This window comes from Oncorhynchus nerka, linkage group LG10, assembly GCF_034236695.1.
Source record: "Oncorhynchus nerka isolate Pitt River linkage group LG10, Oner_Uvic_2.0, whole genome shotgun sequence".
Taxonomy (NCBI): Eukaryota; Metazoa; Chordata; class Actinopteri; order Salmoniformes; family Salmonidae; genus Oncorhynchus; species Oncorhynchus nerka.
Window position 1 is genome coordinate 37713613 of NC_088405.1, and position 72089 is coordinate 37785701.

The following is a 72089-nucleotide window of genomic DNA, read 5'->3' on the forward strand; positions in this document are numbered from 1 at the left end:
ACACAATGCATTTCTGAACATAACCACACCAATTTCAAATGAGGTTTTTGGACATAAAGATGAACTTTATCGAACATAACACACATTTATTGTCTAACATGGAGTCCTGGGAGTGCCATCCGGTGATGATCATCAAAAGTTAGTGATTCATTTTAACGCTATTTCTGTCTTTTGTGACAACTCTCCTTCTTTGGAAAATGGCTGTATGGTTTTCTGTGGCTAACATAATCGCAAAATGTGCTTTCGCCGTAAAGCCTTTTTGAAATCAGACTGTGGCTGGATTAACAAGAAGTATATTATTAAAATGGTGTATAATACTTGTATGTTTGAGGAATTTTAATTATAAGATTTCTGTTGTTTGAATTTGGTGCCCTGCAATTTCACTGGCTGTTGGCGAGGTGGGAGGCTACCGACCCACATATCCCAGAGAGGTTAAACAATAATTTTTTTCTGTCCACTCTTTTTTTAACATTTATTTTTTTTCACCTTTATTTAACCAGGTAGGCAAGTTGAGAACAAGTTCTCATTTACAATTGCGACCTGGCCAAGATAAAGCAAAGCAGTTTGACACATACAACAACACAGAATTACACATGGAGTAAAACAAACATACAGTCTCTAATACAGTAGAAAAATAAGTCTATATATAATGTGAGCAAATGAGGTGAGATAAGGGAGATAAAGGCAACAAAAAAAAGGCCATGGTGGTGAAGTAAATACAATATAGCAAGTAAAACACTGGAATGGTAGATTTGCAGTGGAAGAATGTGCAAAGTAGAGATAGAAATAATGGGGTGCAAAGGAGCAAAATAAATAAATAAATAAATGCAGTAGAGGGAGAGGTAGTTGTTTGGGCTAAATTATAGATGGGCTATGTACAGGTGCAGTAATCTGTGAGCTGCTCTGGCAGCTGGTGCTTAAAGCTAGTGAGGGAGATAAGTGTTTCCAGTTTCAGAGATTTTTGTAGTTCATTCCAGTCATTGGCAGCAGAGAACTGGAAGGAGACGCGGCCAAAAGAAGAATTCGTTTTTGGGGGTGACCAGAGAGATATACCTGCTGGAGCGCGTGCTACAGGTGGGTGATGCTATGGTGACCAGCGAGCTGAGATAAGGGGGGACTTTAACCAGCAAGGTCTTGTAGATAACCTTGGAGCCAGTGGGTTTGACGATGAGTATGAAGCGAGGGCCAGCCAACAAGAGCGTACAGGTCGCAGTGGTGGGTAGTATATGGGGTTTTGGTGACAAAATGGATGGCACTGTGATAGACTGCATCCAATTTATTGAGTAGGGTATTGGAGGCTATTTTGTAAATGACATCGCCGAAGTCGAGGACCGGTAGGATGGTCAGTTTTACAAGGGTATGTTTGGCAGCATGAGTGAAGGATGCTTTGTTGTGAAGTAGGAAGCCAATTCTAGATTTAACTTTGGATTGGAGATGTTTGATGTGAGTCTGGAAGGAGAGTTTACAGTCTAACCAGACACCTAGGTATTTGTAGTTATCCACATATTCTAGGTCAGAACCGTCCAGAGGTGTGATGTTGGACGGGCGGGCGGGCAGGTGCAGGCAGCGATCGGTTGAAGAGCATGCATTTAGTTTTACTTGTATTTAAGAGCAATTGGAGGCCACTGAAGGAGAGTTGTATGGCATTGACGCTCGAATGGAGGGTTGTTAACACAGTGTCCAAAGAAGGGCCAGAAGTATACAGAATGGTGTCGTCTGCGTAGAGGCGGATCAGAGACTCTCCAGCAGCAAGAGCGACATCATTGATATATTCAGAGAAGAGAGTCGGTCCAAGAATTGAACACTGTGGCACCCCCATAGAGACTACCAGAGGCCCGGACAACAGGCCCTCCTATTTTACGCACTGAACTCTATAAGAGAAATAGTTGGTGAACCAGGCGAGGCAATCATATGAGAAACCAAGGCTATCGAGTCTGCCGATGAGGACGTGGTGATTGACAGAGTCGAAAGCCTTGGCCAGGTCAATGAATACGGCTGCACAGTATTTTTTCTTATCGATGGCGGTTAAGATATCGTTTAGGACCTTGAGCGTGGCTGAGGTGCACCCATGACCAGCTCTGAAACCAGATTGCATAGCGGAGAATGTATGGTGGGATTCTAAATGGTCGGTGGAAACCATGGCCAGCCGTAGAAAAATGCTTATTCAAATTCTTCCTTAAAGCCCAGCTCTGTGGGGTGCATGGCTTAAAGTGGTCCTGTGGACAGATACTTCAATCTCCGCTGTAGAGCTTTGCAGCTATGTTTGGTCTCTTTGTTGCCTCTCTGATTAATGCACTCCTTGCCTGGTCTGTGAGTTTTGGTGGGCGGCCCTCGCTTGGCAGGTTTGTTGTTTTTTAATAATGGATTTAATGGTGCTCCGTAGGATGTTCAAAGTTTTGGATATTTTTTTATAACCCAACCCTATCTGTACTTCTCCACAACTTTGTCATGGCGCCAGGCTGCCCTGCATCACGCACTTCTATCATCCATTACACACCTGCCTTCCCTTGTCACGCGCATCAAAGATGTTGGACTCACTCATCACCTGTTATTACCCTCCCCTATATTTGTCAGTTCCCCAGCTCTGTTCACTGCTAATGCATTGATTGTTTTTTTGTCTTTGTTTCTTGTATGCTGACGCTGTTCCTGTCTCGTTCCATGTCCATTCTTTATTAAATGTTTTACTCCTCGTACCTGCTTCGTCTCTCCAGCGTCAACTCATGTGACAGGGGGTGATAATACATACTATGCACGCACCACTCTTCCATTTTCTTTATTTTTTCTTTTCTTTTTTAAACAAGGTATCTTTCTCATTTCACTTCACCAATTTGGACTACTTTGTGTATGTCCATTACATGAAATCCAAATAAAAATCCATTTAAATTACAGGTTGTAATGCAACAAAATAGGAAACAAATCCAAGGGGGATTGTAACGTCTGCTTCCAACTCACACTATCAAACACGTAGATCTCCTGAACGCAGCTCACTTTCCAGGTCACACTCTCAAACACACAGCTCCCCTGAACGCAGCTCACTCCCCAGATCCCAATCACCTGAATTCTGATACCCTGTTCACACACCTGTATGTCATTATCACACACTATTTAGTTCAGTTCTTTACACCCCATCATTGTGAGGTATCGTTTGTTTTGTGACACATGTCTATTCGGAGCGCTTGGTTTCCCGTAATTTAATCCTTCTGTGTATGATAGTTTTGGCCTCCCTCACTAATGACGCCTTTTGCCTATTCGCTGCCTGTACTTTAGCAGATTTCCTGTTATCAACCTATTGCCTGATCTCCCGGATGATGTTACTAGCATTTTCCCTGCCTGTACTATTGCCTTTTTGGACCCCCTGTGTATGACCCTCTGCCTGCCCCACGACCCAGCCTCCTCCTGTGGGCCTTTGTAAATAAACACCTGGTGCGCCCTGCGCTTGAAACCAGCTCTCTGTCTCCCATCGTGTTCATTACAGGGATGAATACTTTGCAAGGCATTATATGTGGACACCCCTTCAAATTAGTGGATTCGGATGTATAGTACTACCCCCCCAGCGCTTAGATTGACTATTGCATTATGTTTGTTAAAATAGAGCCCTATGAGGTCGAAATAACACTCAAATTGTGAAAATTATGATAATGCCCTTTTTGTGTAAGCTGTTTAAAAAAAAATCAGACTGGGTGGGGGTGTAATTTTGGCTTGCCGTGTAACATCACCCTGTGGTCTAATTACCAACTAATGTTCATAGTTTATTTACAAATTCCCTCCTACTTTTGGTACTGGTCCCACCCAAATGCAAGAGAGATTGTGCAGTATGGCTGCTTTCCACTGTATTCCATCTGAACAATCACTTAGTCTGATTTGTCTTCGATACATTTTTCATCACCTTCTGCACGCTATTATTGCAAATCAGGCTAGTTAGTTAACATGTTGATTTCCCAGCAGCTCCATCAAGCATCGCATGGATCTTGAAATCGGCAGCGGCAGCAACCATTCATGATGTGTCTAGATATACATGTTTCAATTCTATAATTAAAGGACATGCGAGTCATGGTTTGCCTGCTTCATCACAATATTGTTTTGAAAGTTCTCTTGAGGACTGATGCCCGGATTAACATTCTACTAGTTACTCAATGGCATTCTCTGCTCTGCCATGTGTGATGAAGATTTAGTCTAAAGTGCATTATAGTGACTTGGAAAGACAATTACATTCCTAAAGAAAGCAAATCATTATTACGAAAATCTTTTGTCATCACTGTGATGTCACCAGATTATTTTTGGGGTATAACTTTAGCTAGCTAGCTAAAATTGAGGGACAGGACCAGATAGCCATATCTCTAAAGTACATTTGACAACATGATAATGATGGCAAACCGGTTTCCTACTAATTACTTGCCTACTTTAGCAATGTCGTCGTATTTTCCGGCCACTATAGTGTGTCTCCTCAGATAATGTTACTGTAGCTAGATTGCTAGTTACCAAAGTCTGAGATAAATAATGGTAGCTAGCCTGTTGACTGTTGTTCAAGCTGTCAGTCACCCAGAACAGAACATGGTAGCCTACTTGATTTAGTTTGTGGCTTGTCTTTTTTATGTTTCTTTTCTTTGATGACTGTATAAAATAAAATGCTAAAAGTTACAATTTGAAGAGTATTTGTCATTAGTTAAGTATTAGAGTGAAAACAAACTGGCTTGTGATTGGATTTGTAGCTATTAGTTTGCCAGCCAGAAGAAAGAGGATAGCTATTATTATTATTACGAGCTAGCTAGATATCTCATTAGGCGTATGTTCATCTGTGATATGATTCCTAAAAAATGGTCAGCCTTCTGAATGCAAAAATGAATGTATTACCCTTATGATGGATCATATGACTTATGAAAGCTCAAGCTGGAGGTCTAGCTGGTTTGACTCTGCTACATGATCACATTATTTGAGTTATGGACCATCAGATATGACATTTTTGCGTTTTCTCAAATGTAACTTTGTCACTTTACCAACAGGTTGATAACTTGTAGCTACACAATTCCCTTCCATTCATGATGCCCTTTCTTATGGGCTAAAGGGTCATCACTGAAGACGGCCTGCAGGATGAGGAGGACCATGAGGTCATGGACTTCTTGGAAGAAGATGCTTTTGATGAGCAGTTACTTGGTGAAGACTAGGACGAAAGGTATGAGACACACACACACACAGGACAGACAGATGACCATCGACTGGCAGAGAAGCAGCTAAACTGGTTCCCCCCCTAACCCTCCTAGGTTGATGCTGGTGGTGCCTGCTGTACAGACCAAGCTGGTGGTGCAGGTCATAGAAATGCTATAGCCTGGTTCCAGTTCTGTTTATGCTGTCTTGCCAACTCCTAATTTATGATAGTTGTCGTGCCATGGTACCATAACAGTTGGCTTGGCTTTACATAGGAGTTAGCTGTATAGCACAACCAGATCAAAGAGCAAGCTAACATTTAGCTGGTTGCCAGAACAGAAAGAGTGAAACTTCAAATGTGCTACTCTAGAAATGGTTGTCTTTGTTACAGGAAAGATAGAATGGAGAATATGACGTGGTTTGCGTGTGTGGCACCTGAATGTAAGGGCAAGCATTTGTGTATGATGTTATGGTTATGATGTAACTTGCACTTTGTTTTCCTGTTTGAACGAGACAATGTACTGCCCTAACCTTATTCTTTCAATAAAGTTATTGTTTTATTAATATTAAATGACTTGTGTAATGTCTTTCTTATCATATGTAAGACTCAATGATTTCTTTTTTTGTTGATGCGCATAAATATGTTTCATTTACTATCTCCATGAGAAAGTGTCTGATCACGGACAATTCCATAGACCTTTTGAGAAATACCGTCAGTCACTAAAACAGGTGTTCCTTATTTTGTAAAGGTTTCAAATAGAAATAACTATTACTGTGAACGACTTATACCTTGCAGAGCTTGAGTTGTAAGATCAGTAACTTGAAAAGATACTTACAGTACATGCCATGGTTTTAACTTTCATTATAACCGTGTTGATGACCCGAGATACATGTAGACAGTTTCATTTACACAAATGCATGTGCCACAATGGAGCACTCTGGCAGTTTACAATGAAGAACACATCACAACTTGTTCTCAACTTGCCTACCTGGTTAAATAAAGGTGAAATAAAAATAAATAAACAGACGCGCTTGCATTTCCGTTGTGTAAATAACTGACAAGAGAATTTATGAAGAATGACAACCTTTCATTGCAGTTCTGGTTTCTTTATTTACTTTCAACAACTTAATTCAAGAGTGTTTACTCGTTAGAATTTAAAAAAAATTATATATATCCAGTATCATCACAAAGTCTATTTTGCAAAATTATGAAATAGACGTTGTGATGACACTGAAGATTCTACCGTGAGCCATTGTATCTCAGATGCCTAACACAGCAAGCAATACTAAGTATACAGTACTTAACAGTACTTAGTATTGCTTACTGTGTTTGGCCTCAGAATCCGAGGGCCTTTTGTCTTCCCTGTAGATATTCATGGCATTCTGCAATGAATAGATGGCAGACAGGCTGTTCTGGTCCTGCATCTTCTGGTGACCTATTGAAAACAGCACAACAATGACATAGAAAATGATGATGCATTATGTATGCCTATTGTTTTTAATGACAAAACAAAGTATCATACACACCTGTACAGCGGAAGTTTGTTGCTTTCAGGGTCCAACTCCAGCTCCAACTGACCGGTTGAATAACATGCGCCTTTGTTTTTGTTTTTTTAAGGGGTAAGGTCTCTAGACCATCCTATTAGCCAATCAGGCTGTGTATGTAATTTCATATTTGATTTTGTTTCCTAATGCCCACACGATCAGGCTGAGCATTTCAGTGGCACAAGGAGGCTCGGGGAAATAAAAATATATATTTTAGACAAAATTAAGTGATTTATTAGACATAAGAGATTATTAAAACATTTAATTAAAAAGACTGCAACGGGGCTTTAAATTGCTTAGATCGTAAAAGCCATTGTGCTGCCTTAGTTATAGACCTTTCCAAGGCCTTCGACACTGTTGACCACTGCATTCTCATTCAAAGGCTGACTGAAATATGCCTGGATCATGTTTCTTGCAAGTGGTTAGATAATTATCTGTCAGATAGGACACAATGCGTGATTTCTGTTGGTGTCAAGTCTAGTTTCCTGGATATTAAAACATATTGGGACCTGTCCCTTTACTATTTACTGTATATAAATACTATTGGTCTATCTTTTAAAACTTGTAATATTCATCTGCATGCAGATGACACTTATGTATGCTATTGCCCCAACTGTTGATCAGGCTATGTTGCCTTACAGAAAAGCCCTAGATGGTTTAAAACTGGTAACGCGGGCAATACTAAATATACAGTATCTTGTTCTCAAATTCTCACAAAACAGTTTCAGATGGAGTACATATTTATTCATTGGATGGTTCTCCCATCAATCTGGTTCCCGCCTATAAATATCTGTGCATTAGGATTGACAAAGACTTCATGTTTTAAAAAAAAACATATGGATGAGCTTTTTTAGAAATAGATCTTACCTCTCCTTAAATAGCAGGAAGCAGATTGTACATGCAGCTCTTGACTATGGTGACACCAGTTACCAGATTGCAGCAGCCACGTACTACTTTTAAACCTTTGGATGCAGCCTACCGTAGCGCCCTTCACTTTATCACAGGTGACAGTTTTAACCACTGCATCCTGTATCAAAAGGTTGGCTGGTCCTCATTAAAATAGTGTAGATTACTTCACTATTCCCTTTTTGTTTACAACACTCTACTACGCAACTTTCCGACTTACCTGACTTTGCTGTTAAAATATAAATAAAACATGAGATACCAAACCCATTGCCACGGCTGGTTAACTCTTGAGGTTCCTCAGGTCTCCACCGAACTAGGAAATTCCACATTTACTTTTAAAGCACCTCATTGCTGGAACCAACTACAAAATACTTTACAATTGGATGTTTGTTTGACCACCGGTAGGTCCCCATCTACAATTGGATGTTTTTTGGACTACCGGTAGGTCCCCATCTTATTTAGGAATGTATTTGTTGTGCAGTGTTTTACTTGTTTTATATTGTATTTTATTTTTGATTTTGTCGTATGAAATTGTATATCCAGGGTTCCTTTGTGAAAAAGACCCTGGTCTCAAATGGTGACTCACTGCTTAAATACAAAAAAAGGGGCGGACTGGCATGATGGACCCCGCCGAAACCAAGAGCAAACTGATATGTGCCCTGATAACCACACAACAATAGAACGTCAGAACTCAGGCACATACAACTAACTATCCCACTCACCTCACAGTTCCTTGTACTCAGGGAAACACACAAAGTCTCTGAAGTGACCCGGTGTCACGACTTCTGCCGAAGTCGGTTCCTCTCCTTGTTCAGGCGGTGTTCGGCAGTCGACGTCACCGGTCTTTTAGCTATCGCCAATCCATTTGTTTTGTCTTGCTTTCACACACACCTGGTTTCAATGCCCTAATTACATTACATTGTATATTTTCCCTCTGTTTCCCCCCATGTCCTTGTCAGGAATTGTTTATTTGTAAGTACTCGTGCTATGTGTTACTGGTGCGCTACGGGTTTTGTACTCATGTCCTTGTGGGGAATTGTTTATTTGTAAGTACTCGTGCTATGTGTTACTGGTGCGCTACGGGTTTTGTACTCATGTCCTTGTGGGGAATTGTTTATTTGTAAGTACTCGTGCTATGTGTTACTGGTGCGCTACGGGTTTTGTACTCATGTCCTTGTGGGGAATTGTTTATTTGTAAGTACTCGTGCTATGTGTTACTGGTGCGCTACGGGTTTTGTACTCATGTCCTTGTGGGGAATTGTTTATTTGTAAGTACTCGTGCTATGTGTTACTGGTGCGCTACGGGTTTTGTACTCATGTCCTTGTGGGGAATTGTTTATTTGTAAGTACTCGTGCTATGTGTTACTGGTGCGCTACGGGTTTTGGACCCATGTCTTTGTGGGGAATAGTTTATATGTAAGTACTCGTGCTATGTGTTACTGGTGCGCTACGGGTTTTGTACTCATGTCCTTGTGGGGAATTGTTTATTTGTAAGTACTCGTGCTATGTGTTACTGGTGCGCTACGGGTTTTGGACCCATGTCTTTGTGGGGAATAGTTTATATGTAAGTACTCGTGCTATGTGTTACTGGTGCGCTACGGGTTTTGTACTCATGTCCTTGTGGGGAATTGTTTATTTGTAAGTACTCGTGCTATGTGTTACTGGTGCGCTACGGGTTTTGGACCCATGTCTTTGTGGGGAATAGTTTATATGTAAGTACTCGTGCTATGTGTTACTGGTGCGCTACGGGTTTTGGACCCATGTGTTTGTTGTTTTGTACGCCGTTAGTTTTATATATTAAACTGCTCCGGCTACTCAACAAGTTTTGCTCTCCTGCGTTTGACTTCCCTGCCACCAGTTACGCACCCCTTACACCCGGAGGTCTCCTTTGTGTGGTTGTGACGGGGCAGAATGATCCCCCATGCCACAAGGTGCTCAGTCTGTGGTATGGGGCTGTCCTTCTGGGCCACAGGGGATGAAGGCAGGGGATACAAGGGAAAATGAAGAAGAAACAGGTGATGAAGGCAGGGGATACAGGGGAAAAGGAAGAAGAAACAGGGGATGAAGGCAGGAGATACAGGGGAAAAGGAAGAAGAAACAGGGGATGAAGGCAGGGGATACAGGGGAAAATGAAGAAGAATCAGGGGATGAAGGCAGGGGATACAGGGGAAAATGAAGAAGAATCAGGGGATGAAGGCAGGGGATACAGGGGAAAAGGAAGAAGAAACAGGGGATGAAGGCAGGGGATACAGGGGAAAAAGGAAGAAGAAACAGGGGATGAAGGCAGGGGATACAGGGGAAAAGGAAGAAGAAACAGGGGATGAAGGCAGGGGATACAGGGGAAAAGGAAGAAGAAACAGGGGATGAAGGCAGGGGATACAGGGGAAAAGGAAGAAGAAACAGGGGATGAAGGCAGGGGATACAGGGGAAAAGGAAGAAGAATCAGGGGATGAAGGCAGGAGATACAGGGGAAAAGGAAGAAGAAACAGGGGATGAAGGCAGGGGATACAGGGGAAAAGGAAGAAGAAACAGGGGATGAAGGCAGGGGATACAGGGGAAAAGGAAGAAGAAACAGGGGATGAAGGCAGTGGATACAGGGGAAAAGGAAGAAGAAACAGGGGATGAAGGCAGGGGATACAGGGGAAAAGGAAGAAGAAACAGGGGATGAAGGCAGGGGATACAGGGGAAAAGGAAGAAGAAACAGGGGATGAAGGCAGGGGATACAGGGGAAAAGGAAGAAGAAACAGGGGATGAAGGCAGGAGATACAGGGGAAAAGGAAGAAGAATCAGGGGATGAAGGCAGGGATACAGGGGAAAAGGAAGAAGAAACAGGGGATGAAGGCAGGGGATACAGGGGAAAAGGAAGAAGAAACAGGGGATGAAGGCAGGAGATACAGGGGAAAAGGAAGAAGAATCAGGGGATGAAGGCAGGGGATACAGGGGAAAAGGAAGAAGAAACAGGGGATGAAGGCAGGGGATACAGGGGAAAAGGAAGAAGAAACAGGGGATGAAGGCAGGGGATACAGGGGAAAAGGAAGAAGAATCAGGGGATGAAGGCAGGAGATACAGGGGAAAAGGAAGAAGAAACAGGGGATGAAGCCAGGGGATACATGGGAAAAGGAAGAAGAAACAGGGGATGAAGGCAGGGGATACAGGGGAAAAGGAAGAAGAAACAGGGGATGAAGGCAGGGGATACAGGGGAAAAGGAAGAAGAAACAGGGGATGAAGGCAGGGGATACAGGGAAAAGGAAGAAGAATCAGGGGATGAAGGCAGGAGATACAGGGGAAAAGGAAGAAGAAACAGGGGATGAAGGCAGGGGATACAGGGGAAAAATGAAGAAGAATCAGGGGATGAAGGCAGGGGATACAGGGGAAAAGGAAGAAGAAACAGGGGATGAAGGCAGGGGATACAGGGGAAAAGGAAGAAGAAACAGGGGATGAAGGCAGGGGATACAGGGGAAAAGGAAGAAGAAACAGGGGATACAGCCCTTGGCTCTGGGGAACCATTCAGTGACACAGGAGGGACTGGATGAGTGGGTGGTCTGGAGACCTGTCTGCGAGGCCTGTGTGGGTTTGTGGGGAATATCATTGCCACATGGAGGTGTTGTGGGGGTCTCTGGAGTTTATGGAGGAAAAGCGGCTCCTCTGTATGGGGTAACCTGTTCCGGTGCAGTGCCACCTTTCTCACCCTGGGAGACAGCTGGACTGGGTCCCAGGGGGACCCCCCATCATCTACAAGACCATGCAGAGACCCACACAGTGACTGTCCATCTTGGGACAGCACCCTTTCTTTCTCAGGGAGCTGTAGACCCAGACCAGCTCCCTAGCCTCAAAGTGCCTCCCCCGGGTTTAAATTACTATCATTAATCCTGGGTCAAGTCTCAAATGTGGCTAAATTGTAATGTACCGGCACAGATAGAACAAGGAGCAATGACCACTGGTGAGCACAGATCACAGATAGATAAAACATGCTACCGGTAACCAAAATATACCTGGGTTTAACACAAGACTGTGTTGCAGTACTCAAGACCTGTCTCGAGACCATATTGAGTGTCTTTTTCTTGTCTCGACGTCAGATACAATTTTCCTTGGTCTTGACTTGGTCTCGGACAATAAGGGCTCGTAATTTCATCTGAAGACCAGCTGAGACCAGTGGAGTAAAAACCTAATAATTATCAGCTCCCATTCAGTCAGTGCATAAAACCACTTTGCCAGGCCAAATATCCACACACCAGTCGTGACACATTAATATCAAATTGTGGGCTTCCTACTTCACTTCATGTCCTTTATTAACATTAATGTCCTTCACTTTCGTGGAAAAATATCCTAAAACTTTGTCAGGCTTTTCAGAACTTCCTTAATTCGTTGGTAGGGAAGAGTGGAAGAAATGATTTGAAGTTGCATGCTCACTATTAATAAGGTGAGACCGGTGGAAGTTGTAACATATTTTGTATTTATCTATTATAGACCCGTTTGGGTTTGTGATAATTTATAGTGGGTCTCTATTTGCCCTCGGCAAGTCTTTCTGAAAGTATGGGTCGTAATGCTAATGTGTTTATTTTTGTTATTTTTTACTTTTGAAAGTTATATATTGTATGCCATTTAGCAGATGCTTTTATCCAAAGCGACTGACAGTCATAAGTGCATACATTTTAAGTATGGGTGGTCCCGGAAATCGAACCCACTACCGTGGTGTTAAAATCGCCATGCTCTACCAACTGAGCTACAAAAGACCACCAATTTCATGTACAATAGTAGAATACCCCAGGTGCAATTTCAAAATTTGGTTGTGCACCAGCAGTTTCTCTTATGTCAGAACGTTAGTCTAGCCAACTATATACACTTGTACTAATATGGTTGAATACCAACCGAGCAAGCAGGGCACGTGCCCAGGGTGCCCCCCCCCACCACCACACATATTAACATGGCATAAGTCATGGCCAAATGAGTAAAATTGCTGAAATTAGCATTAAAACTGCAAAGATCTCTCCATCTCAAGGCAAAATGGGTAGAATTGCAGGGAATAATTTTTAAAGCTGCAATTTTCTTATCTCCACCCCATGGAGAAAATGTGTAGAATTGCAAAAAACTTGCTTTAAAACTTCAGCATTTTCTCTCCCCATGGCAAAACGTGTAGAATTGCAGGAAATCAATTTCTCTCTGTTGTCAAGAGGTGGGCCACCTAAATGTTTCCCCCAACCAAATCTTGCTTAGGACCCCCAGAAGGGCGCATGTTGAATTTCTCATTTGGGTCCAAGGCTGAAAAAGTTAACAAACCCCTTGTCCTAAAGAATCAAAACAGTGCCTTTCAGAAAGTATTCACACCCCTTGACTTTTCCTAAATTGTTTGTGTTTCAAGGTGGGATTAAAATTGATTTAATTGCAATACTCTAATGTCAAAGTGGAAGAAGAATTATAATAATTGTTTAAATACTAATATCTTGATTACAAAAGTATTCAACCCATAAGTCAATACATGATAGAATCACCTTTGGCAGCATTACAGTTGTGAGTATTTCTGGGTAAATCTCTAAGAGCTTTTCACACCTGGATTGTACAATATTTGCAAATTATTATTATTTATTTTTTTAAAGTCAAGTTGGTTGTTGATCATTGCTAGACAGTTATTTTCAGCCCAATTTAAGTCAAACTGTAACAAGGCCACTCAGGAACATTCAATGTCGTCTTGGTAAGCAAATCCAGTGTATATTTTGTCTTGTGTTTAAGGTTATTGTCCTGCTGAATGATAAGATGTGTCTCCCATTGTCTGTTAAAAATCATACTGAGCCAGGTTTTCCTCTAGGATTTTGCCTATGCTTAGCACCGTTTTCTCCTCTCACAGCCATTAAATGCTGTAACTGTTTTAAAGTCCCCATTGGACTCATGGTGAAATCCCTGAGCAGTTTCCTTCCCCTCTGGCAACTGAGTTAGGAGAGATGCCTGCATCTTTGTAGGGACTAGGTGAATTGATACACCACCCAATGTGTAATTAATAACTTCACCATGTTCAAAGGGATATTAAATGTCAGCTTTTTTTTTTTACCCATCTACCAATAGGTGCCCTTCTTTGCGAGGCATTGGAAAACCTCCCTGGTCTTTGGGATGAATCTGTGTTTGAAATTCACTGCTCAACTGAGGGACCTTAAAGATAATTGTATGTGTGGGGTAAAGAGATGAACCAGCAAACCTGGTTTCAAAAAACAGATGAAACAACACCTCAAACCACAACGCCTCTCCCCTATTTGACCTATATCATTTGTGTATGTTATGATATGTAGGCTACATTTTTAAAATGATGTTGCTCTGTCCTTGTCTATTAAATGTCCTGTATTACAGTGCCATCGGAAAGTACTCAGACCCATTGACTTTTTTCACATTTTTTTATGTTACAGCCTTATTCTAAAATGTATTAAAATGTTTTTTTCCCCTCGTCAATCTACTCACAATAACCCACAATGACAAAGCAAAAACAGGTGTTTTTGCTAATTTATAAAAAAAAAACGGAAATATCACATTTATGTAAGTATTCAGACCCTTTACTCAGTACTTTCTTGAGGCACCTTTGGCAGCGATTACAACCTACAGTCTTCTTGGGTATGACACTACAGACTTGGCACATCTGTATTTGGGGAGTTTCTCCCATTCTTATCTGCATATCCTCTCAAGCTCTGTCAATTTTGGATCGGGAGCGTTGCAGCATAGCTATTTTCAGGTCTCTCCAGAGAGTCCGGGCTCTGGCTGGGCCACTCAAAGACATTCAGATACTTGTCCCAACGCCACTCCTGCATTGTCTTGGCTGTGTGCTTAGGGTCATTGTCCTGTTGGAAGGTGAGCCTTCGCCCCATTCTGAGGTCCTGAACGCTCTGGAGCAGTTTTTCATCAAGGATCTCTCTGTACTTTGCCCCGTTCATCTTTCCCTCGATCCTGACTAGTCTTCCAGTCCCTGCCACTGAGAAACATCCCCACAGAATGATGCTGCCACCACCATGCTTCACCGTTGGGATGGTGCCAGGTTTCCTCCAGATGTGATGCTTGGCATTCAGGCCAAAGAGTTGAATCTTGGTTTCACCAGACCAGAGAATCTTGTTTCTCATGGTCTGAGAGTCTTTAGGTGCTTTTTGGCAAACTGTCATGTGCCTTTTACTGAGGAGTGGCTCTGCCACTCTACCATAAAGGCCTGATTGGTGGAGTGCTGCAGAGATGCTTGTCTTAAGAAGGTTCTCCTGAGCTCTGTCAGAGTGACTATCAGGTTCTAGGTCACCACCCTGAGCAAGGCCCTTCTCCCCCAATTGCTAGAAATAGTCTTGGTGGTTCCAAACTCCTTCCATTTAAGAACAATCGAGGCCACTGTGTTCTTGGGGAGCTTCAATGCTGCAGAATGTTTTAGGAGCTCTACAGACCTTCCTTCAACCTCATGGCTTGGTATTTGCTCCTGACATGCACTGTCAACAGTGGGACCTTTATATAGACGGGTGTGTGCCTTTCCAAATAATGTCCAATTAATTGAATTTACCACAGGTGGACTCCAATCAAGTTGTAGAAACATCTCAAGGATGATCAATGGAAACAGGATGTAGCTGAGCTCAATTTTAAGAACTCATAGCAAAAAGTGTGAATACTTACGTAAATAAGGTGTTTTTTATTTAGAATAAATTAGCAAAAAAATCTAAAAACCTGTTTTCGTTTTGTCATTATGGGGTTTTGTGTGTAGATTGCTGAGGATTTTTTCCCCAATCAATTTTAGAATAAGGCTGTAACGTAACAAAATGCAGAAAAAGTCAATGGGTCTGATTACTTTCCGTATGTCATGTTTCGTGTTAGCTTTCGCAAAAGCTAATGGGGATCCTAATAAAATACCAAATACCAAAATACTAGGAGTGAGTCCATGCAACTTATTATGTGACATGGTAAGCACATTTTTACTCCTGAATGTATTTAGGCTTGCCATAACAAAGGGGTTGAATACTTATTGACTCAGCTTATTGACAGTTCAGCTTTTCGTTTGTAATTCGTTTGTAAAAATTTCTAAAAACAAAATTCCACCTTCACATTATGTGGTATTGTGTGTAGGCCAGTGACACAAAATCTAAATTTAATCAATTTTATATTCAGGCCATAACACAACAAAATGTGGAAAAAGTAAAGGGATGTGAATACTTAATGCACTGCATGTTCTTCTGAAATATTAATACAGAAATACTGGACATATTGAACGCTTATTATGGTGCCGATTTGACAATTCTTTTTCTGGCCTTGAGTTGGTCTCGGAACCCTCTCCCCCCTCCTCCTCCCTGTCTTGGTCTCACCGCCCCTCCCGTCTTGGTCTTGTATCGGACTCGATTTGGTTTTGAATCGTCTTGCTTTAGATCGTCTCAAACACAACACTGACACACTGTTAGTTGACCAATGTATCAGCAATTGTCTAGATATATTATAGCTAAGGGCATCGCAGGGTATGCTGCAAAATCAATGGGAGCACCAATACGTTGTTTTAATCTCTAAATTGGTCACTATCCAGCCAGGTAGGGTTGTGCAGGCTCAGTGCTCGAGACCTCCAGGGCGCCTCCACGGTCCAGTCTATCTGGTGCCTCCTCCACGCATCAGGCCGGTGGCAGCCCCACGCACCAGGCTGTTTCTCCGTCTCCTTCCTCCAGGTACTAAATTTAACAAACATTCATTGAAGGCAGGCCCATTAATGTGGTGAAAAATATTAACGTGCTAAAAAATATAGAAACCATGAACCTATTGTATGAGGGCCATGACAACAAAGAGCCTTTGACCACAAGCTGGAAGAATACATTGAGCATGCATCCTCTCTCACTGGAAAAAATGATATAAAAAATGAAAAAGACATACACCATGCGTAGAACTAGAGCATAGCTTCAAAATATCAATCATGAAGTTCAAAAGGGTGGATACGGAAAAAGTCTCATAGGATAAAGTGTGGGTCTTTTTTCTAAAATATGTTATCAGTTATTAGGAGGGTGTTCATTGGATATTTTTTTTTTTTTACCTTTATTTAACTAGGCAAGTCAGTTAAGAACAAATTCTTATTTTCAATGACGGCCTAGGAACAGTGGGTTAACTGCCTGTTCAGGGGCAGAACGACAGATTTGCACCTTGTCAGCTCGGGGGTTTGCAACCTCCCTGTTACTAGTCCAACGCTCTAACCACTAGGCCCCAATTACAACAGTGACAAACTGTGCCCACAAACTGTTAGGGCCCATATAAGCTGTCCCAACAGCAGAGCTTTCTTTTCAGCACCATGTAGTGAATCCTTTCCACTGCTACACCTGGCTATCAGCGGAGCCTTGTCTTGCAGCGAAACAGTTCATTCAGCCTCATTTACTGCCTTCAAAAAAACATAGTTCATATGGCTGACTGCATAAACAAATGTTGATTCTACTGACAATTGAGATGTATAAACTACGGCATAAGGGTACAACGAGCAGATAAGAGGAAATCCATAATTTGGATTAAGACATTAATGAGCGAGCTAGGACGGACATAGTTAATATAACTGTTTGTTCAGCACTTTTGAAATATACAGCAACATAATTCAGAACACTGTCCGTTCTTACAATATTTTCCCTGTACACCAAGTCAGAACCGTAGGATAAATAAAGGGGGCATATAAGCAGACAACGAAAGCTCTTACATGTAGCTATAGGCTATAGCTATAGGCTACATGCACACCACCAAGTCAGAACAGTATCCTAAATTATGAGGGGGAAGGGACCAAATTATTAGGGTGAGGCACATGGGCTACTAACAGCTTACTACACAACATACTGTAAGCTTAGTATTACTTTATTAGCTAAAGTATACATATATCCCTGGCAAATTACATAAGTTATGCAGCATACAATACCTTGTTGTGCTCACTTGAACAGGAAGGTGGTGTGGCGGTCCTTCATGTGGGCTCTAGAAAGAGGTCCAAAATCCCGACTTGGAATTCCGAATTGTTAAAAATTAGTATTTTCCCAGTCGGAGCTAGTTTTATCCAAGTTCCCAGTTGTCTTGAACTCCCTGAAGTTTGAGATTTCCCAGTTCCGAGTTTCCAGTTGTTTTGAATGTGGGAGAAGTCATGATGGATTGATAGCATGGCCAATGTATTCAAACTTTTCTGTCCCATGGCGTTATCCCCTTTTTCGTGATATCAAATTGGCGCCTCTGGTGTGGGGACCCTCGCCACCGACCCTGGACTGGGACACCTGAATGGTAAAGAAGGACACCTGAATGGAGTAACAATAACTCAGTTCCAGGTCAGTATGAAAAATAAATGGAATGGAGCTACTTTCCACCAGACACTGGGAGATAAATTCACCTTTCAGCAGGACCTTAATCTAAAACACAAAGCCAAATCTACAATGGAATTGCTTACCAAGAAGACATGGACTTTTCCTGATTGACTGAGTTAGTTTTGAATTAAATCTTCTTGAAAATCTATGGCAAGACCTGGAAATTGTTGTCTAGATTGATCAGCAACCAATTTGACAGAGCTTGAAGAATTTTGAAAAGAATAATGGTCAAATGTTGCTCAATCCAGGTGTGGAAAGCTCTTAGAGATTTACCCAGAAAGACTCACAGCTGTAATCGTTTCCAAATGTGCTTCTACAAAGTATTGACTCAGGGGTGTGAATATTTATTTAAATGAGATATTTCTGTATTTAATTTTCAATACATTTGCATGCAAATACAATACAAATGTCTAAAAACATGTTTTCACTTTGTCATTATGGGGCATTGTGTGTAGTTGGGTGAGAAAAATATATATTGAATACATTTTGAATTTTAACACAACAAAACGTGGAATTGTCACACCCTGATCTGTTTCACCTGTCTTTATGTTTGTCTCCACCCCTCTCCAGGTGTCGCCCATCTTTCCCATTATCCCTGTGTATTTATACCTGTGTTCTCCGTTTGTGTCTGTTGCCAATTATTTTTTCCCCTGTGAAACCTACCAGTGTTTATTCCCCTGCTCCTGTCTGTTCTTGCTCCGGTTTTCTGGTCCTTCCTGGTTTTGACCATTCTGGCTGCACTGAGCCTGCCATTCTATTATTGACCCCTGACCGCCCTGACCCTGAGACTGCCTGCCGTTCTGGACCTTTTGCACCCTCTCTGGATTACTAACCTCTCCCTGCCTTTGTCCTGTTGTTTGCCAGTCCCTGTACTAGAAATAAACATTTGTTTCTTTGACACTGTCTGCATCTGGGTCATACCTGATAGTATGAACTGGCCATGACTGACCCAGCAGACTCAGACCAGCTCCACAATGCTGTCTCCCTGCAAGGAGCCACCCTTGGAAGACACAAGGAGTTACTTCAAAGTCTAATGGAGGGACTCCATACCCTGACACAGCGCCATGACCAGGCATTCGATACCTTACTGGAGCAATTACGTGGATTTCCCACTGGGCAGCAGGTCACACCTGTAATCTCCCAGCCTACCCCAGTGTCCCGAGAACCCTGCGTACCTCCTCCGGAGCGCTACGCTGGAGATAATGGAACCTGCTGGGATTTTCTCTCCCAGTGCTCCCTCATTTTTGAGCTGCAGCCTTTTTCGTTCCCCACGGACCGCTTGAGGATAGAGTACATCATAACGCTGATGTCTGGGAGGGCACTCGCTTGGGCCACGGCGGTGTGGGAGCAACAATCCATCTGCCTCAGTCTGGAGGAGTTCATGGAGGAGGTTCGGAAGGTGTTTGATTGTCCGGGAGATAGGCAGCCGCAAGCTGCTCCAACTACGTCAAGACTCCCGTAGTGTGGCAGACTACGCTGTGGATTACCGCACGTTGGCAGCTGAGAGTGCTTGCAACCCAGAAGCGCTGTTCGACATGTTCCTACACGGTGTATCGGAGAAAGTAAAGGATGAGCTCGCAGCCCGGAAACTACCGACAGATCGCCTTGACCATTCAGATCGATGGAAGGAGAGGAGATTCGAGTTCACTCGCCCATCCAAAGAATCCACCTCGCCTCCAAGCTTTCCTGGAAGTCCCCTACGGCTCCATTGCAGAGAGAACCTGAGGCGACCCGAGTTCCCCCGAGAGCCTCCGAAGACTGCCGACTCACCTCTTCCTGAGCCTAAGCAACTAGGCAGAGCTAGGCGGTCTCCAGCTGAACGGCTATACTGGCTTCACACTAAGAGCTGCCTGTATTGTGGGACTACAGGTCATTTGTCAACTAAAAGACCAGGCTCACCGTTAGGAGTGAGTACTCTGGTGGGCCATACTGAGAACTTTTCCTCTCCCCTTACTCGCATCCCTTTTCATGCCATGTTGCTGTGGGGGAAACAGTTGAAATCTCTCCGGGTCCTCATCGACTCTGGAGCCGATGAGAGCTTTATGGACGCTACCCTGGCTTCCCAGCTGGATATCCACACTCAGCCCCTCTCTATTCCCATGGATGTTAGAGCACTGACCGGGCACTCTATACCACCCTTATCAACCTATGTGTCAGGGAACCACACGAGACGATCCAGTTCCTGCTCATTAAGTCTCCTCAGGTTCCCGTGGTATTGGGATTCTCCTGGCTCCAGTGACACAATCCCATCATTGAATGGTCTGGTCTGGTCTGCCATCATGGACTGGAGCCCGTTTTGCAAAGGCCATTGCCTGAAGTCAGCGCAGCCTGCCCCGGGATGTTTTCCTGGGGGCTCTGAAGTTGCCTCGGACCTCTCCGCCATTTCTGCGGAGTACCAGGACCTCTGGGAGGTGTTCAGTAAGGCCCGAGCCACTTCGCTTCCACAGCACCGACCATATGACTGTGGGATTTACCATCTCTCAGGCACCACTCCACTCGAGCCACTCCAGGGGGCCACGTGTTCTCCAAGCTGGACCTACGGAACATCTAGCACCTGGCGCGGATATGGGAAGGGGTCGAGTGGAAGACGGCCTTCAACACGGCCAGCGGTCACTATGAGTATCTGGTCATGCCATTTGGTCTTACTAACGCCCCTGCTGTGTTCCAGGCTCTGGTTAATGATGTTCTCCACGACATGTTGAACCGGTTCTTGTCTTCTCCCGTTCCACCCAAGAACACAGGCTCCACGTCTGGCAGGTTCTCCAACGCGTCCTGGAGAACCAGCTTCTTGTAAAAGCAGAGAAGTGTGAATTCCATTGCTCCACCATCCCTTTTCTGGGTTACATCATCGCTGCAGGGAGTGTACAGATGGATCCTGGGAAGGTGAGAGTGGTGGTGGATTGACCCCAGCCTACGCCCAGAGTGCAGTTGAAATGCTTCCTGGAGTTTTACAACTTTTATCGCCGCTTTATCCGGGGTACAGGACCCTGGCTACCCCCTGTCTGCACTCCCCTCTCCCAAGGTTTGGTTCAGGTGGTCCCCAGCTGCTGACCGGGCGTTCTGGGATCTTAAACACGGCTTCACCACAGCTCCCATCTTGGTACATCCTGTCCCGTCCCGCCAGTTCGTGGAGGCCAACGCTTCGGATGTTGGAGTGGGGGATGTCCTGTCCCAGCGGTCTGCCCTGGACATCAAGTTACATCCCTGCGCCTTTTTCTCCCATCGCCTCAACGCCACGGAGAGGAACTATGATGTGGGGAATTGTGAACTTCTTGCAGTGAAGATGGCGTTGGAGGAATGGAGGCACTGGCTAGAGGGGGTGGAACATCCTTTTTTGTGTGGACCGACCACAAGAATCTGGAATATCTCCACACCTCCAAGTGTCTCAATTCCAGGCAAGCTAGGTGGGCCCTACTGTTCACCCGGTCCAACTTCTCCCTCTCATACCGGCCGGGATCCAAGAATGTCAAGCATGATGCATAGTATGCATAGTGACTTTACCCCTACCTACATGTACAAATGACCTATAGCATCGTTGTTATTTTATTGTGTTACTTTTTATTACATTTTTTACACAAGTTTCTTTAGTAAATATTCTCTTAACCAACAATACAGTTCAAGAAATGGAGTTAAGGGCTTGTAAGTAAGCATTTCAAGGTAAAGTCTATACCTGCTGTTTTCGGTGCATGTTCCAAATAAAATGTGATTTGATAAATATTTAATTTGACCAACAAATTCCAAATACAACTTCATAATTACATTAAACAATGCTGCCTGCAGCTACAGTCACTGGATGCGTGGAGAGTAGGCTAATCCACTATGAACCTGTGCTACAAAGTGAGTTACAAAACCTGGCCAGATAACTTCAAGTCATCAGTCTCAAGTCAAAGTCGAGTCCCAAATCTTGAGGCTCCAAGTGCGAGTTAAGTTATTTTATTTTCTATCCAGTCCAAATCAAGTCATCAAATTTGTCACTGGAGTTAGACTCGAGTCCAAGTCATGTGACTTCGGTCCACACCTCTGCCGTAAATGATGATGCATTGTGGGAAAATTGTTGTATTTCAAATGGTATTGTAATTCCACCCCATCAGAATAAAGTATCATATAGTATCTTGGGAGCACCAAAACCCTTTTGAGCACCAGTGAGTGAATGGTAAGGTTGTTGTATTCGGCGCATGTGACAATTTGATTTGATTTGGAATTGTTGTTTCGGGCCTATTAACACATTTTGAAGCGTGCCTTGTAAGAGGCTTTATTTGTTGCACCGGTGAGGGAGAATATTGTAACAATGTAACTCCTATGTTACTCCTATGTGATTATAGTGCCCCATCAATTTAAAATGTATAGGGGACAGATTAGATAACCGTGTATGTAGCCAAGTTTTCGCTACTCATTGTGTATTTATTCCTTGTGTTATTATTTCTACATTATTGAATTTTTGGGGGCCCGTTAGTAAGCATTTCACTGTTAGTCTTCCCCTGTTGTTTATGAGGCAAGATTGGAGTTGCAGCTAGTCTTAACCTTAACAGGTTGAGCATCTTGCCATGTCCTTTTTTCCTGTTGTCGCTGCCAGTTTGGAAGACTTTGTTAGGCCTCTAGAAGTGCAAGTGATATAAAACACCAAATATGAAATAATATGCTGTCATGTGTAAATACTTTACCTAGCAGCCAACCTGCTTGCACCAATCCCTTGTAGTTACAGTAAAACACTGTGAAATTACAAGCCCCTCCCCTCGATACATTTCATTCATCCATTCCAATTACGGTAGCATTATAAAAAATAAAAAGTATAATACAGTACATTTTATGGTATTGTACTGTGTGTCATTACACAGTACTTGCTTCGATACCATCTTTATATTACAGTAGATGTACTGTATTACCACCGAGCTGCCTGTAAACTACTGTCAAATTCAAGGTAACCTCTTTACAGTGTAACTACTGTCAAAATTAGAAATATATAACTATTTCAGCAAGACATTGCATTGTTGATGCAATGGTAGCCTCCGTGAGAGTATACAAGCACAGCCAGCGCAGGCCCATATTTATGGATTAAGGAATTAAAATAATGATTTCTTAAATGTGGTAGTACCAAATACTATAGACAGATAAAATAATCAAAAAATCCAATCTGTTTGTCATTCAGTTTTAAATTAAAACGGAATGTTTTGTTATGTGATGGCAATGAAAACTGCAGAAACGTGTTTTGAAAACGGAGTAAAATGTATTGTCGAATAAAATGGTCACAGCCAATATAAGTTTACGGTTCCTCACAAAATGAGAAAACTATTTCAATTGATGAAAGTATTTTCAAGAAACATTTTTTTAAAAATGAGAAATAACCAAAAATGCCCGTAGTTGCAAAATTACGCATAAAAAAAGCATATACACAATATGAAAGTGAAAGTCAGCGGATTTGTCGCAAACCGACCTCATTTGCACATCTGACAAGTAGCTAGGCTTTGCGTTTCCTCGAGGGCAGGAGTTGTTGCGAGCGAGTCGACTACCGGCTATATAAGCGCATACAAGATGCTGCTCATCAGTCATCTATTTAGTTGTTGGTGTGCCTTCTCAAGACTTCGATTCTGCCCCCACACATTCATTTATAAAGTGTTCGTTTATTTGCAGCACTGCTTTTGCCCTTTTGGTTTACCGTTGCTGTTTTCGAGAATGCAGGCTCACTTTGATCATCTTTGAACTCTGAATAACTGTGGATTCGTCGCTTTGGTCCAAAATAGGTTATTTCATACAAAATGCGGATATCAAAGATCTGAAGTTCAACCTACTCAATGACAAGTGTCTATTAAAGATTTCAAGCGATGGCTGTTGATCCAGTCATTTTTTTCAAACGAATGTTTTTTTACGCGCGACTCTGAGGATGAGAGTCCAAATTAAGTTGTGAAAATGAGACATATGGACCACATAATCTCAGACCCTTTACATAACCCCCAAGTGCAATATTAATATTACTCTAAGGTCGCGTGCAATTATTTGGACATGGACAATGGATACTTTAAGAATTGCAGTAAATGGTGTTTCTTATACCGAGGCATCAGAGATCTACAAACCACATGCTGATCCGTTCACTGGTCCAATAACAAATCTTGCACCTTGGAATTTCGCAGTTTTGGCTATCTTGATGTTTGTTATAACATCTCTGTCTCTCTTTGAAAATTTCACTGTTATGTTGGCCACTTATAAGTTCAAACAACTGAGACAGCCCTTAAATTATATCATAGTTAATTTATCTCTCGCTGACTTCCTTGTGTCACTCACCGGTGGAACCATAAGTTTTCTAACTAACGCCAAAGGGTATTTTTTCCTTGGAAATTGGGCTTGCGTTTTGGAAGGTTTCGCTGTCACCTATTTCGGTAAGTTCAGCATGGTTCATGGTTATGTATCTGAATAAATTGGATGCTGGGGTAATTTCACACTTACTGTAGGTGTCAGTGTTGGAGCTGTTTAGTTTCCAAAATGTTGCAAAAAGAATAACATTTGAAAGTCAAAGACTTGATTGACTGTTTATTTGTTAGATTGGTTTCTTAGACAGTTTTTTTTAAGACAACCGAAAAGAGGCCATCCATCATTTGTAGTGCATTTCGCAGTTCTTTTAAAAGCATTGTGTTGCGGTGAAAAATGTACCTAAAACTTATGGCAAAATGACAAACAGATGTGGATCGTGTGACAACATTATCCAATTTAGGAAACACACACATTTTTTTGTTGCACAACATACATAGCCTTATAGTCAACAGTGAAAACACTTTGTTGCTGGGAAAGTAGGCTACAGTAGCTACTCATTACATCAGAAGGCAGTAATCTGTTTAGTATGACGCCTTAATCCATTTGTTTTTGAGCTGGTTTGTATGTAAGACATGCTGAGAGAGGTGAGGCCCCTGGAGAGAGTATGTCACAAACGCAGTAGTGGGTTATTTCCCTGCTGGTCCGAGTATTTAGACTTCAGAGAACATGCTGCCTGCCCAGTTTCATATGTCTTTGGGGATTAGTGTGTATTAGTTGATCATGATGGAATAGAATCGAGATAGACTATACACAAGTTGCCGATCTGATCCAACAGGACAAACAGTTGTCAGTCATAGTTAAAAACAATTGTGATCCTCATTGAGAAAATCCCAGCTGGACATTTTTGGGGTCAAAGTAGGTTCTGTAAATGCACACAGCTGTATGAATGATTAACATAGTTGTATCCAATTTTCTAATAAATCAAAGTGATTGTAGATACCTTTGTAGCATTCTCAGACAATTATTTGAACCAAAAGGCAGTAGGGCAATACTTTATAACAAGTATACCTGTGTAATATCACTGTCATTACACTAGTAACAGCATTGCATTAACATTCGCATATTATTAGTATAGCAATGGAGTTGAGCAGTTTTCATAATTACACAAAAGGAATAGGGGCTGCTCCTTATTTCACGTGTGACCCAAATAGCACTTATTTGGGTCCTTTATATGCTTTTCCACAACAACAATTCGGAGAGACTGTAGTACATAAGCAAACCTTTGAGAGTGAATTATACTGTAATTAAGTACAGCTTTTTCACTCTATTAAGGAGGCAGCCTAATGTACCTTTACTGCATCATTAGTCTATTTGAGGTAAGTGTACCTCAATATGTACCTCTTACATGGATTATATATATCCTGCAAATTGCTGTAGCTATACCCTAAGTGCTGTCACATTTGCATAACTCTTGCTGAGACTGTAACTCAAAATCCTATTGTGGTTGGAATCATAGTGCTCTGCCTATTATCTGACATTGTCACAATGCTATGTGAATATCATGTACATGCACTCTTTGAAAAAGGAGCTACCTAGAACCATAAAGTGTTCTTCCGCTGTCCCTGTGGTAGAACTGAACCCTTTTGGTTCCAGCTAGAACCTTAACACCGAAGGGTTATTTGAGGGTTCTTCCTGGAACGAAAAAGTGCTCTATCTGGAATCAGACAGGGTTATCCTACAGGAACAGCCTAAAATCCTTTTAGGGTTCTAGTTAGCCCTTTTTCTTTAATTTTCCATGCATTTCACTGTTAGCTTCTATATTTCAAAGGGAGCACTCAATCCTGTTGATAAACTTGTACATTTGACTCTATGTTCCACAATAAAACATATTTGAAACAGTATTTACCCTTCATAATACCCTTTTTTCAGGGATTGTGGCTATGTGGTCCCTGGCGGTCCTGTCCTTTGAGCGCTACTTTGTGATCTGCCGGCCTCTGGGGAATGTCCGTCTGAGGGGGAAGCATGCAGCGCTGGGCCTGCTGTTCGTCTGGACCTTCTCCTTCATCTGGACTATCCCTCCTGTGTTCGGCTGGTGCAGCTACACCGTCAGTAAGATCGGCACCACCTGCGAGCCCAATTGGTGAGAGGCAACAGAGAGAGCAGAGGGCACACATCCTATAGTAAACATACTGTGGATGTACAGCAACATCAACCTCCTGTTTGTATCATACACACACTTAGGTACACACGGGTCATTCTTGAATAGCATTGGGATTTTCGAATTGCAGTGGCATTTGGGCATGGCAAAAATGGTTGTGTGAACTACAGATATCCCCTTTAAAGGAATAGTTAACATTGTCATAATATGACTGGGCCATGTAGAAAATGGTGGAAATGTAATTCAAATGTTTATAATCTACTTTCCTCTGACCTCAGGTATTCCAACAACATTTGGAATCACACCTACATCATCACCTTCTTTGTGACCTGCTTCATAATGCCCTTGGGGGTGATCATCTACTGCTATGGGAAGCTCCTACAGAAGCTGAGGAAGGTCAGTATCCATGTATAGAATACTGGCACTACTGGCAGAGGATGCAACTGGACCAAAGTAGTCCTTGGTTGACTAGCAAGCACATGCTTGGGAATATTTTTTTGTAATTGTCTTGTCATTATGTCCTTTAAATAAACTTACATGACAGACTTTATAGCTCAATAACCTAAGCTGTTTGTTGTCACGTCAATCCTCAGGTGTCCCATGGCAGGCTGGGTAATGCCAAGAAACCGGAGCGCCAGGTGAGCCGCATGGTGGTGGTGATGATCGTCGCTTACCTGGTGGGCTGGACACCCTACGCAGCCTTCTCCATCATTGTCACAGCCTGTCCCACCATCTACCTGGACCCCAGACTGGCTGCTGCGCCCGCTTTCTTCTCCAAGACGGCCGCAGTCTACAACCCAGTCATCTACGTCTTCATGAACAAACAGGTATCTCACTCTTTACCCCCTGAACGCATGGCTACTTATGACATTCTCTGAGTTGTTAATTACATTGAAGGCTTACACCATATGGAACTGTGATATTGCTGTTATTATTGTTGTCCAAGGTTTTAGACAACCATTCCCAGGTGTACTGTGAATAAGGCCAGGATACAATCAGATCAACAGTAACATAGTTTGTGATGGCTTTTGTTTCGGTGGTGTCGGAGGTGTAACTGTGTTAGAGCTGTCATATCCACAAGCTGCTCCTGGCATTACATATCACGGACATGCCATTGGATGCACTGAATTGCATTAGTAGAAATCCCATGCAGCTACATTGCAAAATTTGAAGACTGGAATTGTAAGGGATTTCCTCCTCCTCTTCCGAAGAGGAGAGGCGAAAAGGATCAGAGGACCAATATGCGGCGTGGTAAGTGTCCATGGTTCTTTTAATATGTAAATGTACACATGAACAACTGAATACAAAAACATGAAACCCCAAAACAGTCCTATCTGGTGCAAACACAGAGACAGGAACAATCACCCACAAACACACAGTGAAACCCAGGCTACCTAAGTATGATTCTCAATCAGAGACAACTAATGACACCTGCCTCTGATTGAGAACCATACTAGGCCGAAACATAGAAATACCCAAATCATAGAAAAACAAACATAGACTGCCCACCCCAACTCACACCCTGACCATACTAAATAATGACAAAAAAAAGGATATAAAGGTCAGAACGTGACAGGAATGTGTGATATAATCTACACCTCGGTCAGGCTTCTATAAATCCCTGTTATTGGTATCGTTATTTCTATGTAGCCTACACTTTCTCATTCTGAACATCTAACACGGGTTGGATTTAAGGACAGGTGTGGTTTCATGACAATTACCACAAGAGCAGCCAATTACCGATTTGACAGCTCTAACGCAATTACACCGCTGACACCGCCTAAACAAAAGCAATGATAAATGATGCATTTGTTGGCTAACATGGTTTACTGCTGATCTGATTTAATACTGGCCTGTTGCTTATGAATTCTCTGAATTCTGCAATATGAATGGAAATACAATTTGGCAGTTTTCAGGAGGAAAAATGCCCACCAGTTCTCTGCCAGGTTGTGGCAAGTCTCACTCAACTGACACAGAGCTGAGAGGCATCATCAATTGTTAGTCCTGGGATGAATGCCTTTGAGGAAAACTCAGCTGACAGTTCTTTTTTGTTTGTTTTTGGGTGTTAGCCTGTCCTTAAATAATGTATGGTGTATGAATAAATGACGTGAAATATAGAATGTAGAACTGTCCATGTTGGCTGGCTGCTTTAAAAATGCATCAGCTCCTCGATCCGCAGGGAGGTGACAGTTTTTTTTGCAATTACCAAAAGATATTCTGCACATTGAGAATGGGATATGCGTTAAACAATGTATTATTCCTATTATCCTGAGTGGCGCAGCGGTCTAAGGCACTGCATCTCAGTGCTCGAGGCGTCGCTACAGACCCTGGTTTGATTCCAGGCAGTATCACAAACGGCCATGATTAGGAGTCCCGTCGAGCGGCGTAAAAATTGGCCCAGCGTCGTCCGGTTTAGGGTTTGGCCGGGGTAGTCCGTCATTGTAAATAAGAATTTGTTCTTAACTGACTTGCCTAGTTAAATAAAGGTTAAACAAAAAATATATATATATATTATTATCAGGGGTTCTTGATTTCTCTCTGCTCATTTAAAGAGAGATATACAGAGTATTCAGACCCATTGACTTTTTCCACAATTTGTTACACTACAGCCTATTTATAAAAACAACATTTTACTCATCAATCTACACACAGTACACCATAATGTCATAGCCATTTTGTTATGCAAATGTATTCAATTTAAAAAAAAACATTTACATAAGTATTCAGTCCCTATACTCAGTACTTTGTTGAAGCACCTCTGGCAGTGATTAGAGCCTTGAGTCTTCTTGGGTACACACTTGTATTTGGGGAGTTTTTCCCATTCTTCTCTCCAGATCCTCTCAAACTCTGTCAGGTTAGATGGGGAGCGTCACTGCACAGCTATCTCCAGAGATGTTAAATCGGGTTCAAGTCCGGGCTCTGGCTGGGCCACTCAAGGATATTCAGAAACTGGTCCGAAGCAACTCCTGTGTTGTCTTGGCTGTGTGCTTAGGGTCATTGTCCTGAAACTTTGCCTCAGTCTGTGGTCCTGAGCACTCTGGAGCAGGTTTTCATCAAGGATCTCTCTGTACTTTGCTCCGTTCATCTTTCCCTCGATCCTGACTGGTCTCCCAGTCCCTGCCGCTGAAAAACATCCCCAAAGCATGATGCTGCCACCACTATGCTTCACCGTAGGGATGGTGGAAGGTTTCCTCAAGACATGACCCTTAACATTCAGGTCAAAGAGTTCAATCTTGGTTTCATCAAACTAGAGAATCTTGTTTCTCATGGTCTGAGAGTCATTTGGGCTGGCATGTGCCTTTTACTGAGGAGGTGCTTCCGTCTGGTGGAGTGCTGCAGACATGGTTGTCCTTCTGGAAGGTTCTCCCGCCCTCATATTGCCAACAAGTGCTCAGCATATGTGGGAACTCCTTCAAGACTGTTGGAAAATCATTCCAGGTGAAGCTTGTTGAGAGAATGCCAAGAGTGTTCAAAGCTGTCATCAAGGCAAAGGGTGGCTATTCAAAGAATCTCAAATATAAAATATATTTGGATTTGTTTAACACTTTTTTGGTTACTACATTATTCCATATGTGTTATTTCATAGTTTTGATGTCTTCAGTATTTTTCTACAATGTAGAAAATAGTACAAATAAAGAAAACCCCTTGGATGAGTAGGTGTTCTAAAACTTTTGACCGGTAGTGTGTGTAAATAAGTCATTTCTGTTTTCATTTATTTTTTAAATACATTTGCACAAGTTTAAAAAATCTTCTTTTTTTTTTCGCTTTGTCATTATTGCTGTAACGTAACGAAATTTAGAAAAAGTTAAGGTGTCTGAAAACTTTCCAAGTGCGCTGTAGATTTAGATTTACACAAAGCCACAATGAATTTGGTCAATGAAAGGCATTAAATAACACATTTTTCCTTTTTTTATACCAAATCTATATTTTTGATGTAAATGGATGTTACAAAGTCTCATGCGCATGCTTTCTCGTTCCCATTGTGGTGATACTGTTGGTTTCTCAGGACTGATGGCTTCTATGACAACCAAAATAAATAGTATTCTCTCTGATATATGGGCATTTATTCTTGTTTTCTGCGTGCCCTCATGTTGCCAAAGGAGCCTGAGGATGTCAATCACTGTGGTGGGGTACGTTTTTCAAAACCAAGGAAAATCACAAAAATAGTATCTAAAAACTTCAATAACATGCTGTTTACATAACATTTTTGATTTGGTAAAAAAAAAAAATGAACATATGTACGTACTTGGTTGAATGTCCTGTATAGTATACTGTATTGGTCAGGGAGATTTTGGTCACCCGGTGGGTGCTTGAATTCTGCCGGTCCATCTGACTGGCTGCTCCACTTTAGATCTGTCCTGTAAATAGGTCACTGTATTTATAAAAGAGCAGGGGATGTGAATAAATATAAATAAGGACAGCTAGCAGGCAGATCCTGGCATCAACATACCTCAGATGTAGGACAGTTGGAAAAGCCAACTGACCTTAAGCAATGGGGTCTGTGTGGAAGTTACACAATAGTGTCAGAGAGACATAGGAGGCTTCCTACAATGGATGACTTCTGTACAGTAAAGCAGATTTATACCATAGACAGGTTCAAAGTATATCATACACAGGTCACAGCAAGGTCAAGGGGGAACGTTCTACCATTATCCTTTGATATTTCTTAAAAGAACGAGCTTTGATCTTACAAGGTCAGTCCCACAAAATACAAATGGGGAACCACAGTCCCCAAAGATCACAGTTGTCAGGCAGAAGTTTTTGATTAATAATTGAGCAAATTAAGTTTTGTCTGTGGATGTGTGATGAAAGGTTGGCATGCCATAGTCTCTCTCTTGTGCCATATCAAATCAAATTTGATATTTGAACATTTTTCTTTGTCACGTGCCAAATACAACAGGTGTAGAAATGCTTACGTACAAGCCCTTAACCAACAATGCAGTTAGGAAAAATAAGTGTGATGTTAAAATAGAGAAGTAAAATATATATATTTTTAAATAACAGTAGCGAGGCTATATACAGGGGTTACCTTTACAGAGTCAATGTGCGGGGGCACAGGGTAGTCGAGGTAATTGAGGTAATATGTACATGTAGGTAGAGTTAAAGTGACTATGCATAGATAGTAAACAGGAAGTAAAAGAGGGGGGGGGGACAATGCAAATAGTCTGGCTAGCCATTTGACTAGCTGTTCTGGAGTCTTATGGCTTGGGGGTAGAAGCTTTCGGTGCGGTAGCAGAGAGAACATTCTATGACTATGGTGGCTAGAGTCTTTGACAATTTTTAGGGCCTTCCTCTGACACCGACTGGTGTAGAGGTCCTGGATGGCATGGAGCTTGGCCCCAGTGATGTACTGGGTCGTATGCATTACCCTCTGTAGTGCCTTGCGGTCGGAGGCTGAGTAGTTGCCATACCAGGTAGTGATGCAACCAGTCAGGATGCTTTCGATGGTGCAGCTGTATAACTTTTTGAGGATCTGAGGACCCATGCTAAATCTTTTAAGTCTTCTGAGGGGGAGTAGGTTTTGTCGTGCCCTCTTCATGACAGTCTTGGTGTGCTTGGATCATGTCAGTTTATTGGTTATGGGGACACCAAGGAACTTGAAGCTCTCAACCTGCTCCACTACAGCCCCGTCGATGAGAATGAGGGCCTGCTTGGTCCTCCTTTTCCTGTAGTCCACAATCATCTCCTTTGTCTTGGTCAAGTTGAGGGAGAGGTTGTTATCCTGGCACCACACGGCCAGGTCTCTGACCTCCTCCCTATAGGCTGTCTCATCATTGTCAGTGATCAGGACTACCACTGTTGTGTCATCGGATAACTTCATGATAGTGTTGGAGTCATGCCTAGCCATGCAGTCGTGAGTAAACCGGGAGTACAGGAGGGGACTGAGTACCCCTGAGGGGCCCCCGTGTTGAGGATCAGCACGGCGGATGGGTTGTTACCTACCCTTACCACCTGGGGGCGGCCCATCAGCAAGTCCAGGATCCAGTTGCAGAGAGAGGTGTTTAGTCCCAGGGTCCTTAGCTTAGTGATGAGCTTAGAGAGCACTATGGGGTTGAACGCTGATATGGAGTCAATGAATAGCATTCTCACATAGGTGTTCCTTTTGTCTGGGTGGGAAAGGGCTTTGTGGAGTGCAATAGAGATTGCAACATTTGTGGATCTGTTGGGGCAGTATGCAAATTGGAGTGGGTCTAGGGTTTCTGGGATAATGGTGTTGTTGTGAGCCATGACCAGCCTTTCAAAGCACTTCATAGCTACAGATGTGAGTGCTACGGGTTGGTAGTCATTTAGGCAGGTTACCTTGGTGTTCTTGGGCACAGGGACTATGGTGGTCTGCTTGATATATATTGGTATTACAGACCCAGTTAAGGAGAGGTTGAAAATGTCAGTGAAGACACTTGCCAGTTGGTCAGCACATGCTCAGAGTACAAGTCCTGGTGATCCGTCTGGCCCTGCAGCCTTGTGAATGTTGACCTGTTTAAAGGTCTTACTCACATGGGCTACGGAGAGTGTGATCACACAGTCATCTGGAACAGCTGATGCTCTCATGCATGCTTCAGTGTTGCTTGCCTCAAAGCGAGCTGAGAAGTAATTTAGCTCATCTGGTAGGCTCATATTATTGGGAAGCTCACGGCTGTCCTTCCCTTAGTAGTCTGTAATAGTTTGCAAGCCCTGCCACATCCGACGAGTGTCGGAGCCGGTGTAGTACGATTCAATATTAGTCCTGTATTGACACTTTACCTGTTTGATGGTTCGTCAGAGGGCATAGCAGGATTTCCTATAATCTTCCGGGTTAGAGTCCTGCTCCTTGAAAGCGGCACCTCAGTGCGGATCTTGCCTGTAATCCATGGCTTCTGGTTGGGGTATGAATGTACAATCACTGTGGGGATGACGTCATTGATGCACTTATTTATGACTGATGCGGTGTACTTCTCAATGCCATCGGAAGAATCCCAGAACATGTTCCAGTCTGTGCAGGCAAAACAGTCTTGTAGCTTAGCATCTGCGTAATCTGACCAGTTCTTTATTGACCGAATCACTGGTACTTCCAACTTTAGTTTTTGCTTGTAAGCAGGAATGAGGAGGATAGAATTATGGTCAGATTTGTCAAATGGAGGGCGAAGGACAGCCTTGTATGTGTCTCTCTGTGTGGAGTAAAGGTGGTCTAGAGTTTTTTGTTCCCCTCTGGTTGCACATTTAACATGCTGGTAGAAATGAGGTAAAACGGATTTAAGTTTCCCTGCATTGAAATCCCCGGACACTAGGAGCGCCACCTCTGGATGAGCGTTTTCATCAAATCAAATGTATTTATATAGGCCTTCTTACATCAGCTGATATCTCAAAGTGCTGTTCAGAAACCCAGCCTAAAACCCCAAACAGCAAGCAATGCAGGTGTAGAAGCACGGTGGTTAGGAAAAACTCCCTAGAAAGGCCAAAACTTAGGAAGAAACCTAGAGAGGAACCAGGCTATGAGGGGTGGCCAGTCCTCTTCTGGCTGTGCCGGGTGGAGATAACAGAACATGGCCAAGATGTTCAAATGTTCATAAATGACCAGCATGGTCAAATAATAATAATCACAGTAGTTGTCGAGGGTGCAACAGGTCAGCACCTCAGGAGTAAATGTCAGTTGGCTTTTCATAGCCGATCATTAAGTTGTATCTCTACCGCCCCTGCTGTCTCTAGAAAGTTGAAAACAGCAGGTCTGGGACAGGTAGCACGTCCAGTGAACAAGTCAGGGTTCCACAGCCGCAGGCAGAACAGTTGAAACTGGAGCAGCGGCACAACCCAGGGGGGGGGGGGGGGGGGGGGGGGGCAACTCAGTGCAGTAGCTGCTTGTGTGCAGTGAATGTTTGCTTATGTTTGCTTATGGCCGTATACAGCTCATTTAGTGCGGTCTTAGGGCCAGCATCGGTTTATGGTTGTAAATAGACAGCTACGAAGAATACAGATAAACTCTCCTGATAAATAGTGGGGTAATAGCTTATCTTGAGATACTCTACCTCAGGCGAGCAAAACCTCAAGACTTCCTTACTATTAGATTTCGTGCCCCTTGTCTTACCGGAGGTGGCTGTTCTATCTTGCCGATGCAGCGTAAAACCCACCAGCTGTATGTTATTCATGTTGTCGTTCAGCCACGACTTGGTGAAACATAAGATATTACAGTATTTCATTGTTGAACATATTTGATCGTAGTTCTATTTTGTTATCCAATTATTGTACGTTGGCTAATAGGACTGATGGTAAAGGCAGATTACTCACTCGCCGACGGATCCTTACAAGGCACCCCAACCTACCTCCCCGATATCTCGGTCTCTTTCTCCTTCGTATGATGGGGATGAGGGCCTTGTTGGGTGTCTGAAGTAAATCCTTTGTGTCCGACTCTTTAAAAAAAAAAATCTTCTTCCAGTACGAGGTGACTAATCGCTGTCCTGATATGTAGAAGCTCTTTTCGGTCATAAGAAATGGTGGTAGAAACATATACAAAATAAGTTATATGGCATCTTGGGACTGTAATCTACCCAGTCCTACAGAGGAGCACGTACACATGATTTAAGCATTGTGAAGCCTGAAGATAATTAACATTTGGGAATGACTTGATTGACAGGCCTGCTACTAAAGTAGTGCATTATCAAGGAGCATCCCTTTCTCTTCCTCCTCTCTCCCATCTCTCTCTTTCTAAGCTGATTGGGGTGTGCTTTGTTCGGCCCTGGCTCTGCGAGTTTGGAGGTGTAATTCTGACTGTTGCACGAAGACTCGTGAGCCTTGTTGTGAAGGCTATTATAGTAGGTTAGAGAGAAAGAGAAAGTTACTAGAGAGAGACATATAGATCTTTATTTGGTCCCAGCACAAAATTCACTGTACACAAGCAGCTACTGCACTGAGAAAGGGATCGTTGCAGAGGAATGCTTGACGCAGTACACTCTTCTAGCATTACATCATGTGGTACTCATGTCCCTGGCCATACAGTGGCTTGCGAAAATATTCACACCTCTTGGCATTTTTCCTATTTTGTTGCCTTACAACCTGGAATAAAAATGTTTTTTTGGGAGGTTTGTATCATTTGATTTACACTACATGCATACCACTTTGAAGAAGCAAAATATTATTTTAGAGTACCTTCTTCCATATGTTTAGGGAGTCTCCCACATGCCTTTTGGCGAACACCAAACATGTTTGCTTATTTGTTTCTGGCCACTCTTCCTTAAAGCCCAGTTCTGTGGAGTGTACGGCTTAAAATGGTCCTATGGACAGATACTCCAGTCTCCGCTGTGGAGCTTTGCAGCTCCTTCAGGGTTATTTTTTGTCTCTTTGTTGCCTCTCTGATTAATGCCCTCCTTGCCTGGTCTGTGAGTTTTGGTGGGCGGCCCTCTCTTGGCAGGTTTGTTGTGGTGCCATATTCTTTCCATTTTTTAATAATGGATTTAATGGTGCTCCGTGAGATGTTCAAAGTCTCTGATATTTTTTTCATAACCCAACCCTGATCTGTACTTCTCCACAACTTTGTCCCTGACCTGTTTGGAGAGCTCCTTGGTCTTCATGATGCTGCTTGCTTGGTGGTGCCATTTGCTTAGTGGTGTTGCTGACTCTGGGGCCTTTCAGAACAGGTGTGTATATATACTGAGATCATGTGACAGATCATGTGACACTTAGGTTGCACACAGTTGGACTTAATTTAACTAATTATATGACTTCTGAAGGTAATTTGTTGCACCAGATCTTATTTAGGGGCTTCATAGCAAAGGGGGTGATTACATATGCACGCACCACTTTTCCGTTTTAAAATTTTTGAAACAAGTTATTTTTTTCATTTCACTTCACCAATTTGGACTGTTTTGTGTATGTCCATTACATGAAATCCAAATAAAAATTACAGGTTGTAAAAGCAACAAAATAGGAAAAACACCAAGGGGGATGAATACTTTTGCAAGGCACTATATGTGGCAAGATGAAAAACCATTTTTTAGGAGAATGCCAGTACATCCTGCTCTGTACCATAATACTACTAAATGGCATATTATTATGAATATTAGTAATAATAATATATGCCATTTACCAGAAGCTTTTATCCAAAACAAGAATCATCATGCATACATTTTACATGGGTGGTCCCAAGAATCAAACCCACTATTCTGATATTGCAAGTGCCATGCTCTACCAACTGAGCTATACAGACCCACTGTACCACTCAACAAAGCTCTTCTGACACACAATCCTGCTGTCTATGTCCAGTGCACAGAAATATGGGAATTGAAAGGTGTTCTCCATTTAGCTGAGTGGTGTGAAATGTTATGATGTTTGCCTTCTTCATTTTGGAAAACCATCTAGCCTCCAGAATAGCCTTTCAATGGGACAGAAAAGGTGTTGCTGACATTATTTTGCTCAAGCCATTCATAGTTCCATTAAGTTGACACATTTATGACCTTATGCTTGGTATGACACATACTGTGCCATAGTTGCTTTCTTGTTGGTCTATTTTGGAACATCAAGCGAACACATTTGTCAAACAAACACTCAAATGTATTCTCTGCTAAAGCCTTAAAAATGTCAAGGTCAGTGGACAAAACACTGCGAATCTAAAGTGAACATCCATTTGAGAATAGGCCAGGATCCAATCCGATCGTGGGTTGTAGTCAATGCAACTTTTAAAGGCAATGTTCCCATGTTCGCAGAGATTGCTTTCACTGCAAAGGCAGCATCCCACTGGGCAAAAACTGGTTGAATCAATGATGTGATGACGTTGAATCAACATTGAAAACTGATTGGATTTGCAACAAGTAATCAACGTAAGGGCATTTTGTCTTTTTTTTCACCCAACTTTTATCATAAATCCAATGACATGGTGATTGTTTTATAAAATGTATTTCACGTTGAATTTACATCAGCTGAAAACTCAACCAAATGTAAATCATAACTAGAAGTTGAACTGACGTCTGTTCCCAGTGGGATATGTCGTCTCAATGTGAAATTCCCTTTTAAAAGCAGCATTGTCTACAACCCGCGATTGAATTGAAAACCCGGCTATAGTGTTTATTTTCAGCAGCCTTTGGGAAAGTAAAGAAGTGAGAAGCATTAGCTTGGACTTTATGTTGAAATGGAAACTTCAATAGTGGCACAGGTCATGCTTGAATTTGCTGGGGGGCGATGCATTGAGGGTTTTCCTGGAATCTGCTTTCGGGACAGAAAAAGCTTGCAAAAAAAGGTCAGTCACGTAACAGTTTTATCTGAAAGGTAATGTGGAAACAAGTAATGATTCAGAGCTTTTTAGAGGTTTTTTTCTCCCACCCTTTTAGACACAATTGGCATGCCATTGATGTGTTTTCTTCAGCAGGAGGATGGTGGTCAGTACTCCATCCTATCTGTCTTTTAAACAAATAGCAAAAAACCAATGGCAGTGTTGTAATATGTGCTGAACATCTCTTGATAAGTATGATGCATATCTCCTACCTGCACAGCCATGTAACTGTCTACCGCTTATCTGCTTCTTTTTATGAGGAGCTACAGTATCCTGCCCGTTCAGATATCACACTGCAAGGCAATAAGTGACTATCACCTTATCACCTGGGTACTGTTCATAAGGCACTAATCAGAAGCCTACATGTTAAGAAACAATGAAGGTGCTTTAAGAACTTGTCCAAAAATAACATTTATTTCATTCCTGTTTAAAAATGTTTTATCCCCTTCTTACTGAAGGAACACTGGCTTTCTGACATTTTCTTTTCAATTGGCTGTTCTAATGCCCTTTGACCTTTGTCCAGTTCAGGAAGTGTCTGATCCAGCTCTTTACCGGCAAGCCTGCGCCAGAGAACATGAACGCAACATCGCAGCGACCGGGAATGACGGGGGAGAGCTGCACGGGGGGCGAGATGTCAGCCATCACCGCCCGCATCCCGGTCTGCGGCAATGCTCAGCCTAAGAATGAGGAGGAGTCCCCGAGCGAGTGCAGCTCCGTCGCCCAGCTACCGATCCCAGAGAACAAAGTCTGTCCCATGTAGGCCAACAGAAGACTCCCCTCCCCCCCACCTCCAGTCCTCACTGCCTTTCCATCCTCCCTTTCCATTCTTATACAGATGCATCTTCTCTTACTCACAAACTTCTTGTGATAATTGTTAGTTTAAAGATGCCAGCTGTAACCACAAAAGGTTTTCTGGTTAACTTTGTATGTATTAGTAAAAATAGAGGAAACTTGTCCGAAACCAGAGCACAAAAGAGGGACATAATACTTTAATGTACGGCAAGCAGACAGACTACCCTGACTGCCTCTCTCTGCTGGCTTTCATCTGAGCCTAAGCAGGGTCAGGCCTGATTGATGTCTAGGTAGGAGACCAGATGCTGTTGGAAGTGGTGTTAGAGGGCCAGTGAGAGGCATTCCTCCCGCCTCAATTACCTTAGGCTGTGATGGGGACACTGCCACCCAAAGGGTGCCCTTAAACCAAGGTCCTGACTCTTATACAATCATGGCCACCTAATCCTCCCGTTAGCCCTCTCTCCACTACAATACAAGATTCTTTCAGCACGAAAAATGCTAATTCTTTAAGTCCCCTCCATCATTACTTATCATTATTATGACAAGAACATTAAATGGTTGTTGACAGTGATTAAATATGAACAATTCAGCAAGCTAGAAATTGTGGCTGTAGATGTCCTATTTGCTTGTCGGATTCCCTCCCACTTTACTCGAGTCGTGAGTTATTTTTGTTCTGGTAGGCCTAATTGTCATCAGCTACCTAACAGTTTGTTGTATTAGAGGGGGTCCGTACACACTCAGCTTGTACAACTGATGTACTCTTTGTTGTATCACAACTGCTGTGCCAAATGCGCTGCACATCAGTTGTACAACTCGAGTGTTGCACCACCTGCATTATCACCGTTGTCAGAGGGGGCAGGTGTCGAGTCCTACTCTTACCCAGAAAAGCCAGACTTAGAAGATGAGAGCTGGCTACCGTCAGAATGCTTTAATCTGTAGCTCTTTTCCCCTTTGAAGCCCCTGTGATGGCAACTGCTGAGAGGGTATTGCTTTCTATGTTTCTGTACATTTTTCTTTCTCTTCTTGAGCAGATTCGATGGCGAAGTTTCCATTCAAAACAAAGACAGTCAATGAGGCTTGGTGCAGCTGGCCCCCTGCTGGCTCTGCTGGGACACTGAGGGACTGTATATTTATGATGAGTCCACAAAAAAATCCTTTCTTTCTTCAACACACTGTGACTGTACATTGTATGTCGAGAAATAATGTATATGGGACTCTGTGAAGGGGTCCAGTGAATCCGAGTAGCTCTGCTCATCATTAGCGCCGATAAATACTGTAGCAATGTACACAAAAGCGTTGTACATTGAGGATCACATCACAAAGCATGGGTCTACAGTCAGCAATATTGTAGCACAAGATACTGTAACACTTGACTTTAGAACTGGTTACAGTAGATGTAGTAATACGTTTCAGGTGTATTCAAACTTATGTAAATGTATCTTGACAATGTCTCTTGTTCACCATTCTGTGCAGCACCATCATTGAATAAGTTGAACAGTAATAATAGTAATGTGATAATATCCATAATAATATGTGATAATATCCATTTGCCGGGTACAGCAGAGACCCTGATCATATTGCATGAGTCAGTCTCAACAAATACATACATGTACAAATTCATCTCACATTGCCACACTTCATGGTCTTGTTCACTGGCCTATTGGAACGAATGTAACAAAGCCAGAAAATGAAGGTTTGTATGAATAAGGGTTGAGTCTCCACAAGGATAGTAAAACCAAAACACACACACACACACAAATACACACACACAAACTGTAGGACTATACACGTTGCACACACAAAAGCAATATGACAATGTTCCGTTTTTTGAGGATACATGAGCAGGTAGTAGGGGTGGTAACCTTGCCTTCGAGAATACAGGGAGAGGAACATTTTTAAGAACACATCAGAGATTTGGACAGGAATCAGACTGCTAAAGCAGTCCAAATGTGGACGAATAAGTATAATTGATATATTTTTCTCATTTTTGCCCGGACTATCATGCACCTCCGACAGTGTTTGTTGTAATTGTACTTACAGTGCCACGTTGAGAATTGTTCTGCTGTGTTTTTAGTGTAACTATTTCGTCATGAGTTGCAGGTCATGCATGCTAGTTGTTAGAAAAACTAATGTCTGTACTGGATTAAAATATATTTTTTAAAAGCAATTATTCTGTGGTGATGATGTCTGGGTGTCTGAATCATGACGTACAAAACCATTGGAGAACAGGGCAAACTCAGCAAGCATTAGCATCTGTGAGATGACATAACGTGGTACATCCACAGGCTATACAAGGAAAACGGTTGACTATTAAGATTATATCTTTTTAAAAGGAGTTTTCTGGGTTTCTGAATCAACGTGAATGATACCATTGTAAAGGAAAGCACATATAACATAGCACATCCACAGACATTACAAGGATAACATTAGATAAGATAGTCTTAATCCCGTCTCAATTTTTAATTCTCAGAGAAAAGCAGTTCCATAGTGTCTATTCTTTTCTATTCTTTCTTTTCCATACACTATCACAGTCAATTTTCAATCTGGGTTTGTGTTGATATATACATTTCTCCATGCATGTATCAGTGAGCCAATCCCACCCTTATTAGCCCAGGTTGCATTGTACCAGATATTATGGAAAGTATGGGATGTCACAAGGTCCCATTACTTCCTTCATTATGACTATATTACAGAGCGTGTCCCCTGCACCATATTGTATTTATGCTTTAACTTGACAGTGGACTATTGCTGTGGATTAAATTGGCCTGTATAGCCATCAGGTACACCTGGGTCGCATTAGACCTTGATGAATTCGATTCACTAAAAGGGTAGAGAGAGACAATGAGAGAGAGACAGAGAGAGTGAGAGGCCTCCCTCCTCCTCTCCCCCCCCTTCACTCCTGCACCATGTCTCCCTCTCAGCTCTTACCTCTCATAAGTTTCTGTGAACCAGAGGAGAGGGGAGCGACTGCCGTGGTCAACATGTCACTTTCAATCTGCCAATTGTTCAACGGGACTTGGTCTCTCTTTCACCTCCCCACTGCTGTTCACCAGAAGCACAGCAACACATGTGGGATCAAATGAAGTGTAAATTCCCCGCAAAAAGTATTATAACAACTAGTCCTCATGCCACAACTATTATTGATTTAGAATGAGAATGAATGCTAGACTTGTGATCCCTTATTTAGTATTGATTCATTCAACACAACTGCTTGGACAAATGTTGCTTTCAGAAAGACATTTAACATTCGGACAATGTTCTAGGTCAGATGATAGAAGCTGTGTAGTGGGAGGAGGTGACATACAGTGACACAGAAGATCAATACGTGATGTTAGAGAAAAATAACAACGTCCATACATACTTTAATTTTTTATTTAACCTTTATTTAACCAGGTAGGCTAGTTGAGAACAAGTTCTCATTTACAACTGCGACCTGGCCAAGATAAAGCAAAGCAGTGCGACACAAACAACCACACAAAGTTACACATGGGATTAACAAACATACAGTCAATAACACAATTGGTGAAAAAAGCCTATATACAGTGTGTGCAAATGAGGTAAGATAAGGGAGGTAAGGCAATAAATAGGCCATAGTGGTGAAATAATTACAATTGAGCAATTAATCACTGGAGTGATACAGTAGATGTGCAGAAGATGAATGTGCAAGTAGAGATGCTGGGGTGCAAATGAGAAGAAAAAATATACTGAGGCATGATTGACCACACCATTACATTAGACACCGATTTTGATTCTGTTTCTATTATTATAGTCCCTTACCATTTTGTACTTACACAAATGGGGTTAGCAATAGCTTAAACATGATCCAGACAGACAAGAGGCGGGTTCGTCAACAATGCTGTTGATATCTATGGTGTGTTTCTTTTGTCTGCCATGGACATATGCGGTCAATGATGCAGCAAAACGAAACAAGCCCCTTGTTCGACTCTCATTTAATAATTCACCGATGGATCTTTTTTTAAGTGACCTTTTCCATAAATAATCAGAGCAGTCTGCACTCTCATCCAGTCCAAACGCTGACAGGTGCTGTCCATCACCCCCGTCTGTTTATCGTGTCGAGGTGCGGTAAGGCTCAGGGTGATGGACAAATAGCACTGATGGACCAGCTGAATCTCAGTGTGGACATCAGTCATCTTTTGAAAATAACGCCGATCACACACACACACCATGTAGGTTCCTCACAGAGAATACAGGTCACCTCTTCCTAATCATGTCCCGACTCTGTCCTTTTGAGATTGTCACAGTTGCTAGATCTATATAGGGTGAGCGGAGAAACTTAGCCTAGAATAAACTAGCCAACAAGCTGTAAACTCAGAACTTGTTGGTCAGAACACTGTCCGAGTTTTCACTGCGTTAGGTGCTAGCCTGAGACCACCACTGAACCATACTAATTGATTATTCTCTCAAGCTACACGTCTGTCTGTCCTCTGAGCAGCCATGCTCTTTCACTCTATAGCTGGCTGTAGCCTACTGTATATAGTGACAGCAAAGAGTCAGGGTGAAGACCTGTTGGTGGAGTGTTGTTGGTTAACACCAAACCGGTGCTCCTGGCACCTAGCTACAACCATACCATGTTCAAAGACACATACAGTACATATTTTGTCTTACCTATTCAGCCTCTGAATGGCACACATACACAACCCATGTCTCAATTGTCTTAAGGCTTTAAAATCATTCTTTAACCTGTCTCCTCCCCTTTATCTAAACTGATTGAAATGGATCTAACAAGTGGCATTAATATGGGATCTGGGGTCTATTATGGAAAGAGCAGGTGTTCTTAATGTTTTGTACACACAGTGTATGTTTTTTAAATTAAATAACAGTTAGATGAAACAGAACATGTATTATTTGTCATGTTCTTCATATTTTACAGTGTTTTTATATGGTGTCAAAGTCAAGGGACTGCATTTTACCACCACCATTCAAGAATGACCCAGGAGCAATGCTCATTTCCTGTCAGTGTTCCTTTAAATTTGGGTGGTTGTCTTGGTAAAAAAAAATGCATCCAGACAGAGGTCACATATGAAGGATTGGGTTTGTATCAGGATACAGATCCACATGTTGAGGTGGTAAAATCATCAGATTCCATATGTTTTTTTGCTGTTTACTCATTAGGGAAAATATTAGACAGGATACCAGATACGCAAATAACTGGCAAAATATCTGATTTGAGCTGCCTATGTAAACACAGCCTCTTTCATGTGTACATTTCTTACTAAATTTTGGCGTATTCTAGGATATGCATGGCAACAAATGTGACTCACCACCTTGATTCTGTCTTATGTAGCAAAATTCGAAATTGTGTTTTTTTCTACATTGGATCAACGTAGAGGTACAAACTTGTATATCATAATGCATTGTTGAGGAACAATGGGAAAGTTGTTAAACTTGTAACACACTTTTGAGAAAATGGCCTTGGAATGTTTTGTTATCTAGTGAAGAGCTCTTCTTTGTCTACACCCAATCAGCACCGTTCACACCCTCTTAAGCTTTAGCCCCACCCATCTTGTTTCACCCTCGGAGCGTTTAGCTCTGGCCGATGACTTGTTGACCCATGGATAACACGAAAACAGCGTAACCAACTCTGCTGAAAACAATTTCATTACACTTCTTTGCAGACGTTTACTGACACTGGCCATATTCAACTCATGATGTACACTTTAGCTTAAGACATGTAGCTAGCTTAGTAAACAATGAACATAGCTAGGCAAACAACATGTAAGATCACACACAATTGGACAAGATGTCAGCTAACAAGCCAGCCAGCTAACATTAGCTAGTTAAACAACAATGAACATAGTGGCAAATCATGTCATTACTACACTGTATGAATACCCTGGGAGCTAACCATCCAGGTTCAATGTTAGCTAGCTAACATCAGGCTCTAACTAGCGAAGCAAACAGTTGTAGGATACAACTAAAACTGTCAGCTAGGGAGCCAGCCAGCTAACGTTAGCTAGTAAAACAACAATGAACATTGTGCCAAATCTTGTCGTTACTACACTGCATGAAAATGCTGGGAGCTGACCATCCAGGTTCTTTAGGGAAACCTGTTTCAGTCTTCCAGAGATTTGAGACTGGGATGGAGGTTCACCTTCCAGCAGGGCAATAACCCTAAGCATACTGCCAAAGCAACACTTGAGTGGTTTATGGGGAAACATTTAAATGTCTTGGAATGGCCTAGTCAAAGCCCAGAACTAAATCCAATTGAGAATCTGTGGTATGACTTAAAGATTGCTGTACACCAGCGGAACCCATCCAACTTGAAGGAGCTGGAGCAGTTTTGCTTTGAAGAATGGGCATAAATCCCAGTGGCTAGATGTGCCAAGCTTATAGAGACATACCCCAAGAGACTTGCAGCTGGAATTGCTGCAGTAGGTGGCTCTTCAGAGTATTGAATTTGGGGGGGTGAATAGTTATGTCCGCTCAGATTTTCAGTTTTTTTGTCTTATTTCTTGTTTGTTTCACAATATAATATATTTTGCTTCCTCAAAGTCGTAGGCATGTTGTGTAAATCAAATGATACTAACCCCACAAAAATCTACTTTAATTCCAGGTCAAAAAAATAGGAAAAATGCCAAGGGGAGTGAATACTTTCGCAAGCCACTGTATAACAGTTTACACTGAACATTTGCCAAAAACAGATTTACTGGAAGAACTGTGCAAATGCAAAGTTTGCTAACAGAATTCCAGTAAAATGTCCCTGTTTTTTGTGACCACTTTTTCCAAAAACTCTGTTAATTACTGTTTCTTCTCCTAATGAAAAATTCTAAGATGCAGGAAGAATAGGGTGTCAGCTATAACATGACACCTTGACATTTATCTATGACATCATAACCCTAACCTTTTTTGGTTATTGAACTACAGTAAGTGAAAATGATTTACACCTGTGACACGCCCTGACCTTAGAGATCCTTTTAATTCTCTATTTTGGTTTGGTCAGGGTGTGACTAGTGTGGGCAATCTAGTTTTCCTATTTCTTTGTTCGGCCTGGTATGGTTCCCAATCAGAGGCAGCTGTCTATTGTTGTCTCTGATTGGGGATCATACTTAGGCAGCCTTTTTTCCACCTTAGTTTGTGGGATCTTGATTTTGTATAGTTGCTGTGTAGCCTGCAGAACTTTACGTTGGTTTTGTATTTTCTTTTTTTTCTGTGTTCATTTTAATAAAAGTAAGACGTTCGCCTAACACGCTGCACCTTGGTCTCCTCATTCAAATGAGCGTAACAACCTGGGAACAGAATAACAGTAACAAAATGTCATCATGGGTCCCTGATCTGTACTACACATAAATGCATAATTGTGGATATGAATGTCATCCTCTTCATGTTGATTTATTCTAAATATACACAACATGTGAAGTGTTGGTCCCATGTTTCATGAGCTGAAATAAAAGATCCCAGAAATGTTCCAAACACAAAAAGCTTATTCCTCTAAAATGTATGTTGTGCACAAATTAGTATACATCCTGTTAGTAAGCATTTATCATTTGCCAAGATAATCCATCCACCAAACAGGTGTTGCATATAAAGATAAAACAGCATGGTCACTACACAGGTGCACCTTGTGCTGGGGACAATAAAAGGCCATTCTAAAATGTGCAGTTTTGTCACGCAACAAAATGCCACAGATGTTTCAAGTTTTGAAGGGATGGTGCAATTGGCATGTACGTCCAACAGGCCTAACAACCGCAGAGCACGTGTAACCACAAAAGCCCAGGACCTCCATATCCGGTTCTTCACCTGCGGGATCATCTGAGAACAGCCACTCGGACAACTGATGAATCTCGGTTTGCAAAACGAAAGAATTTCTGCACAAAATGTCATAAACCGTCTCAGGGAAGCTCATCTGTGTGCTCGATTGCCACTGGCACACTGGAGAAGTGTGCTCTTCACGGATTAATCCCGGTTTCAACTGTACCGGGCAGATAGTAGACAGCGTGCATGGCGTCATGTGGGCGAGCGGTTTGCTGATGTCAACATTGTGAACAGAGTACCTCATGGTGGTGGTGGGGTTTTGGTATGGGCAGGCATAAACAACCAAAAAATTGCATTTTATCGATGGCTATTTAAATTCACAGAATTTAAATAGAAACGTATAACATTCTTCCAACAGAATTCTCTCCTTGACCTTGAGTTGGTAGAGCTTTGTTGTGTCTCAAATATGTTTCATCAGTTATTTCAATGTTACGTTCCTCCTCCCATTTCTGTTTAAAATATTAATCTAACTGCATTGTCCAATTTACAGTAGCTATTACAGTTAAATAATATCATGCTATTGTTTGAGGAGAGTGCAAAGTTATGAACTTGAAAATGTATCAATAAACCAATTAGGCACATTTGGGCAGACTTGATACAACATTTTGAACATAAATACTATTTCTAATGTGTTATATGCTCCTACATCAATTGCCAAAATATATGAGAGTGATCCACCCTTGATAGCCCGCATTCTCTCCAACAAGGGTGTAGGGAGCCAGTCTGTTTTGATTTCAGTTTAGGTGTTATGAAGAAATGTATAACATTCTTCCAACAGAATTCTCTCCGTGACCTTGAGTTGGTGGAGCTTTGTTGTGTCTCAAATATGTTTCATCAGTTATTTCAATGTTACGTTCCTCCTCCCATTTCTGTTTAATATAGTTTGTAGTTTGTTTATTTGAGGATTGAATACCCAAGTAAAGATTTTAAATTGTTTTTTTGTTACTCCCTAAGTTGTATGTGTTAGTGAATACTTGGATACATTTTTGAGGTGCTCGCGGGTCAATCACTTTTATCTCCCTTAAAACTTCTTTGGAATAGAGGGCAGCATTTTCACTTTTTGATGAATAGCGTGCCCAGAGTAAACTCCCTCCTACTCAGTCCCAGATGCTAATATATGCATATTATTATTAGTATTGGATAGAAAACACTGAAGTTTCTAAAACTGTTTAAATGATGTCTGTGAGTACAACAGAACTCATATGGCAGGCAAAAACCGGAGGAAAAAATCCAAAAAGGAAGTGGGAAATCTGAGGTTTGTAGTTTCTGTACTCAGCCCCTATGGGATTCACAGTGGCATATGGGTTATTTTGCACTTTCGAAGGCTTCCACTAGATGTCAACTGTCTTTAGAACGTTGTTTCAGGCTTCTACAGTGAAGGGGGGCCGGATGAGAGCTGATTGACTAAGGGGTCTGGCAGCAGCCCCGTTCTCAGTCATGTGCATTTCACATGAGAGGTAGCTCTCGTTCCATTGTTTTTCTACAGACAATGGAATTCTCCGGTTGGAACATTTATGATAAAAACATCCTAAAGATTGATTCTATACTTAGTTTGACAAGCTTCTTCGACCTGTAGTATAACTTTTTGAACTTTTCGTCCGACTGGACCAGAGCGAGCGTTTGGATTTGTTTACCAAACGCCCTAACAAAAGAAGCTATTTGGACATAAATTATGGACATTTATTGTGGAACTGCGATTCCTGGGAGTGCATTCGGATGAAGATCATTAAAGGTAAGTGAATATTTATAATGCTATTTTTGACTAATGTTGACTGCGCAATATGGCGGATATTTCTTTTGGCTGGTTTGGGCTCTGAGCACCGTACTCAGAATATGCTTTTCCCGTAAAGTTTTTTAAAAATCTGACACAGCGGTTGCATTAAGGAGAAGTGTATCTAAAGTTACATGCATAACACTTGCATTTTCATCAACATTTATAATGAGTATTTCTGTGAATTCATGTGGCTCTCTGCACAATCACTGCATGTTTTAGAACTACTGAACGTAATGCGCCAATGTAAAATAAGATTTTTTTAACCTCTTAAGTCGACCCTCTACTTTTTTGAACATTCTGTTAAAAATCGCGCAACATTTCAGCGCCCTGCTACTCATGCCAGGAATATAGTATATGCATTTGCTTAGTCTGTGTGGATAGAAAACACTCAGACGTTTAAAAAACTGGTTAAATCACTGCTGTGGCTTTACCAGAACGGCATTTACATCGAAAAGCACAGGAAAAACTGATCACTGAAAATGGGAAAATATATCCATGCGCCACTTGAACCCATTGATAAAGGTGAACCACAATTAATTGACTGAGGTTGCAGTACCTACAGCTTCCACACGGTGTCTAGAGTCTTGTCATTTCCCTTTGAGTTTTTTCTTGGTCAAACACATGCAGGACACCGTATCTCTTCCGGTCTAGGACCGGATATTTTCGTTAAGTTTCTAGCCGGACATTTTTCCAGACGGACAGCTAATGATCTTTACATCGCCTCCTGATGAATTTTATCGCTTATTAACGTTTACTAATACCTAAAGTTGCATTACAAACGTATTTCGAAGTGTTTTGTGAAAGTTTATCGTCGACTTTTTGAATTTTAAAAAATGACGTTACGTTTTGAAACGATGTTTTTTTCGTTTATCACACAGTCTACATATAACGATATCTAGGCTTTATATGGACCGATTTAATCGAAATAAAGACCCAAATAGTGTTTATGGGACATCTAGGAGTGCCAACAAAGAAGATGGTGAAAGGTAATGAATGTTTTCTATTTTATTGTGCGGTTTGTGTAACGCCGAAATGCTAATTATTTTGTTTACGTCCCCTGTGGGTCTTTTGGGGTGTTGCATGCTATCAGATAATAGCTTCTCATGCTTTCGCCGAAAAGCATTTTAAAAATCTGACTCGTTGCCTGGATTCACAACGAGTGTAGCTTTAATTCGATACCCTGCATGTGTATTTTAATGAACTTTTGAGTTTTAACTAATACTATTAGCATTTAGCGTAGCGCATTTGCATTTCCAGATGGGATGCATCTGATGCATTTCCAGTTGGGACGCAAGCGTCCCGAGTAGAAGCAACAGGTTAATATAAATATGCACTTTATCGAACAAAACATACATGTAATGTGTAACATGAAGTCCTGTGAGTGTCATCTGATGAAGATCATCAAAGGTTAGTGATTAATGTTCTCTATTTGTGCTTTTTGTGACTCCTCTCTGGCTGGAAAAATGGCTGGGGTTTTCTGTGGCTTTGTGGTGACCTAACAAAATCGTTTGTGGAGCTTTCGCTGTAAAGCATTTTTGAAATCAGACACTGTGGCTGGATTAACGGGAATTTTATCTTTAAAATGGTGTAAAATACTTGTATGTTTGAGAAATTTGATTTATGAGATTTCTGTTGATTTGGCGGAACCCCAGTCCTAGACAGGTTAAGAAATAGTGTCGAACTTGTAGGTATCTGTAAAAATCTTGTTTATCCAAGCCATGTTTTTTACTTAGATCCTGGAGGTTCTCTAGGTCCCCATTCCTTTTGATTGTACTAAATGATGTGATGCCTTTCTGCATCCACTGTTGAAATCTGCTATCCTGAATTGCAGGGATGAAGCTGGGGTCGTATGCGGGCCAACACAGCAGTTTGACCTCTGTCTAAATTATTTTGCTTAACTACCCCTAAACCATGTCTTAAGAGAGAAATTAATCCACTGATGTTGTCTATTGTATATTTCTATTACCATGTCCTTATTTCCCAAAACAGACTGTATTTGTATCTCTGTCAAAGTAGTCTTGATGTCTTTCCATTTGGATTTGGATTCTGAATTGCACCCACACACCGGAGGTCTCAATTGGGTTGACACAAAATAGGGGGTTTGGTAAGGCCATACCCCCAATGTGTTTTGGTAGTTGTAATGTTGTATATCTAATTGTTGGTCTCTTACTGTTCCAGATAAACCTTGATATCCGTTTATCCCATTCTCTAAACTGTTTTGGCGGGATTTCTATAAGCAGTGATTGGAACAAATACAGTAACCTTGGCACGATGTTCATTTTGATTGTTTTCTACTACTAAGATTCCACATGTCCAGGTCATCATATATTGTCTTGTTGATGTGATCGTAATTCATGTCATAAAGTTAGGGTTTTTCTTTTGGCAAATTTACTCCAAGTTATTTAATGGATGAAGAGGTCCACTGGAAGTTATACCTGCTCTTCAGCTCTTCCTGTGGGGTATAATTATATACTAGGGCTTGGGTCTTGTGTACGTTAAGCACATATCCTGAATATGTTCCAAATGTTTGTAAAACATCCATCAATCTAGGTACACTTGAGCCTGGGTCTTTAAGGAATAACAGAATGTCACCAGCATACATGCATATCTCATGTTCACTGTCTCTTATTGATATTCCCTCTAAATATGGGTCCTGTTTTATTGCCTGTGCTAATGGCTCGATGTACAAGGAGAAGATCGTGGGTGAAAGATTACAGCCTTGTCTTGCCCCTCGCTCTAATTTCATCATTCATGACAAATGTCCAATTATCTTTATTCTAGCAGTCGGACACGAACGCAGTGTTTTGATGCACTGTATCACTTCTCTGTTGAAACCAAATCTTTCCATGACTTGGAATAGATAATCCCATCCCACTGAATCAAACGCCTTTTCAGCATCTACAAAATAGGAAAAATGCCAAGGAGGATGAATACTTTTGTAAGGCACTGTAACTAGTATCTTTAATATTGTGTTATTTTCTAGATGGTAAATTGACTAATTTGGCAGGCAATTTTGGGCGCTCAACTTTTGGTAAGCAGTGCAATTATATTGACTAAATTGGGCGGATAATTTTTGGCGCTTAAACTTTGGCAGACAACTTTTGGTATGCAATGCCATGACATTGACCAACAGGACCATCAGCATAATTTTTTAAAGCTAATGTTAGCTAACTTGGCAAGTTAGAGATGTGGCTGGCTGGCTCCCATGTCTCAATCCCATCAATGTGTAGACATGATTTTGGAGCAGGTCACAGTCACATGTTGACAAGCTGAATATGGTTGCTAGCTAGAAAAGAGAGGTTATGATGCTTTGGCTAAATTATCTGGTAATTTTTTTTTGCAGGCAGTGTAGGCTTGTAATGCTACTAGTATACAGGTAGCAACATTATGAGAGGGGGGGGGGTTCATTGTTGGACAAAAAAGACTGTAAAAACACCAGGAAATCAGCTCTAAATGATTCAAATGTTGGAAATCTGTTCCCAGGTATTCCCATGCATAACAGAGAGACATCTGATCGTATACAAATGTAAGCAAGGTTTGATATTATTATGTTTTAGTCAAATATTATATCTCTTTGGGCTTTTTGTTGACCACAAAAAGCCCAAAGAGATATAATATTTGACTAAAACATAATAATATCAAACCTTGCTTACATTTGTATACGATCAGATAGCTACTAGAAAAAATTGGCCCGTGACTGAATGAATTTGTTGATTCCTGGATTAGAGAATAGAGAGAGAGATTTGACATCATGAAGGCAATTGATTTGTGTCAACAACTTGACCTATACAGTATCTATGCGTCAATCTCATTGAATGCAATGTATTCACCTGGTCATCATGTCTCTGAGGCTTGTCTCTAGGCGTCAATATTGTGACACTAATCTTCCCCCCACTGAATGCAATGTAAGCTTCATGTTCTTTCAATGCTATCTTTTGGGGGGAAAGTACCAGATTTAACCTTTTCTGCTGATACCAGGCTGCCATTTTGTATGGCACAGAGCAGATCCAAAACAGATGGCTGATGTCTGTGGTGGTGATGGCTCGACTGGTTTTGGGAACTGTGAAAGGGGCACAGAGGAGGTGAAATGGGCAGCTACTAGCAGACCAGCCACTAGCAGACCAGACCAGACATGCCTCTCTCCACATTGCTGGGCCTAGAATGGATTCATCTATTTCACGTTCAATCATCTGTACTATTTAGACTTCATTTGTTCATGTAATCAATCCATTATCAGGCCACTAAAACACTTAAAAAAGTGCTGGAAAGGTAAAATGCTGCTTTCGCTGCAGAGTTCCTGAAAAGAAAGTGTGTGACGGTGAAGGATGGTGTGCATTGTTAGCTGCAGTTTCCTAGCCCCTAGCCTAGGGGTTAGAACCCAAACAAGCAGTTAAAGAGCTACATGCTTCTCCAGAGCCACACATTGCTGTCCCCTGCCCTAGACCCTAGCCCTGGCCTTGCCCATCTCACTCCCGACATTCCTTTCTGTGTAATAGTCACAGCAAGCAACAGAGTGGTTCAAGCCACCGACTCAAGAGGGACATGCGCAAATAAGAGACATCTGTTCGAGCATCTGGTCCATGACTGCAGGAGAACCTTAAAATGACAAAAGTTGAAAATAAAACTGAAAGTAGCAAACTTCATCAGACTTAGGACACGGAACTAAAAGTGAACAAAAGAGCACATATACAAGACAAGTCTAGAGTTGAATTGCAGCTGATCTGCCGCACTTAAGCAGTGGAAATGAGGGCCAGTAGTATAATCAATGACACTGTAAAACAAGCTTATTTTCATTTCTTGAAAAGGTGAAAGTATTATATGCCATCTTTCCACTCAATAATACAAAATGAAAAATGTGACACATCCCTTAAAGTAGAAATGGATCTCTTACTTATAGCTGCAATCGTCAATCTATCAATCCATTGTTCATTGATCGAACAACTGAATGCTGCACTTCTAAACCAGAGAAAGAACAGTAATCTATTGCACTGCAGGATTAAGGTTGGACATTTCGTCGTCAAGCACTCTCCCATATCCCTTATTTTACCTGTTGTTCCCAAAGTCACACACCGGAAATTACTAATATACTATGAATGTCCTGCCTACTTCCTGGTTACTGTTTTTGAATGGGCTTCAAGTTTATACAGTATAATCAAATTCAGGAAAACATGTTCATTTCAGATATATGTAAAATTATATTCATATTTGTGGATCCATTTCCTTCTACCTGATGCCTTTTCAAGAAGGCTTTCAATTGCATTTTTTTTGTACTTGAAAACCTTCATAAAAGGCATTGGGTAAAGGTAAATTAATCCCAAATATGAATAGAACTTTACACGTTGTATATCGTAAATTATTTTCATTAAGAAATTTTAGGATTTACTGAGCAAAAATCTAAACGCAACATATAAAGTGTTGGTCCTATGTTTCATGAGGAGATATAACATATACCAGAAATGTTTTATACCCACAAAAAGCTAATTTCTCTAATTTTGTGCACACATTTGTTTACATCCCTGTTAGTGAGCATTTCTCCTTTGCCAAGGCAATCCATCCACCTGACAGGTGTGGGATATGAAGAAACTGATTAAACATCAGGATCATTATGCTCAGCTGTGCCCTGGTCACCATTTGTGAATTGATCGCCCCCCATCTAGCTTCAGAGTTTGTTCTGTTAGGTGACCTAAACTGGGGCATGCTTAACACCCCGGCCATCCTACAATCTAAGCTAGATATCCTCAATCTCACACAAATCATCAAGGAACCCACCAGGTACAACCTTAAATCTGTAAACAAGGGCACCCTCATAGACGTTATCCTGACCAACTGGCCCTTCAAATAAACCTCCACTGTCTTCAATCAGGATCTCAGCGATCACTGCCTCATTGCCTGTATCCGCTACGGGTCCGCAGTCAAACAACCACCCCTTAATCACTGTCAAACGCTCCTTAAAACACTTCTGCGAGCAGGCCTTTCTAATCGACCTTCCAGTATCCTGGAAGGATATTGACCTCATCCCGTCAGTTGAGGATGCCTGGTCATTCTTTAAAAGTAACTTCCTCACCATCTTAGATAAGCATGCTCCGTAAAAAAAATGCAGAACTAAGAACAGATATAGCCCCTGGTTCACTCCAGACCTGACTGCCCTCGACCAGCACAAAAACATTCTGTGGCGGACTGCAATGGTTTCGAAAAGTCCCCGGGATATGCAACTGTTCAGGGAAGTCAGGAACCAATACACGCAGTCAGTCAGGAAAGCAAAGGCCAGCTTTTTAAAGTAGAAATTTGTATCCTGTAGCTCTAACTCCAAAAAGTTCTGGGACACTGTAAAGTCCATGCAGAACAAGAGCACCTCCTCCCAGCTGCCCACTGCACTGAGGCTAGGTAACACGGTCACCACCGATAAATCCATGATAATCGAACACTTCAACAAGCATTTCTCAATGGCTGGCCATGCCTTCCTCCTGGCTACTCCAACCTCGGCCAACAGAGTTCAGTGTGTCAAATCGGAGGGCATGTTGTCCGGTCCTCTGGCAGTCTCTATGGGTGTGCCACAGGGTTCAATTCTCGGGCCGACTCTTTTCTCTGTATATATCAATGATGTTGCTCTTGCTGCGGGCGATTCCCTGATCCACCTCTACGCAGACGACACCATTCTGTATACTTCTGGCCCTTCCTTGGACACTGTGCTATCTAACCTCCAAACGAGCTTCAATTCCATACAACACTCCTTCCGTGGCCTCCAACTGCTCTTAAACGCTAGTAAAACCAAATGCATGCTTTTCAACCATTCGCTGCCTAAACCTGCACGCCAGACTAGCATCACCACCCTGGATGGTTCCGACCTAGAATAGGTGTCTGGCTAGACTGTAAACTCTCCTTCCAGACTCATATCAAACATCTCCAATCCAAAATCAAATCTAGAATCGGCTTTCTATTTCGCAACAAAGCCTCCTTCACTCACGCCCCCAAATTTACCCTAGTAAAACTGACTATCCTACCGATCCTCGACTTCGGCGATGTCATCTACAAAATGGCTTCCATTACTCTACTCAGTAAACTGGATGCAGTTTATCACAGTGCCATCCGCTTTGTTACTAAAGCACCTTATACCACCCACCACTGCGACCTGTATGCTCTAGTCGGCTGGCCCTCGCTACATATTCATCGCCAGACCCACTGGCTCCAGGTCATCTACAAGTCCATGCTAGGTAAAGCTCCGCCTTATCTCAGTTCACTGGTCACGATGGCAACACCCACCCGTAGCACGCGCTCCAGCAGGTGTATCTGACTGATCATCCCTAAAGCCAACACCTCATTTGGCCGCCTTTCCTTCCAGTTCTCTGCTGCCTGTGACTGGAACGAATTGCAAAAATCGTTGAAGTTGGAGACTTTTATCTCCCTCACCAACTTCAAACATCTGCTATCTGAGCAGCTAACCGATCGCTGCAGCTGTACATAGTCCATCGGTAAATAGCCCACCCAATTGACCTACCTCATCCCCATACTGTTTTTATTTATTTACTTCTCTGCTCTTTTGCAAACCAGTATCTCTACCTGCACATACCTGACCATCTGATCATTTATCACTCCAGTGTTAATCTGCTAAATTGTAATTATTCGCCTACCTCCTCATGCCTTTTGCACACAATGTATATAGATTATTTTTTAAATAAAAAAATAAAACAATTCTACTGTGTTATTGACTTGTTTATTGTTTACTCCATGTGTAACTCTGTGTTGCGATCTGTTCACACTGTTATGCTTTATCTTGGCCAGGTCGCAGTTGTAAATGAGAACTTGTTCTCAACTCGCCTACCTGGTTAAAAAAAGGTGAAAAAAATTAAATAATAATAAATTACACAGGTGCAACTTGTGCTGGGGTCAATAAAAGGCCAATCTAAAATGTGCAGTTTTATCACACAACACAATGCAACAGATATCTCAAGTTTTGAGGGAGCGTGCAATTGGCATGCTGACTGCAGGAATGTCCACCAGAGCTGTTGCCAGAGAATTGGATGTCTCATTTCTCTACGATAAGCTGCCTCCAATGTTGTATTAGAGAATTTGGTATGTCAAACCAGCCTCACAATCGCAGACAACGTGTAACTATGCCAGCCCAGCACTTCCACATCCGGCTTCTCCAAAAGCGGGATCTTCTGAGACCAGCCACCCGGACAGCAGATGGAGCTGAGGAGTATTTATGTCTGTAATAAAGCCCCTTTGTGGGGAAAAACTCATTGTGATTGGCTGTGCCTGTCTCCCCAGTGGGTGCCCCCTGCCCAGTCCTGTGGAATTTATATAAATTGACTGATTTCCTTATATGAACTGTAACTCAGTAAAATCATTGAAATCGTTGCATGTTGCATTTATATTTTTGTTCAGTATATAAGCTTGACGCCCATTCAAAAACAACACATTACTTGAACCAATAAGTACATGGGACTTTTATAGGGTATATACTAGAAAATGAAAAATGGTTTTGGACTAGAATGTTTGTTACTTTTGGTAATTCTGTCAAATTTGTCTCACGTCATGTACGGATAGAGAGAATGGAGCCTGTCAAGTAATATTTCTCAATCTGGCAGTAGCTAGGCAGGCTGCGCTTGAGAGTACAGCTGACGGTCCCACTTTAAATTAAGTTCACCTTATAAAGGCTTCATAAAGCCTTCATAAGCACAACATAAAGCATCATAATCGTACTTTACACTATATAAAAGGCGTCATAAATGTGGCATTACTGTGTGACAATCACCAGTGTCAAAAGTTACACAACCCACTATGTCAAATATAAACATGTGCTTTATAAAGCGTGACATGTTGTGCTGAAGGATTGCATATGCTCTAAAGTGATGTCATGTTAGTCACATTACACCTAATCTTGTTCCCAGACACATTCACCCAAATGCGGGGAAGGTCTGGTTGACCAACGCATCACACTTCACCTTCATTAGTTAGGGTTAGGTTTAAAATCTAAATTTAAGGACATACATTGTGGAAATGTGCAGGGTTTAGCTATACTTACACAACAGGTGTTTATAATCCTGAATGCTGATTGGTTAATAGAGCATTCCAACCGGTGTCTACTCCACAAGTTATCAATAAACCAATATAAATGCCTATTTACTCTGTTCCATCTGATGGCACAATCCACTGTGTCATCTGCCCAGCCAGGCAAATTATAAAATTGATCTCCACTATTAAAGCATCTAGACATTATCTCACATTTCTTTTAGACTAACATTTAGTTTTCAATTGCGGTGATTTGTATAAACCTCGCTGTCTGTCTCTCCGACATTTGCAAAAGTGTTTCAATATTCACATTCAATCTCCATGTGTCAGGGTCAGGGGTCAGGAGTAGGGACGATACAAACAGACAGGCAGGCAGCATTTCTCAGCCAGTCAAAATCATAAATCAGCTGGCATCATTTTTATAGATATATACAAAGAAAAAAATGTAGAACGAAATGGTGCAGCTAATTTGCAGTCTTTACAGCTTCAGTGATTGTGTTAGCTGTGTTGTTGGCTAGCTCCGTAATCGAAAATCTACTGAAACACATCATGAGAGCCCATGAGCTCATGTTGCGCAACATTTCTATAAGCTATGCAATTGCGTTAGAAAACAGAGTGATGGCCTCCATTAAAAAGAGGAGAACCCCATCAGCTTTCTATAGGCCAGGCCGATGTCGTGGAAATTCTAATCAAGTAAGGGAGAAGAGACTTTCAATTTCTTCAAATAATCAACCTGCAATATCGATTAATTATTGCAATAATGGAGCTGGTCAACGACCAACCATAAGTGATCGTTGAGAGACCAAATAATACAGAAACGCAAGGGGTTTATATGGAAACCAAAAAAACTGCTTTGTCATGGTTGGTTAAACCCCTTGGGGCATCATAAGCTACCTTGTTTTCTTCTTGTGGCTATGTGTACCGGATGTGTGATGTCATAGCACACAAACAAGTGATAACGTTACTCCTATCTGCCGATAGAATTGTCAATGATGCTCAAGCCAGCATCTGTTCGCTTCATATATCCACACAGCTGTGCCCTTGGAAGACAGAAAAAGAACAAGATAGACTGAAGAACTGTGGACACTCTCAAAGGCTCTTTGTCTTATGCCACGTGACCAAATTTCCCAGAAGCAAAGATGATTGGAAACAATAACAGGTTGTTCCTCAAGTTATCTATATGCCTTAGTAGCCCCATGTCTCTGACTATACGACTAGACCAGCTGCGGGGAGCTAAAATGGGAAACCATCCTAAAACAGGGTTTTTAGAAATGTAAGCAAAATTCCAAAATATAAAAAACAGAAAGACCTTATTTACATAAGTATTCCGACCCTTTGCTATGAGTCTCAAATTTGAGCTCAGGTGCATCCTGTTTCCATTGATCATCCTTGAGATGTTTCAACAACTTGATTGGAGTCCACCTGTGGTAAATTCAATTGATTGGACATGATTTGGAAAGACACACACCTGTCTATATAAGGTCCCACAGTGGACAGTGCATGTCAGAGCAAAAACCAAGCCATGAGGTTGAAGGAATTGTCCATAACGCTCTGAGACAGGATTGTGTTGAGGCACAGATCTGGGGAAGGGTACCAACATATTTCTGCAGCATTGAAGGTCCCCAAGAACACAGTGGCCTCCATCATTCTTCATTGGAATAAGTTTGGAACCACCAAGCCAATTCCTAGAGCTGGCCGTCTGGCCAAACTGAGAAATTGGGGGAGAAGGGCCTTGGTCAGGCAGGTGACCATGACTCCGATGGTCACTCTGACATAGGTCTATAGGTAATCTGTGGAGATGGGAGAACCTTCCAGAAGGAAAACAATCTCTGCAGCACTCCACCCATCAGGCCTTTATGGTAGAGTGGGCAGACGGAAGCCATTCCTCAGTAAAAGGCACATGGCAGCCCGATTGGGGATGCCAAAAGGCACTTAAAGACTCGCAGACCATGAGAAACGAGATTCTCTGGTCTGATGAAACCAAGATTTAACTTTTTGGCCTGAATACCAAGCATCAAGTCTGGAGGAAACCTGGCACCATCAATACGGTGAAGCATGGTGGTGGAAGCATCATATTGTGACAATGTTTTTCAGCGGCAGGGACTGGGATACTGGTCAGAAAGATGAACAGAGCAAAGTATAGAGATATCTTTAATGAAAACCTGTTCCAGAGCACTCAGGACCTCAGATTGGGGCCGAAGTTTCACCTTCCATCAGGACAACAACCCTAAGCATACAGCCAAGACAACACAGGAGTGTCTTTAGGACAAGTCTCTGAATGTCGTTGAGTGGCCCAGCCTGAGCCCGGACTTGAACCCGATCAAACATCTCTGGAGGGACCTGAAAATAGCTGTGCAGTGACACTCCCCATCCATCCTGACAGAGACTACAGAGGATCTGCAGAGAAGAATGGGAGAAACTCTCCAAATACAGGTGTGCCAAGCTTGTAGCGTCATTTTAGCGTCATTCTTCCACTGCAAATCTACCATTCTAGTGTTTTACTTGCTATTGTTATGGTTTTCTTCCGTCGAAAGAGAGTCGGACCAAAATGCAGCGTGGTTAGTTCGATACATCTTTAATGAAGAAAAAAACACGAACAATACAAAAACAACAAACGGAATGAGAAAACCTATACAGCCTATCTGGTGACAACTAACACAGAGACAGGAACAATCACCCACAAAATACTCAAAGAATATGGCTGCCTAAATATGGTTCCCAATCAGAGACAACGATAATCACCTGACTCTGATTGAGAACCGCCTCAGGCAGCCATAGACTATGCTAGACACCCCACAAAACCCCAAGACAAAAACGCACCACAATAACCCATGTCACACCCTGGCCTGACCAAATAAATGAAGACAAACATACTATACTTCGACCAGGGCGTGACAGCTATATTGTATTTACTTCGCCACCATGGCCTTTTTTTGCCTTTCCCTCCCTCATCTCACCTCATTTTTCTCACATTGTATATAGACTTATTTTTTCTACTGTATTATTGACTGTTTGTTTTACTCCATGTGTAACTCTGTGTTGTTGTATGTGTCGAACTGCTTTGCTTTATCTTGGCCAGGTCGCAATTGTAAATGAGAACTTGTTCTCAACTTGCCTACCTGGTTAAATAAAGGTTAAATAATTTATTAAATACCCAAGACTCAAGGCTGTAATCACTGCCAAAGGGGCTTCAACAAATACAGAGTAAAGGGTCTGAATACTTATGGAATTGTGATATTTAAATTTGAAAAGTTTTATAAATTAGCAAAAGTGTCTAAATACCTGTTTTTGCTTTGTGATTATGTGGTATTGTGTGTAGATTGATGAAGAAGAAAATCCAAATTGAGTCAATTTTATGATAAGGCTGTAACCTAACAAAATGTGGGGAAAGTCAAGGCTTCTGACTACATCCCGAAGGCACTGTACCTTTTTATTGCAGCCTAGCCCATAGGCCTACATGTTGATCGGTGGGGCGGCAGGGTAGCCTAGTGGTTAGAGCATTGGACTAGTAATCGAAAGGTTGCAAGTTCGAATCACTGAGCTGACAAGGTACAAATCTGTCGTTCTGCCCCTGAACAGGCAGTTAACCCACTGTTCCTAGGCTGTCATTGAAAATAAGAATTTGTTCTTAACTGACTTGCCTAGTAAAATAAAGGTAAAAAAATAAAAAATAAAACATATATATATATATAGTATCACAACTAAAGTGGCCAAATAAGATCTTAAAATTAAACACTGCTTTACAACTGGGTGTAGAGCCTAACTGTCATACAGTACAGTACATACACAGCGCATGAGTGTCAAGATCATTTGACATAAAAATGCACCTTTATGATAAAAGCATTACGTGCATAATTGCATTTGCAGTCACTTTTGATAATGGTGTTTTCCCATTTCCCACCCAACATTCGCGCTTATGGCCTACTGCCGTGTGCGCTTGCTGCGCTTATAATGTGATGAAATTGCCCAATAGTTTATTCACATTTTAAGATAAACATTCTGGTATGTTGCGTCAACCTTTTTTGATGCTAGTGGTTGTATTAATTTGGGATCTATCACATGCCATAACAGTCCCAGACTATGTTTGGGGCAAAAAAGTATTTAGTCAGCCACCAATTGTGCAAATTCTCCCACTTAAAAAGATGAGGCCTGTAATTTTCATCATAGGTACAGTACACTTCAACTATCCAGAAAATCGAATTGTAGGATTTTTTAATGAATTTATTTGCAAATTATAAGTAAAATAAGTATTTGGTCAATAACAAAAGCTTCTCAATACTTTGTTATATACCCTTTGTTGGCAATGACAGAGGTCAAACGTGTTCTGTAATTCTTCATTCTTCAAGGTTTTCACACACTGTTGCTGGTATTTTGGCCCATTCCTCCATGCAGATCTCCTCTAAAACAGTGATGTTTTGGGGCTGTTGCTGGGCAACACGGACTTTCAACTCCCTCCAAAGATTTTCTATGGGGTTGAGATCTGGAGACTGGCTAGGCCACTCCAGGAGCTTAAAATGCTTCTTACGAAGCCACTCCTTCGTTGCCCGGGCGGTGTGTTTGGGATCATTGTCATGCTGAAAGACCCAGCCACGTTTCATCTTCAATGCCCTTGCTGATGGAAGGAGGTTTTCACTCAAAATCTCACGATACATGGCCCCATTCATTCTTTCCTTTACACGGAGCAGTCGTCCTGGTCCCTTTGCAGAAAAACAGCCCCAAAGCATGATGTTTACACCCCCATGCTTCACAGTAGGTATGGTGTTCTTTGGATACAACTCAGCATTCTTTGTCCTCCAAACACGACGAGTTGAGTTTTTACCAAAAAGTTATATTTTGGTTTCATCTGACCATATGACATTCTCCCAATCTTCTTCTGGATCATCCAAATGCTCTCTAGCAAACTTCAGACGAGCCTGGACATGTACTGGCTTAAGCAGGGGGACATGTCTGGCACTGCAGGATTTGAGTCCCTGGCGGCGTAGTGTGTTACTGATGGTAGGCTTTGTTACTTTGGTCCCAGCTCTCTGCAGGTCATTCACTAGGTCCCCCGTGTGGTTCTGGGATTTTTGCTCACCGTTCTTGTGATCATTTTGATCCCACGGTTGTGAGATCTTGCGTGGAGCCCCAGATCGAGGGAGATTATCAGTGGTCTTGTATGTCTTCCATTTCCTAATAATTGCTCCCACAGTTGATTTCTTCAAACCAAGCTGCTTACCTATTGCAGATTCAGTCTTCCCAGCCTGGTGCAGGTCTACAATTTTGTTTCTGGTGTCCTTTGACAGCTCTTTGGTCTTGGCCATAGTGGAGTTTGGAGTGTGACTGTTTGAGGTTGTGGACAGGTGACTTTTTTATACTCATAACAAGTTCAAACAGGTGCCATTAATACAGGTAACGAGTGGAGGCCTATTGAAGAAGAAGTTACAGGTCTGTGAGAGCCAGAAATCTTGCTTGTTTGTAGGTGACCAAATACTTATTTTCCACCATAATTTGCAAATAAATTCATTAAAAATCCTACAATTTTCTGGATTTTTTTCCCTCATTTTGTCTGTCATAGTTGAAGTGTACGTATGATGAAAATTACAGGCCTCTCATCTTTTTAAGTGGGAGAACTTGCACAATTGGTGGCTGACTAAATACTTTTTTGCCCCACTGTATTTCTCACACAGAATAGGTCAACGTTTGTACCATAGGAAATAGTAGATTGACATAGGCTAGTGCTTTTGATGTCCGTTAGTCTTACTCATCTTGTTGGCTGCCGAAAAGTAAATGTGGACAGTTCCTCCAATATCTTCAATATGCGCCTCGAAATTGGATAAGGACAAGCACAGGTTCATCCAGGATGTGTCTTCACTTACAGCCTGTGAGAAAGAACCAATCATACGACAGAGAGCCATGTGAGTGAGAGGTTGTTCGGAGCATGCAGAAACCAGAGAGAATGGAATTATAATTATAATTATTTTCAGCCTACGGGCACAATGGCCACTGACTGCAAAAGGCATAGATTTTTTTAGGGTGCATTATGGCCACACAAAGGGATGCCGCCGGGAAATTTGAGGCATTATCAAGTGCTTGTCAAATTGTGACAGAGAGACTGATGAAGTGTGTACAGCCTGCGAAAAAAGCTGAGCTTGTGACTTTAAAAAAAATCATCATTAGAGTCGCATCATGCAGCCTTAGAATGTATTAAAAATCTAAACATATAGCTCCACATTTGTATCACAACTAAAGTTACATAAATAACTCTAAATTAAGCATATAGGAGTACCTGTTTATTTGTTAACCTCTCAACACAGAATAGCCACATGTGCCCACTACCGCAAATTGTTTGGTGAAAATATTCTTTCTATTTTATTCAGCTTTGTTCAATTGTATTCTTCAAACTATAAAATAATACCACGGAATTCTAAGCAAATCTTGTCTGCTAAATTAACTAGTGTAGCCCACAGCCCTATGGCATAGCCAGAACAGGACCTAACATAAGGACTACTGAGAGTACCCTATTCTGTTATTCTGAAATTGAATACATTTTCTTCATATCATGTCTCGTTATTCCTGTCTAAAATAAATAATGGATTTACTGTGAAGGTGTAGGCTATATTACATGGATTTATTCGACTTTTTAAAATGTAGATGTTTCAAAGGTCTGCATCAGTGGCTTGTAGGCTACGTGTGGAAACGAGGAGTTGCTAAATGTTGTTAATGTTAATTAAATCATCTTGGTTCAGACCCACACATGCACACCAGTACGCGCGCACACACACACAAATGCAAGCGTAGCAGGTCCATCAACCCATGTAAATACCTCTCACACCCTACAGTAACCTGTGGATCGTGAGAGAGCCTTCATAAATCAGCAGAACGTTAATAACCAATTTATGTACACTTAATTTAGTGTCCTGTAATACTTAGTTTGAAGTGAGACACCTTCGGCCATTCATAGCACATCCATAAAGACTCTATATCGCATGGCATTGTACTTACTATAAAGTCTCACCCATTTAGTCATTTATAACACATACATATACATATTAATAATACGATATCATAACCGCCATCGATAAGAGACATTACTGTGCAGCCGTATTCATCGACCTGGCCAAGGCTTTCGACTCTGTCAATTACCACATTCTTATCGGCAGACTCAACAGCCTTGGTTTCTCAAATTATTGCCTCGCCTGATTCACCAACTATTTATTTGATAGAGTTCAGTGTGTCAAATCAGAGGGCCTGTTGTCCGGACCTCTGGCATTCTCTATAGGGTTGCCACAGGGTTCAATTCTCAGGCTGACTCTCTTCTCTGTATACACTGATGTCGCTCTTGCTGCTGGTCATTCGCTGAGCCACCTCTACGAAGACGACACCATTCTGTATACCTCTGGCCCTTCTTTGGATACTGTGTTAACTAACCTCCAGACGAGCTTCAATGCCATACAACACTCCTTCCGTGGCCTCCAACTGCTCTTAAATACAAGTAAAACTAAATGCATGCTCTTCAATCGATCACTGCCTGCACCTGCTCGCCCGTCCAGCATCACTACTCTGGACGGTTCTGACTTAGAACATGTGGACAACTCCAAATACCTAGGTGTCTGGTTAGACTGTAAACTCTCCTTCCAGACTCACATTAATTAAGCATCTCCAAACCAAAATTAAATCTAGAACCGGCTTCCTATTTCGCAACAAAGCATCCTTCACTCATGCTGCCAAACATACCCTTTTAAAACGGACCATCCTACCGGTCCTCGACGATGTCATTTACAAAATAGCCTCCTACACTCTACTAAACAAATTGGATGCAGTCTATCACACTGCCATCCGTTTTGTCACCAAAGCCCCATATACTACCCACCACTGCGACCTGTACGCTCTCGTTGGCTGGCCCTCGCTTCATACTCGTCGCCAAACCCACTGGTTCCAGGTCATCGACAAGTCTCTTCTAGGTAAAGCCCCACTTTATCTCAACTCACTGGTCACCATAGCAGCACCCACCCAATCAGGTATATCTCACTGGTCACCCCCAAAGCCAATTCTTCCTTTAGCTGCCGTTCCTTCCAGTTCTCTGCTGCCAATGACTGGAACGAACTGCAAAAATCACTGATGCTGGAGACTCATATCTCCCTCACTAGCTTTAAGCACCAGCTGTCAGAGGAGCTCACAGATCACTGCACCTGTGCATAGCCCATCTGTAAACAGCCCATCTATCTACCTCATCCCCATTCTGTATTTATTTATTTATCTTGTTCCTTTGCACCCCAGTATCTCTACTTGCACATTCATCTTCTGCACATCTACCATTCCAGTGTTCAATTGTTTCCAAGTAATTTGTGGAGTGGTTGAAAAACTAGTTTTAATGACTCCAACCTAAGTGTATGTAAACTTCCGACTTCAACTGTAAATGGCTCCTAGCCCACATGAATAAGGCAAATTACTGTCGCTAACACTAAAACAAAATAACATAAAAATGAAATTCACAGGTTATCAAACTGAAACTGAATAAAAACTAGTAAATCAACTTTCCAAAACTATAGTTTTATTAACAAGAAATTTGTGGAGTGGTTAAACAATTCATTTAATACATTAACTTATTTAGCTGTTATGAATAATGAATTATAAGTCTAATGAATGTCATTTAACACAAAATTATGGCCATTGATGAGCAAATGAACCCTGAAATGTATCAAATACATTTTTTATATGGTTGTAATTGTGAAAAAGAACAATTCTGCTCTGTGTCTCCAATATTGTTTTGCATAAGGATAATTGAAGGTATTATTCTGATATTTAATATAGTGTATTATTTTTGTAAGAAATGTAATATAGAATAGAACCTATTCTATTTGCTATTTTATTTGTTCTACCAGCTAAACAAATTATTGAATCTAAAAAAAATTTTTTTTTAAAACCCAGTGGTTATTCTGTGACTTTAGCTAATACGATTTTTGTTTTTGTGGTATCGTTTCGGTGTAGAGTACATAATACTAAACCTGGTATCGGTAATGAAGTAAAAAAAAATCTGTCACCGTGACAACACTACCTCCAACATGAATTCAGTACTATTATAATCAACATCTTTACATAATCAATAACTTGCCGCACTGGGTAACTGCGAAAATAAAGGAAATGCTTGAGTAAATTAGGCATATAAAGTATATTGAAAGAAAGTATTTCCACTTATGTGTGGTTCCTGAGTTAATTAAGCAATTAACGTCCCATCATGTATTAAAATGCCCAGTTGCCCATTAATTTGGCTATAAGATCTGTGACTTTGAAAGAGGGGTCTCAAAAGAGCATATGGGGGTTAAAGGGAGTGTGTGTGTGTGTGTCACCAGATCTCAACCCAACTGAACACTTATGGGGATTCTGGAGCCGCGCTTGAGACAGCGTTTTCCATCAACAAAACACCAGATTCATTTATTGTGGAAGAATGGTGTCACACAGCACTGTACTGATTGTATTGTCTGTAACATATTTCACAATAAAACACATTCCTGTCAAGCATTGTTGAGAGGCAATTAAGTTGTCTGTTCTATTTGATAAAGTACATGAATAACGAATGAGAATCTAACACTCTCCTGGCTGTGTATTTATTTGACCATTTATTGTTCTATTTCATAATAGATCAACATAGAGATCTGCTTCTTGTTTTCAAAGGGTGTTAAACCGTGACCCATCAGAAATATTTTGTAGGTATATTGCTTTAGAACTTGTTTTAAGCATGAATTAACCTTTATAATGTCATCTGTGGAACGTTGGGACTCACTGTGTGTGTCTGGTTCTGGTAGTAGCGTGCAACCAGCAGATCTGTGTCCTTGACTTCGGTCTGTCCTAGTAGGCTGAGGACAGCTCTGGTGACTGTCATCTGTCCAGTCTTCACCAGTTCTGACCCTGCAGCCACAGCTTCTACACCTGTTCTCTCTCTCTCTCTCTCTCTCACACACACACACACACACACACACACACACACACACACACACACACACACACCTAGGTATGCATACTCATACACATCCACATGCATTACATAATACACCTATCTGTAAGGGACACCATGTTTAATAACCTTCAAGGGTAGTTTCTCTCAAAATATTTATCTGATCCTTCGGCCCCAAGTACACATATTGTAAATCATTCATTTATGCATGTTGTCACTGCGTCAGATAAGCGGCCACTTGCTTGACTATTCAACAACTAGTAAGCCTCTACACTTTCTGCTGAAATACAAAGAAGGAAGCTCCCTGACATCCACTCACTCATGCTCCCTCCCCGAGTCGCCCAAGGATTGTTTTGGAAAAACGTACAAACATCCTTGGTAATTTTATTTGTGATAGGAGGCTCTTAGACATTAGCATGAGGACGCAATTTACATTTGAGGAGCGACTGTGACCTCATCATTGTGTGCAGTGTTTTGGAAATAATAAATCATCACTTCCCAACTACACAGCTAACTTTGCTCTGCCCATGAATTCATAAGTAAAACTGAAACATAAAAAGTTGATATCAGAGCTTGGTCTTTAGGGCCCAATTTTTCTATATTTATCTATCTGGATTTTATGCATAGAAATATAATGAAAATAAAGTATGGCTCATTGACTTGAAAGGAGACTCACATTCTATAAATTATATTTCTATGCATTTAGAGACAGATCAATATTTTACTGGGGGGAGGGGCTGGTCCAACTCAAAAAGTCATTAAAAAAATGCTCCCCCCTCCCCACATGACCCTCCCCTTGTACTTAAAATAAATTGAACACCTTCCCCCCTCATAGAATTAACTCAAAATAATGTTTACGACCACAACTAACAATAATTGTAGCAACCTGTGTTCAGCATGCTTTTGTGGCACAGTCAATGCCACACAGGGCTATGGGTCAAAAGGTTGAGGGTTCGCCGACCACCACAGATGAGCTCCCTGCTTGTTTCATATAACTACGATCAGAGCCAGCTGCAGACAATGATCAGCTAGGGAGAAATCAGATTTTCAACATTTTGATATTATATCAAATATATGCAACAAATTTTCCACCAACAGGTTTCTGTGCCAATGCACCACACAAACAATAAACAAAGCATACCAACAACGGCAATTCAATATCATAGTTTGCATTTTCAACACCACTGTCAATCTCGACAAATAGAAAATAAATCCCTCCCCACCTTGTAGGCTTACCCAGTATCAAAGGCTTGGCAACGTCCTAGTATTGAATTGCACGCATCCCTTTTGCCCTCAGAACAGTTTCTTTCTCCAGTGTCACTGCTTTTTTGTCACTCATCTTGAGGCTCTGAAGGCCTTTATATCTTTACTGGCTAGTTCAGGTATGCCCAATTGATCATTTATTGACTTTATAAAGTCGGTTTCCATTCTTACCGTAACAGTTGGTGAAAAGCATAGGAGTCTTGTTTTCTTTTGGAGACTGACTCTCCACACTTACCCTGGTTACTCTCTGACATGTTTTGACATTGACTGTTGCCACAACTTCTCCTGCTCCTCCCTCCGGTTTCTTCTTCGTGAACAATTCTATTACCGAGGACTCAATGACATCCCTAAGAGGTGTCGGAACCTTCTCCCCTTGGTCCTGTCAGCCAGGAGACTGAATCCACGCCAAGCCAGGTGGGCACTTTTCTTCACTACGTTCGACTTCATGCTGAACTATCGGCCAGGCTCTAAGAAAATCAAGGCCAACGCTCTGGACATCCGCCAGGCTCTAGAGAGGGAGCCAGCACCCCGGAATTGTCCTCCCGAGCGCATCTACGTTCCCACAGGGATAAGGGATCGGTTGCTGACCTGGGCACACGCATCTACGTTCCCACAGGGATAAGGGATTGGTTTCTGACCTGGGCACACACATCTACGTTTCCCACAGGGATAAGGAATCGGTTTCTGACCTGGGCACACACATCTACGTTCCCACAGGGATAAGGGATCGGTTGCTGACCTGGGCACACGCATCTACGTTCCCACAGGGATAAGGGATCGGTTTCTGACCTGGGCACACACATCTACGTTCCCACAGGGATAAGGGATCGGTTTCTGACCTGGGCACACACATCTACGTTCCCACAGGGATAAGGGATCGGTTGCTGACCTGGGCACACACACAGCTGTTGTCGCTGGACATCCAGGTATTTCTCTCACCATCCACTCCATCGCTGAGAAGTACTGGTGGCCCACCTTGGTGCAGGATATCACTTGGTATGTCAACTTCTGTTCAGTATGTGCTCAAATAATGTCCCCCTGGAATGCTCCAGAAGGGAAGCTCCTGCCGCTTCCCGTGCCCCAGCGACCTTGGTCACATCTATCCATTCAAGGTTCAAGGTTCTCCGGAGGGCCAACGAGGTGATGTAGAGGTTACAACTACCCAGTCACTATCGTATCTCACGCTCTTTTCATGTTTCCCTTCTCAGGCCGGTGGTCGGGGTCACCTAGACGATACAGTCCCCCACGACACACCTCCACCCCCCTGGACATCGTGGGAGTCGGCTCCAGTATCTGGTGGACTGTGAGGGGTATGGCCCAGAGGAACAGTATTGGGTTCCGGCACTCATCATTACGTGCACCTGTTAATCAATATGGTTCACACCTGGACTTCATTACCTTCATCATTTCCTCCCCTTTATGTCACTCCCTTATGTTCACTCTTCAGTTGGTGTTATTCTTGTGGACTGGTGTGTAGCCTTGTGAAATTGTCTCGTTATTTGTTTTGTTTTATTTAACATTTCACCTGCACCTGCTTCCTGAATCACAGCTCCATTATTACAACTGTGTTGGTAATATTTGTTGATAAACTTGTCTAGCCTTATTTGTTTTGTGGTCTTCTCCAGATTGAAGGTTTTTGCCCACAAATAAGTGGATCAAAGTCGGAACAAAGTGCTAATGCTTAGTCCGTTTTACAGATGTTGAATATGACGTTTTTATCGCGAGGCATTCCGCACCACCATCTTTAATGTCTGTTCCTGTCATGTCCTGTCCAATGGGGTTGTTGCACACTATTCTAATAACAATTCTTGAAGCTATGTCAAGCCATTATCAAGTCTTGCCATAGATGACTCAAGTTTTATGTTAAGTCTGCAAGCTAGATCCCTGCAATGTCTCATTTAAGATCTAGATAACTTTTCTGTACTCTCTGGACTAAAACCTAATTATGATAAGTGTACAATATTACGTATTGGATCCTTAAAAAATACAACTTTTACATTACCTTGCAGCTTACCTATAAAATGGGCTGATGTTGAAGTAGACACACTCGGTATTCATATCACAACATATATAAATAAGCTCTCCACAATGAATTTCAATAGGAAACTTGTAAAAATAGACAAGATCTTGCAACCATGGAGAGGTAAATGCCTGTCTATTTATGGAAAAATTGCCCTGATTAACTCCTTAGTCATATCTCAGTTTACTCACTTACTTATGGCGCTGCCTACTCCTGATGATTCGTTTTTCAAATCATATGAGCAAAACATATTTCGCTTTATCTGGGACGCTAAACCAGACAAAATAAAACGAGTCTATCGATATAATGAATATGAATTGGGTGGGTTGAGATTATTAAATATAAAAGCACTAAACCTCTCTCTAAAAGCTTCACTTATTCAAACGTTTTATTTGAACCCTAAATGGTTCTCAAGTAGATTAATAAGAAAAGCTCATCCATTGTTTAAAAATGGCATTTTTGCCTTTGTGCAGATTGCAATGTCTCATTTTCGATTAATTGAAAATTATACTTTTTTTCAAACAAACATTGCAGTTTGTTTGAAATTTCAATTTCATCCCCCTGAAAAGATAGAGCAAATATTATGGTTGAACTCAAAAGTGCTGGTTGATAAAATACCTGTATTTATGGGAAAGATGTTTGAAAAGGGTATTTTGTTATGTCCTTCATGGAGTTATCAGAATTGTACGGGAAGGTCTGCTCAATCAAAGAGTACAACCAATTGATTACAGCATTGCCCCAAAAAAGTGAGGACGCAGGTGGCAGCGGGAGGAAGTAGGGAACTGGTCTGTCTGTCCAACATAAAGGATCAAACCTGGCGGAGGAATAAAAATAGCATAAATAGGAAAGTATACCAGTTTCATTTGAGGACCAGGATGAGGACAACTGTGCCATACAGATTGCAAAATAGTTGGGAAGAGATTTTTGATGTACTGATTCCATGGTACAGGGTGTATGAGTTGATATATAAAACAACACAAGATTCAAGACTTCGTGCTTTTCAGCTAAAATTATTATATAGAATTCTTGCCACCAACAAAATGTTAATATTTTTGGCATAAAATCATCGAAGCTCTGCAGATTTTGTTGTGAGGATACAGAATCAATAGACCATTTACTTTGGTATTGCCCTCAGGTAGCCTGTTTCTGGTCTCAGGTTCAGGAATGGCTGAAAATGCATAGCATTGATCTAAAATTGATCCTAGAAATAGTACTGTTAGGAGATCTGGAGAGACCGGGTCAGTCAATTACTAATATACTAATACTCTTAGTAAAAGTATTTCTCTTCAACACGCAATCTGTAGATTCTATTAGATTAGATTGAAATTGTACGTTAAACATCACAGCATAGTTGAAAGATATATGTTGCATAGAAACACGAAGTGGGTGGCCAGCAGAGATAGATGGGATGGGCTGAGGGTTGGTATGTGGAATTGGAGACAAGTGGAAGTGGATTTGCTGTGTGAGAGAGAGGATGATGGTCAAGGAGACAAAAAGTCAAAATAAAACAAAGTACATTTAAATGACACTAACAACTTTTACAACACATGCATACACACACACTCTCATTCAAATAAACACATACAAGAACACACACATACATGTAACATTAGTCAATGTTCTACCATCTGAGGCACACACTCAAATCAAATCAAATTGTATTAGTCACATGCACCGAATACAACAGGTGTGGACATTAAAGTAGAAGGCTTACTTACAAGCCCTTAACCAACAATGCAGTATAAAAGGAACAAGTAATTAAAGAGCAGCAGTAAAATAACAATAGTGAGACTATACTCTAACTTCCGCGATGCAAACAAATAAAAGGAACAAGTAATTAAAGAGCGGCAGTAACATAACAATAGTGCGACTATACTCTAACTTCCGCGATGCAAACAAAGCCCTCCCTCTATTTGGCAAATCTGACCACAACTCCATTTTGTTGCTCCCAGCCTATAGACAGAAACTAAAACAGGAAACGTCCATGCTCAGGACT

The 72089-nt window shown here is 41.7% G+C and overlaps 1 protein-coding gene across 1 annotated transcript; it reads left to right on the plus strand.

Moving 5' to 3' along the window:
* Nucleotides 1-23470: 23470 nt before the first annotated feature.
* On the plus strand, nucleotides 23471-40487 carry LOC115135268 (vertebrate ancient opsin). The gene is made up of 5 exons (XM_029669760.2): nucleotides 23471-24265; nucleotides 26067-26277; nucleotides 26574-26691; nucleotides 26889-27122; nucleotides 38052-40487. The coding sequence occupies exons 1-5, from the start codon at nucleotides 23899-23901 to the stop codon at nucleotides 38286-38288; spliced, it is 1167 nt and encodes a 388-aa protein (XP_029525620.2). The 5' UTR covers nucleotides 23471-23898; the 3' UTR covers nucleotides 38289-40487.
* Nucleotides 40488-72089: the final 31602 nt, after the last annotated feature.

Bases quoted from the DNA above. Each gene is read 5' to 3' on its own strand.
- LOC115135268 (XM_029669760.2), top strand. From the start codon at position 23,899: ATGGATACTTTAAGAATTGCAGTAAATGGTGTTTCTTATACCGAGGCA. The intron at 24,266-26,066 runs GTAAGTTCAGCA...CCCTTTTTTCAG, and splicing joins TTTCGCTGTCACCTATTTCG to GGATTGTGGCTATGTGGTCC. The intron at 27,123-38,051 runs GTATCTCACTCT...ACCTTTGTCCAG, and splicing joins ACGTCTTCATGAACAAACAG to TTCAGGAAGTGTCTGATCCA.